The sequence below is a fragment of the Lactuca saligna genome, chromosome 6 (genome assembly GCF_052625555.1).
Source record: "Lactuca saligna cultivar CGN05327 chromosome 6, ASM5262555v1, whole genome shotgun sequence".
Lineage (NCBI taxonomy): Eukaryota > Viridiplantae > Streptophyta > Magnoliopsida > Asterales > Asteraceae > Lactuca > Lactuca saligna.
In genome coordinates this window covers 71,439,682-71,511,770 of record NC_136422.1, presented here as the reverse complement: position 1 = coordinate 71,511,770, position 72,089 = coordinate 71,439,682, and the positions used below count along the sequence as shown (strand labels likewise).

General features: G+C 35.1%; 4 protein-coding genes across 4 annotated transcripts in view; 3 read left to right on the top strand and 1 right to left on the bottom strand.

The window, feature by feature from the left end:
- The first annotated feature begins 27,363 nt into the window (after positions 1-27,363).
- LOC144999795 (protein FAR1-RELATED SEQUENCE 5-like) lies at positions 27,364-29,726 on the top strand. The gene is made up of 3 exons (XM_078958955.1): positions 27,364-27,490; positions 27,523-29,633; positions 29,700-29,726. Exons 1-3 carry the CDS (start codon positions 27,364-27,366, stop codon positions 29,724-29,726), a joined length of 2,265 nt encoding a protein of 754 aa, XP_078815081.1.
- A 5,661-nt stretch (positions 29,727-35,387) lies between these two features.
- On the top strand, positions 35,388-40,225 carry LOC144999746 (uncharacterized). The gene is made up of 6 exons (XM_078958910.1): positions 35,388-35,962; positions 36,058-36,207; positions 36,295-36,359; positions 36,906-36,942; positions 37,026-37,459; positions 39,541-40,225. Exons 1-6 carry the CDS (start codon positions 35,443-35,445, stop codon positions 40,150-40,152), a joined length of 1,818 nt encoding a protein of 605 aa, XP_078815036.1. The 5' UTR covers positions 35,388-35,442; the 3' UTR covers positions 40,153-40,225.
- A 28,135-nt stretch (positions 40,226-68,360) lies between these two features.
- On the top strand, positions 68,361-71,351 carry PAP15 (purple acid phosphatase 15). Its single transcript, XM_078959854.1, has 6 exons — positions 68,361-68,975; positions 69,189-69,386; positions 69,465-69,795; positions 69,880-70,097; positions 70,299-70,489; positions 70,714-71,351. The coding sequence occupies exons 1-6, from the start codon at positions 68,675-68,677 to the stop codon at positions 71,149-71,151; spliced, it is 1,677 nt and encodes a 558-aa protein (XP_078815980.1). The 5' UTR covers positions 68,361-68,674; the 3' UTR covers positions 71,152-71,351.
- Positions 71,352-71,480: 129 nt separating this feature from the next.
- LOC145002708 (PLASMODESMATA CALLOSE-BINDING PROTEIN 1-like) overlaps positions 71,481-72,089 on the bottom strand; it is a 631-nt gene continuing 22 nt past the window's right edge. The window contains exons 1-2 of the mRNA XM_078961923.1: positions 71,771-72,089; positions 71,481-71,724 (exon numbers count right to left, since the gene is read on the bottom strand). The exon at positions 71,771-72,089 is cut by the window's right edge and continues 22 nt beyond it. Of these exons, the coding sequence (XP_078818049.1) occupies positions 71,481-71,724; positions 71,771-72,089 (563 nt within the window). The remainder of the gene's footprint in view (positions 71,725-71,770) is intronic.

Sequence of the window (72,089 nt, the reverse complement as noted above, 5' to 3'; positions counted from 1 at the left end):
GGGTTCCCTTGATATCTACTAACCATGCTCAAAGCAAATGCTACATCAAGGAGAGTACAAGTCATAGCATACATGACTAAGCCAACTGCAAAAGCGTAAGGTACTCGGCTCATTTCTGCTATCTCTACTTCGGTACTCGGACTTTGAGTCTTACTCAGCTTGGCATTACTTTGTATAGGTAATTCTCCCTTCTTTGAATTTTCCATAATAAAACGTTTTAGTACTTTATCTAAGTAAGTGTTCTGACTAAGTCCTATTAGTCTCTTACTTCGTTCTCTCACTATCCTTATTCCCAAGATATAAGAAGCTTCTCCGAGGTCCTTCATAGTGAAGCACTTCCTGAGCCAGGACTTAACCTCCTGCAAAGTCGGGATGTTGTTTCCTATGATCAGTATGTCATCGACATACAAAACAAGAAATCTGACTATACTCCCACTTGCTTTGACATATACACATGATTCATCTTCGCTTCGTACAAATCCAAAGTCTTTGACTTTCTCATCGAATCAGAGATTCCATCTGCGAGATGCTTGCTTAAGTCCATAAATGGACTTCTCAAGCTTACACACTCTATTTGGATGCTTCGGATCAACAAAACCCTCTGGCTGAGCCATGTAAACATCCTCAGCCAATTTCCCGTTAAGGAAAGCGGTCTTGACATCTATTTGCCAAATCTCATAATCATGAAATGCGGCAATAGCTAGCATTACTCTAAGAGACTTTATTTTCGCAACTGGTGAGAAGGTCTCATCATAGTCAAATCCGGGAGTTTGAGTAAAGCCCTTCGCAACCAATCGCGCCTTATATGTGTGTACATTTCCATCCACGTTGGTCTTCTTCTTGAAGATTCATTTTCATCGAACGGTCTTATGTTCGGGCACATTATCAACCAAATTCCAAACTTGGTTGTGATACATGGACTGGATCTCGTTGTCCATTGCCTCTTTCCATTTTGCAGACTCCGGGCCTACCATGGCTTCCTTAAAACTATTAGGTTCATCTAGATTTATTAGTGTACCATTACTAATATACGTGTCCCCCCTCGGTAGTAATATGAAAACCATAAAACTGGGGTTGAACGCTAACTCTTTCGGAATGTCTAAGAGCTAAGGACTGGTCAATCGGTTCAACCGGAGTTTCCTCCTTGGGTTGAGTGCCAGCGGTAGAGGTTCCTTCATCTATATATTCTTGAATCTCTTCAAGTTCGATTTGCCTCCCACTGTCTCCTTGTCTTATGAGTTCTCTCTCTCGGAAAACTCCTCTCCTCGCAATGAAGACTACATTGTCCTTCGGTCTATAGAAGAGATATCCAATGGATTTTTGCGGGTAGCCGATGAAAATACATCGCTCACTAAGAGGTTCGAGCTTGTCGTGAGTATATCGTCTTACGAAAGCCTCGAAACCCCAAACCTTGATATGTGCTAACGAGGGAGCTTTCCCTGTCCACATCTCGTGAGGTGTTTTGGCAACCTTCTTAGTAGGGACTCGGTTAAGGATATGGGCGGCAGTCTCTAAGGCATACCCCCAGAATGAGATAGATAGTGAAGCACAACTCATCATAAAGCGGACCATGTCTAACAAGGTTTGATTACGCCTTTCTGCCACACCATTCGACTGCGGTGTCCTAGGTGGCATCAATTGTGAAACTATTCCACACTCTTTTAGATAGTCGTGGAATTCAAGACTTAGGTACTCTCCTCCTCGATCGCATCGAAGCATCTTGATTTTCCTGCCCAATTGATTCTCCACTTCATTCTTGAACTCTTTGAACTTTTCAAACGTTTCTGACTCTTGCTTGATTAAGTATATATACCCGTATCTACTATAGTCATCGGTGAAAGTCACATAGAAGCGGTTCCCATCCTTTGTGGTGGATCTAGAGGGTCCACATACATCGGTATGTATTAGGTCCAATAAACCCTCACCCCTTTCACATGTGCTAGTGAAGGGTGACTTGGTCATCTTTCCAAGTAAATAATGTTTGTATGTGTCATTTTCCCTAAGGTCGAATGACTCCAACACTCCATCCTTTTGGAGTTGGGCTATGCGCTTCTTGTTAACATGTCCAAGATGACAATGCCACAAGGATGCTCTATCCATACTATTGGAAGAATCCATGCATAAAACATCATTTCCTAGGTTATCTACAATCATAACAGTTTCATAAATTCCATTACATGGTATTGCTTCAAAATATAAGACACCATTTAGATATGCAAAAATAGAACCATTCTCATTATTAAAAGAAAATCTAAATCCTTGTCTAAACAAACCATGAAATGAAATGATGTTTCTTGCCATTTCTGGCAAATAGCAACAATTGTTCAAATCTAAACATAAACCATTCCTAAGCACTAGAGAATACACTCCAATCTTGGTCACAGGCGACGATCTTCTGTTCCCCATGATTAGATTCATTCTTCCATGCTCCACATCCCTATTTCTTCTTAGTCTCTGCAATTCAGAACAAATATGGTAACCACAACCGGTATCGAGGACCCAAGAAATACCATGAGATGAATCATTAGATTTAATTGTATAAATACCTGCGAAAGACGGCTTAATCTTTCCTTCCTTGATGGCTTGTAGATATTCCGGGCAGCTTCTCTTCCAATGCCCTATTTTATGGCAATGGTGGCACTCTGCCTCTTTCGGGTTAGAGTTAGGCTTAGTGGGATCAACTTTGGTCCCACTAGAAGAGGAACCATCTCGGGACTTTCCCTTGCGGTGGTTCTTAGACGGAGCCTTCCTCTTCTTGCCCCTTCCTTGCCCAATAGCCAAAACAGGAGCAGCGGGTGGATTATGAGTTGGTGCAACAGACTTGTCCTTGAGGTTGCTCTCAGCAACCCTAAGGAGACCTTGGAGCTTACTCAGGGTGACCTCTTCCTTGTTTATGTGGTAGGTCATCCTAACATGGAGGCAAAGAATGAAGTACCATGTCGATGGCCAAATCTTCCCTAAAGTCGACATTCAACTTGCAAAGACGATCGACATACCTTTGCATCTTTTGCAAGTGTACGATTAGAGATTCTCCATGTCCCATTTTAGCGGAGATCATGTTAGTGAAGATCTCGTGACACTCCTGCCTCGCGTTTTGATGATATCTCTCCAATAAGTCTTGGTGCATTTCGTATGGATACATGTCCTCGTAGGACTTTTTGAATTCGGAGTTCATAGTGGCTATCATGATGCAATGAACCTTCCTTTCATCATGCTCATGAGTTTCAAAAGCGGTGATTTCAGCCGGAGTAGCGATTTCTAGATTGATCTTCAAAAGCGGTAATCAATCTTTGTCCTCGTAGCAAGCAATCGTGCGAATGTATCTTATCCATTCGCTAAAGTTCGTTCCATTGAAAGTCACCTTTTGGCAAAGGCTCATCAATGTGAATGAACTAGCAGCAGTGTTGTTCGCGTTCGACATCTACAAATAGAAAGGACAAAGATTGATTAGAATTTGAATCCCTAATTATCACCCAATAAGAATATTAAGGCTAGGATCCAACAACACTATTTACATATTAGAAAAGGGATGCCGTAATCCAACATGCAAACAATTTGAAGGTAAGTGAATGACGATTCACTAATTCTCCATCATAAAAAATAACCTTAAGTTCTAAATGTATTATGAATTCCTAGATTTCGATGAGATTCATTGAACTTTTCAATGGCATGTTTCAATCTCGATATGCCCCTCTCGTTTGTGACTGGGATACCGAGGATCACAAAGTGGGTGTGAATAACCATGCAAATCTACACGGTGTCTTCATTGTAACAATCATCTATTCGATGTGCTGGTAAACCACACACGCTCCATCGAACTATGATAAACAATGAATCACCCTTTGCCACCTATGCTTAGAACCAATTAGTGTGCCGGTAAACCACACACGCTCCACTAACTTCTTAGCAAGGGTGTAAAGTGTAATTTCATGGGATTGTAGCAATTCACTTTTCCTAAAGTAATTGGGATTGGGAATTTGAAAACATGTAGTTACTTTGTATTTAATATTATACTTTTAACGAGGAGAGAGAGGGAGTTGCATTATCCTACTCGTTCGGCTAACGACCCTCCACTAATCAAGCAAGCGGTGGGTATGAGTGTACACCCATTAAGCGCCATTTTATAGGCAGCAACCTTATACCCACCTTATAGACCGGCTTTGTGAATGAGGCCTACTAACGGTAAGACTAACATTTTAATTATACATATATATATTAAGCTTGTAATCATATAAAGTATAGGGTTGAATTTTAAACTTGTAAAATTCTAGTGTTTGAAATTTAAATTGTCCAAATTAAACTTTTAATCATAAAACTAAATTTCAAAACTTGAGGATTAGTTTTAACTTTTCAAAACACAAGGGATCAAATAACAAATAATTTAAATAAACCATTTAATCTCATAATTATCCATATTTGATGTTTCTTGCAAAACAATTTAACCAATTTAATTAAAATAATTAATCAATTATCATATAAGGAAATTATTATTCTATTAATTGGTAATTATCTTGAATTAGGTCAAGGATATACTCAAATATATGTTAGAATCGGATTTATATTGACCCATTAAGATAAAGGCAAGTTTCCATAAGATAAACAACAATAAATCCCGAAATTAGCTCTTCCTGACGCTCGAACTCGCCGAGTACCATAATGGACTCGTCGAGTTGAGGCCTACTCGCCGAGTCCACTATGGAACTCGCCGAGTTCATCAAGCAGATGGACAAAAATATAATTTTGCAATTAACAAACAAGCAACCAATGCATCAATTCAATAGAAACCAATCAAGGCTTTGATACCACTGATGGGTTTTAGCCATAAGAACATTCCTATATGCACATACAAACCCTAATGCTTGGATCTAGGTTTCTCTAATTGAACATGCATTGTATCCAAGACTTCTAATGGTAATTCTAGCATAACAGCAATAAGAAATCAGGTTTAGAAGATTACCTTGAATCACTTGCTTGAATCTTCTTGTCCTTGGAGCTTTAGAGTCACAAGTGTCACTCCTCTAATGGCTTACAAACACCAACTAGCAAGAGGATGATTATAGAGAGAGAGAGGAGAGGGTAGGAAGTCGACCAGGATTTCTTCTCAAGCATGAATCCGATTTCCTTGACCCCAAGGGTCTATTTATACTAATGAGGCTCCTAGGGTTTCACCCTTAAACCCTAATTAGATAACTTAGGCCCAAAGCTATCCAATACCCTAATGATAAGCCTTGGAAGAATTGTAGGATTATCCTAAGTCCCAAAACCGTCCACCCCTTATCCATAAGGGATAATAGCCAAAGTACAACTATCATACAATTGACAGTTTGTACCCCTTTATTCAATTAATCTCTTTAAGTCACCAAATTAATTCCTAATTAATTTATGACTTATATTAATCAAATAACAATATTATTATTCCTTATATTATTCTCATAATATATTAATAATATTTCTTCTCTCATTATAAATCATCCTATCAAGTTGCTATGGTGAAGGCAACCCAAAAGGACCATGCACAACCGGGTCAAAAACTTACCTAATATAGTTGCAGCCTTAGACACTATTCCAACATGACTTTCATCAACCTTGTGTTGACTTTCAAAATACTGTTGGATTAGTGTCTAAGTCCATAACTATTTTGGTATGTACTTGACCCGATGGTGCATGGTCCTTTTGGGTTGCCTTCACCAAAGCAACTTGATAGGATGAATTATGGAGAGTAAGGATTAAATATGATTTATTAATGTATTATGAGAATAATATATTAAAGGATAAAACATATTGTTTAATTAATATTAGTCAATAATTAATTGGTAATTAGTTTTGTGACTAAAAGAGATTAATTAAACTTAAGGGACTGGAATTATAATTATAAGATAATTATGATTTGGGCCATGGATTGCCTTGTATTAAGGGATGGATGAATTCTAATGGGAAACCCATAAGGAAATCGTCCGTGGGCTTAATTAAAGGAGTCTATGGGTTGCTTAGGGCTTAAGCATCCAAATTAGGGTTTCCTTGTTAGATAACCCTAATAGCCCAACTATATAAAGACCCTTAAGGGTCAAAAACGTGGCTAAGCTTCTTGTAAGGGTTTACACACGTTTTGGCAGCCTCCAACCTCTTTCCTCTTCATCCTCTTGCTTATGGTGTTTGTAAGCCATTAGAGGAGTGACACTTGTGACTCTAAGCCTTCCAAAGCAATTCAAGGAGGAATTAGGATTGTTATTGCTACATAACAATCAAGGTAATATCTTAAACCTAATTATATGTTAATGTCGATTTCCATATGTTAGAATTAGGGTTTATAGTCTTGGATTCAAAGCATGTACAATAGAGAAACCTAGATCCAAGCATTAGGGTTTGTATGAGCACATAGGATGTCTTATGACTAAAACCCATCAGTGGTATCAGAGACTAGCTTGGTTTCAATTGTATTGATGCATTGTATAACTGGAAAATCGTTTTTTGGGCTTTATGGTTGAGGAACTCGGCGAGTACAGTGTGGTACTCGGCGAGTTTGAGCGTCAGATAATGCTTATCTCGGGATTTCTTGCTGTTTTTGCATATGGATAGTTACCTTATCATGTTAGATCAATATAAATCCGATTTTATGATATATATATGACTATATTCTTGATCTAATTAAAGATAATTATCAATTAACAAGATAATTGTTTCCTTATAAGATAATTGATTAATTATTTTGAGTAAATTGATAAATTGTTTTGCAAGAAATCATTAAACAAATCAAATATGGATAATTATGTAACTAAATGTTAGTTTAGATTATTTGTTATTTGATCCTTGTTGTTATGAAAAGTTTCATATTTTACCCTTTAGGTTTTATAATTTAAATTTGAACCCAAAAGTTTTGAAGTTTTGAAATTTAAATAGTTAAAACCCTAATGTTTTGAAAAAGGTTTCAAAACTTGCCCTCAAGTTTTGGAATTTAAAAGTTGATTAAAAGGTTTAATTAGAAATGTTAAATTCTAAAACTCTAGTAATGTTTTGAAAAGTTCAAATCACACCCTTATGGTTTTATTAATTAATTAAGGAGTATAATTAAAAGAGGTTTAATAAATCCATAAAAGTTTTGGTTAACCTTTTAATTAAATTAAAAGTGTAATTGTTAAAGTTAACCATATAGTATTTTAAAAGTATAAAATACACCCTATACTATATATAACATTAAAAGTCTAACATTATATATATGTATGAGTAAAAGTCAGTCTTACCGTTAGTAGGCCTCATTCACGAAGCTGGTCTATAAGGGGTGTTTAAGGAAATTGCCTATAAAATGGCGATTGAATGGGTATCCACTCTTACCCACCGCACTCTTGACTAGTGGAGGGTCGTTAGCCGAACGGGTAGGATAGGACGAAACCTTCCATTATAAGTATAATGAAATAACAAGTAACTAAATGTTTTTCAAATTCCCAATCTTAGTTACTTAGGCAAAAGTGAATTGATGCAATTCCATGAAATTACACTTTGTACCCTTGCGAAGACGTTAGTGGAGCGTGTGTGGTTTACCGGCACACTAAATGGTTCTAAGCAAAGGTAGCAAAGGGTGACTCAATGTTTGTCATAGTTCGGTGGAGCGTGTGTGGTTTACCGGCACATCGAATAGGTGATTGTAACATGTGAGGGCACCATGTAGTTTGCATGGTTCTTCACACCCGCTTTGTGATCCTCGGCATCCCAGTCACAAACTAGAGGGGCATATCGAGATTTAAACATGCCATTGAAAGATCAATGAATCTCAAAGGATCTAGGAGTTTTCATAGATTTAAAACTTAAATTTCTTTTTTCGTTTTTCATGGTGGAAATTAGTGAATCGTCATTCACTTACCTTCAAATGTTCTGCAATTTGGGTTACGGCATCCCTCTCCCGAGTTGTAGGATATTGTGTTGGGTCCTAGCCTTGGAATTTCATTTGGGTGATTTACCAAGGACTCAATCAATCAACTACCTTGAATTCGTTTTTCTCCCAATGTCAAAGTTCGACAACTATGGTCTTCTCAATCCCGTGGAACAAGCATTCCACATGAAGATGATATTCCACGATTCGATCGAGGAACAAGAAATTATGCTTCACTTCCTCCTCCTCCTCCAATTATTCTCCCTAACCCACAAGATTGTAAAATTGAAAGGTTCAATATCACTCAAGCCCTTTTGGCAAGTAAACATAAAGAAGGAAAGTTGGTGTGTGCACACGTCTTAGGGATGAAGTCACACTGTTGGGATCCGTTGTCTGTGAGGAAATGGCTGTTGATTGGGTTCTTCAGTCACTTCCTAACTCATATAGTGAGTTCATAAGAGAGTACTATATGATGAGCTACGACGTGACCCTTATAGATCTCACCTATATGCTTATTGTTGCTGAATCTGCAATGGTTTGGCACAATAGAAAAGCAAAGTTGATTGGTGAATCTGCCTTCAAGACCTCTATGGATATAGACAATGGCAATGAAAGACATGCAATGATCGAAAAGTTTGATCATAAGAGAAAGGCGATGTCTGAAGTAGTTCCATGTGTTGTTCCAAAGGAGTCAATTTGCTTTTATTGCCAAGAGAAGGGGCATTGGAGACGAAGTTGCCCTATTTACCTAAGAGATCTAAGAGATGGGAGAGTCAAAAGTATGACTACGCTTTAGGTAAGAATCCACTATCTAACTCCATTAAGTTCCTGTTCATTGATTCTTAATACATGATGTGATAAGATTGCATTTGAATGTTTTGAAGGATCGGTGAAAAGAAAGGAAGCTTGATAAGAGAGCAAGATGAATCTAATCACAAGAGATGGATCTTGATCGCATGGACTTGAAGATTGGATTTTGAGCTTAGATAGTTCCGATAGAGTTGTTAGAAATTTTTACATAGTTTTCAATAGATTTTGCATTGTAAGGACAAATGTTTTTCCACTGCTTTTATAAATAAAATAAATTTTGTTTGACTTATTTATTTATTTGTTTACTTCCTTGCAATGAAATCGTTATGTGAAAATTGATGTTTGCATATTTCTACAACGAATGGATATGATTCTTAGTTATGTTATTTATGGAAATGTCGAGAATTTACCAAATAGGGAGAGTTTCTCATCGCCCAAAGTTTCAAATTGGACCGAAACTTAGAATCATGCAACTTGGTTGCACGATGAATGAGAAATTTCATATTTTGGAAATTAGACTGATTCGTTGACAAAGTGTCAAGTGAAGGACTAGGAGATCGAGTACACAAAGTTGATCAAGTTCACCATAAGAGTAACAAAGATATTCGTCATGATTTACTAAAGGCTTAGTAAACATGATTACACTTACAAGATTAAGTGTAATTTTGAATTGATTAAAGGGTTTAGATCAATAGCAAAACGAATAAGAAGAATCAAGTAGGCAGAAAGATAAAAGTTTCTCCATTCTAAGAAGAAGGGAGAGTACCTTTTATGCTTTATGATAGGTCTTAATGATTAAGAACCATATCTCAATTGATCCTCTAAGTGAGTCTTAGTACAATTGTATGTTTAAGAAGAGAAATAAAGGATTGATGAAATGGTCAAATCAAGAAGACAATCATACTTCGTTCCAATAACAAGTCTTAAAGTTAAGATTGTGACAATGAGTGAAAAGTATCAAAGGTTTATAACATTCATCAAATGTGGAAAGTTGTGATGTCGTGGATAAGACAGAGACCAACTAAGACCAATTTATGAAGTGTTTTGATAAAAGCTACACTAACTCTTAAATATTTGGTTGTCAACAAATGTTTATTGACAAGAGAATCTTATATGTCAAGGAGTCAGTGGGAGTCTTAATGGTCTTGAAAGGTTTCAAGAACAAATCAAATAAACCTTATCGATCATCACTAGCACACGAGTTGAGGTTTACAACCTATCGTGAAGACATTATTTTGTTTCTGTGCCAATCCAATCAAGTTAATTAGGCATATGAGTCCTATGAGTTCTCATTTGAATGCATAAAAGGCAAGGACCTTGATCAATGGAAAGTACATTGATAGGAAAGGGTGAGCTGCTTAACTACTTGGAAGACGTGGTGGGCAGCTGTGCTACCATAAGGCAAGAAATCAAGATTAAGGAAGTTCGATCCATATGAGTTTGAATTTGTCGTAAACTTTGGTTTTTAACAAATTCACATGGATAGGAACACATACACCGTTTAAATCTAAGTGTCATAAGATTTCCTCCTTCATGAAAATGATTGTGAGAAAATGCTTTCACTAAGAAAGATTTTAAAAGATAGTGATTGTAAAATTGCATTCTCGAATTCGATCATGGTTACAGCATCCCTTTCCATAATTTGAATCGTGAGGTTTGGCAATTAGTCTTAATTTTTAAGACACACATATGAACTATCTAAGGCAAAGGTGTATAAGTTCAAGAAACCTTGATAAAAGATTATCAAAGCACTAAGTATTAGAAACATGAACTTAAGAAATTCAATAAGTATTGTTTTTCTAAAAGTTAAGATGTTTATGAATACATGTCGAAGCTAGTGGGAGCATAAGTGTTATGTTTTATAATAATCATCATGATAGTGGGAGCATAAATGTTATGATTGTATGATTATTAAGGCAAGTATTGCATAGTTGGCAATATTAATTATAGAAAACAAGAGTCATACTTTGCAAAGTTGTAAGAGTTGAAAGGTTGTTTTGCTATAATTAAGGGAGAGAATATTATGCTTCATTTCAAATCTAAAGGATTAGGTTGAGAAATGTTAATAAACTTAGTCAAGGGTACATAGTGTGTTCTTAAAGTTTCGATTATGATTACGGCATTCCTCTTCACAATTCGAATTTTGAGAACATAGCAAATAAAACATTATGCGTCGTGTCCCATACGCTTCGGGTATAGGATCGATTGCAAATGCTTTAATGTTTGACCATTCTAAAATTTTCCAAATGTCTAGCACATTTAGAGGGAAAAGGGACTAGAATCGGTTTTGACTAAAATAATTAAACAACTATCAAAGGACAATCCAAAGTTCGACGAGGATTGGTCGCTTGTGAGTAGTTGGAAGTATAGTATTGGAAATTATGGAAATGTTTCCATATTGGATGGACCATATTGACATTATTAGGAATAGATAAGATTCTATTAAAAATAAGTTGTCATATGGAAAATATGGAAATGTATCTATATTGAATTGAATATTGAAAATCTATGTCTAGATTAGAAACTTTTATGCAAAAGGATGTTCAAAGGAATGTGCTTTGAGTGAGAGACATCGTATCTAAGGAATTGTCTTGTAACAATCTCCAATAGAGGACTTTGTAATATCATTGGCAATAGTCTTTGAGACTTTGGTGCAGTGACATTACAAAAGGATCGTTGCATAAAGTGTTAGAATCTAGTATATTCTATAAGTAACAAGAATTTGATATTCTTACACTTAAGAAAATGGATTTGGAGTTGTAAAATGAGAATGATTGGAAATGTGTTCAATGTGTCTATTTCACAAAAGTAAGAACCATAGGTAAACATTGTGTGCATGCTAGGAGCATGGGACAAGTGTTGGAATTCAAGTAAGAAGTTGATTACCCGAAACGAAAAATAATGAGTAATCGATATGATGATAAATAAAACGTGTTTTGTTTATACTCAAAGGTTGAGGCCATATGGGATTAGTATTATTCTTGTGTTTCACCTTGCATGTTTTGACTTCCAGAATAATTGAGTTTATTAAGAATAATCGAATTATTCAAACGGGCCACAGTCGTTCATATGTTGGAAGTAAATATGAATGAAGATTGTCGTGAATTGGTGTGTGGATTCTCTAAAAGAGTATTAGACATAAGCAAATGTTTGTTGCAACGTTCATGAGTGCTTATGAATATGATTTGAGCATTGGATTAAACCCACGCTCACTTGGATCACTATCTCGAGTGATTAGTGAGACGATAACATCTTATATTCTTGAAACCGAGATGTGTGAGTTGTATCTTGCTGATCGGTTGCACATTGATAATATGTAAACGCACCAGTAACTTGGTGTTATAAAACATATTGTTATGTGTAATTCGGTGAGTGAGTGCAAGCGAGCATTGTATCAAAGTTTATCCGTTCCTTTTATCCAAGGTAGGATAGAAGCGATATCTTTGGGCCCCTCGATGGTTTAGTGATGACATACGTAAATGCTCGGCCGGGCTAGGGCTAATTTGATTTGTTTAATTAGTCTGTCGTCATAAATTGGAAATCGAGATATAGTACAAAGAGAATGATTTGAAATCATATCTCATACGATATCTAGAATGGAGGAATATATGATCCCTTATCTAAGGACACGCGTATCTGATATGATCAGAGTTGACAGCGGCTTTGGAAAGCTACGATTGCATATCAGGATCTGAAGTCATACGCAGAATAGTTGTTAGACTTATCCAAGTGGGAGACTGTTGGATTAGTGTCTAAGTCCATAACTATTTTGGTATGTACTTGACCCGATGGTGCATGGTCCTTTTGGGTTGCCTTCACCAAAGCAACTTGATAGGATGAATTATGGAGAGTAAGGATTAAATATGATTTATTAATGTATTATGAGAATAATATATTAAAGGATAAATCATATTGGTTAATTAATATTAGTCAATAATTAATTGGTAATTAGTTTTGTGACTAAAAGAGATTAATTAAACTTAAGGGACTGGAATTGTAATTATAAGATAATTATGATTTGGGCCATGGATTGCCTTGTATTAAGGGATGGACGAATTCTAATGGGAAACCCATAAGGAAATCGTCCATGGGCTTAATTAAAGGAGTATATGGGTTTCTTAGAGCTTAAGCATCCAAATTAGGGTTTCCTTGTTAGATAACCCTAATAGCCCAACTATATAAAGACCCTTAAGGCTCAAAAACGTGGCTAAGCTTCTTGTAAGGGTTTACACACGTTTTGGGAGCCTCCAACCTCTCTCCTCTTCATCCTCTTGCTTATGGTGTTTGTAAGCCATTAGAGGAGTGACACTTGTGACTCTAAGCCTTCCAAAGCAATTCAAGGAGGAATTAGGATTGTTATTGCTACATAACAATCAAGGTAATATCTTAAACCTAATTATATGTTAATGTCGATTTCCATATGTTAGAATTAGGGTTTATAGTCTTGGATTCAAAGCATGTACAATAGAGAAACCTAGATCCAAGCATTAGGGTTTGTATGAGCACATAGGATGTCTTATGACTAAAACCCATCAAATACATGTATTCTCAAGAAATCAATGAAATTTCGGGGACACTTAGACGATGGAAAACATGGCTCACAAGTACTTTAATTTTCTACTTTTGAACTGTTATGCCTAATTGTTAAGGCAAACTCGTATTATTATTTTATTACTATCTGTAAGAACTTTGTATGAAAACATAAATATGTAATGAAATTTTGTTTTGTTTATTGTTGTACTTGTGTTGTATATTCAATTTATTTGTGATCCATGAATTTAGTCGTACAGTCCGGCATGTCCCCCCGCCGGGGGGGGGGGGGGGGGGGGGGGTGACACCTACAAACTACGGGTATTGGAAAACAATGATACAACCATTCTTGATTACAAACGATCTATTTGGCTATGTTGACAAAACAACCCTATGTCATCAGACCACCATAATTTCAACCACTTCATCTGGTAAAGATGGATCAGAAATATATGTTACTTCTCAAACCAATCCAAAATACGCAGCTTGGGTCAACAATGAAGCCCATGTATGAATGTTGATGTTGTCTACAATCTCTGAAGCATCGTTCCAACATGTTCAGGGCACTACATCACAAGATCTTTGGTTGTCTCCTGAGCATGCCCATGCCCCTCATACCTCCTCACGAGAATACACTCTACAAACACAACTTTTAAAAATTCCAATGAAACGTGATGAATCTTCCTTAGCTTATTTAACTCATGCTCAAGAATATTCTAGTGCTTTAGCCAGCATTGGTGAACTTATCAAAGAAAAAGACCTTGTTATGCTTTTCTTCTAGTCTAAGGTACGAATATAATGGCTTGAAATCCACACTTCTCACACGATAATCTCCTACTATGTCACATCCCTGACCACCGTGTTGGATTAGTGTCTAAGTCTATAACTATAATTGGTATGTACTTGACCTGATTTGGCATGGTCCATTTGGGTTTCATGGCATCAGAACAATTGGATAGACAAAATGATAAAAACGATACTAGTGATTAATATTAATATATTATAAGTTCTAATATATTAATATGAAATCGTATTATTTAATTAGTATTGATCAAGAATTAATTTAGTGATCAAAAGGAACTAATTAAATATGGACTCATATATATATAAATATATATATATATGTGTGTGTGTGTGTGTGTGTGTGTGTGTGTGGTGGGCCAAGTTCATTTAGGTTGGGCTAACCTTTCATGGATAGTCCATGGAGTGTTTACCCATGGATCCTATGGAAATGAAAGGTCATGGGTATTAAGGTTTACATGAATGTAACCCTAATCCTTCACACTATATAAAGAGGTCTTTGGTTCATGAAATTGACACTAATGTGTGAAAAAAAAAGAGTGGGTCAATTTCAAGTGTGAACCTAAGTATCCGTATTCTCAAGTTATTCCAAGTTGTTTTTGGTGTTGTGTGATTCCATTTGAGGTGCAACACTTGCGGCACTAAGCTCTTAAAGGTTCAAGACTTCAAGCTCCATCAAAAGGTATGTCATTCTACTAGATTCTTGTATTGTATATACTTCATATTATGCTAGTTAGGATGAAACCTTGGAACATTGAATATTTGCATGTATAATAGAGAAAACATAGATCCAAGGTTTATAGGTTTGCATGTACACCATAGGAGTGTTAGAATGCTCAAAACCCTTCAGTAGTAACAAAGACTAGGCTTGTTTTCATTTATACTTGATGCAAATTGATGAAAATCGAAGTTTATATGTTGTTTAGTCAGCAGACTCGCCAATACTATTAAGGGACTCGATGAGTCCATGCCTAAATTAATCCAACTCATCGAGTTGGTTCATGAAATCGACGAGTTGGGCCCCTGACAACATATCTTCGAGTTGTAAGGCTGGAATCGGTCTAGAATCATTACCTTAAACTGTTTTGGACTTATAAAAGCTGATTTTTTATTTGGTAAATGGTAAACCAATTTCAAGGTTGTTATCAAAATTTCAAGTTTGATGTGTGTTTATGTAATTCTTGAAATTGTTGATACGATTGTTCTTACACTTATCATTTTTAGTAGATCATAGGAATTATTTGCAAATTGTTTGTTAGTTAATTTTTGATCTAAATGTTTTTTTAATGGAGTCCATATTTTTCCTCAAGTTATGGATTACCAAAAGTCATCCATTAAAATGCATAGGTTACACAATTGAAGAGTCTGTTTGTTTTATGAACTCCATAACTTGTCCTCAAGTTATGGATGTTCAAGAGTCTCTTCATTAAAGTTTTTAAAACCTTAATTAAACTCATAAGTTATAAAAATCCAAAAGTTTTTGAATAGTTCAAAACTTACCCTCAAGTTTTGGAATTTTTAAAGTTTCCCCTTCATGAATACTTTAATTCCAAGTTAAACCCTTAGAATTTTAAAAGTTAAAATTCAACCCTTATACTTTGTAGTATTATAAGTTAACAATATATATATATATATATATATATATATATATATATATATATATATATATATATATATATAAGAACAAAGTTAGTCTTACCGTTAGTAGACATCATTCATGAAGCCGGTCTATAAGGGGGTAAAAAGTTACTGCCTATAAAATGGCAGTTTAATGGGTGTCCACTCTCACCACCGCTTCCTTGACTGGAGGAGAGTAATTATCCGAATGGGTTTTACCGGACTCTAATTCTCTCTTCATTATAAGTATAATAATAAATATAAAGTAACTAAACCTTTTATAAATTCCCAATCTTAGTTACTTTAGGAAAATGTGAAGTTGGTGCTAACCCATGAAATTACACTTTGCACTTTGCTTAAGTCAGTAGTGGAGCGCGTGTGGTTAACCGGCACACTAGTCTGGATTTAACAAGCTATGGCAAAGGGTAACTTAATGTTTATCATAGAATTGATGGAGCACGTGAGGTTAACCAACACATCAATTAAGCGATAAATATTAAGGGCACCAAGTATATTTTCATGGTTATTCACACCTTGTTTGTGATCCTCGGCATCCCAGTCACAAACTTGAGAGGGCACAATCGAGATTGAAACACGCCATTGAAAAGTTCAATAATCTCAAAAGATCTAGGAGTTTCAAATCCAATTAAAACCTAATATTTCATTTCATTTTTCATGGTGGAAATTGGTAAATCGTCATTCACCTACCATCAAATATTTTATAGCTTGGATTACAGCATCCCTCTTCCAAGTTATAAAATATTGTGTTGGGTCCTAGCCTTAATATTTCATATTGGGTGTTATATTAAGGACTTAAACCAACTAACTTGAATTTCTCCCATTGTAGATGTCTGGTTCAGACAACTATGATCTTCTCAAATCTCTTGGAACAAGCTTTCCTAATGAAGATGATGTCCCGCGATTAGATCATGGAAATCATACTTCTCTTCCTCCACCTTCTCTAATTATTCTCCCCAACCTACACGTTCTTGAATAGTTCAAGGTCACTCAAGCCCTATTGACAAACAATGTCTATGTGTACTCACATCTTAGAGATGAAGTCATAGATATTGACAAGTCGGGAGAGTTGGGTGTCAAAGTCTTGAGGAAGTTAATTGTTGACTAGGTTCATCAATCACTTTCTAAGTCACATAGTGAGTTCCATTGGGACTATTATGTAACAGACTATGATATGAACCTTAATGATCTTACCTATTTGCTTGATGCTGCTGAATCAACAGTGATTTGGAGCACTAGTAAAGCAAATTTGATTGGAAGATCGACTTCCCAAACTTCCATGGACATTGACAATGGTAACATTGGAAATCTAGAAAAGCTTTCTCTTCCCAAGGGAAAGTGATTGGCCATAGTCAACTTGGTTGACGAAATGGTAAAGAGAAAAGGCTAAGTCTGAGATTGTCTCATGTACCATTCCCAGAGGGTCCATATGTTTCTATTGCCAAAAGTAAGGGGCATTGGTTGCGAAGCTACCCTGGCTACCTAAAAGATCTGAGAGAAGGAAGAATCAAAAAGTTTGACTCTTCTTTAGGATCAAGCAAAGGGGAGGAAGCTTAAAAGAAGAGTATGTTGAATTTGATCGCGAAGATGGATTTCAATCACATGGTTTGAAAATCGGATTCTTGAGCTTCTACTTAGGAGTTATGATAGATTGCTACGAAATATGTAATAACATAGTTTTCATTTAAAGTTTCATTGTAAGGAAAAGTTTTTCCGCATTTTATAAATAAATAAAAAATTGTTTTATTTTATATCTTCTTGCAAGGGAATTTATGGAAAATTGATGTTTGTATGTTTCTTGCAATAATGGAAATGTGAAGTTGATTCTTTCATTTGCAGTAGTATCTAAATTTACCAAATAAGGAAATATTCTCATAACCCAAGTTTCAATTGGACCGAAACTTGGAATCATACAAGTTGTATAGTATGATGAATGAGAATTTTTCATCTTTAGAAAATTAAGACTAATTCCTTGTTCACATGTATATGTGAGTCAAATGAAGGACTAAGGGATTGAGTACACATTCTTGTGCACCGGTAAAGTCCACCACAAAAGATCGATAAGACCAGTCGTCATGATTTACTAAAGTTTAGTAAATATGGTTAAACTTACAAGTTTAAGTATAATTCTGAACCATTGGAAAATTTTCGATGTATGGAAGAACGAATGAGAAGAATCAAATTTGGCAGAAAGATAAAAGTTTCTCAAATCTGAAAAGATGGGAGAGTACTTTAGTATTATGTTTTATGATTATCTTAATGATTGTGAGACCATATCACAATTCATCCTCTAAGGACACCATAGTGCATTCTTATGGCTAAGAAGAGGAGTCATGAATTGTTGAAATGGTTAAATCAAGAAGATGAGTCATACTTCGTTCCAAAACAAGTTTTAGAGTCATACTCCAAGACTGTAACTTGAGTGACACATCTTAAAGAAAGTTTGTTAACACTTGTCAAATGTAAGAGTAAAATGTGTTCTACTCTTGTACATTTGAAATTGGTAAGCTGTAATGTTTTGGATAAAACAAAGATCAACTAAGGCCAATTGTGTGAAGTGTTTTTCTTGATTGGAATCCGCACTATCTCTTGAATATTTTTTTTGTCAAGGAATGGGTCTTGGCAAGAGATTCTTATATATCAAGAGGACAGTGGGTGTCTAAAAGATCCTGAAAGAGTTTCAAGATCTAATCAAGAATAAAACCTATAGTTTATCACTAGCACACAACTTGAGGTTTATAACATATCGTGTTGACATATTCCTATTTATGTGCCCATTCCAATTAAAGTTGGTTTTGCATATGAGTTTTGAGAGTTCTCAATTGGTTGCATAACAACATGGAAGCAATGGCGGGCCCTTATGCTGGCAGTTGGCAAGAAGTTAAGACTGCACAAGTTCAGTCCATATGAATTTGGACTTGTCATTAACCTTGTCTTGTGATTATGGTTTTGACAAATTCACATGGATAGGAACACATACACCATAAAATCCAAATTTCATAAGGTTTCTCTCTAATTCATGAAAATGATGGTGAAGAAACGCTTTCACTAAGTGGTTTTAAGTAGACAGCAATTGTGAAATTTACATTCTCAATGTCATTAGTGGAGCGTGTGTGGTTAACCGACACACTAACATGGACTTGTGAGGAATGGAAAAGGCCTAAACAAGTGAGTCTTTGATTATGACATCCATTTTCATAGTTTTGAAATTGTAGATACACACATGTATGCTATCTAAGGAAAGGTGTATGGTTTTGATAAAGTTTTATCAAAGCATCTCGTATCAGAAGTCTGAACTTTGGTAATAAAGTCAATAAAGTATTGATTTCTAGAAGTCCAACTAATTTCTGAGTTTACATGTTTCAAAGTAAATACAACCATCATAAATACAAGTTATACCATAATCTTTTGAATGTAGAATTTGAAAACTCTGGTTACCACCAGCATGTATAGGAGTTTTATTATTTGAAATAAAACCGAGTTTTGTATCCTGAGTTTGGAAACCTTTGTAAATGTAATGTACACTTACGAAAAATCCAATATTCTCCTTATAAAATGTTATGTAGTCTTAAATCACAAGACCGAGTGTATGTGTGTGTTTCGTACTTGTAACGTGTTGGTAATTGAAATGAATACCCAAGAAAATCTAATATTTTCCTTATAAGGTGTTATGTAGTCTTAAATCCCAAGACCGAGTGTATGTGTGTGTTTCGTACTTGTAATGTTGTATGTAGTTTTAAGATAAATAAAACCCCTTTTTAAAGTAGAATTTTCCCGTAAACTATATGTGTCATTATCTCCTTATGTGAGTCGCTATAACCATACTAAGACAGAGAAGACCTGTTGTGATGTTCTTCTGGCGTCGGAACTGAAATGACATTTTTCACGCCCGATCGGCCGATCGGGCTGTCGTAAGCAGCATGAATCTGGGTTGTCAATCCCAATATAGATCTATACACAATTATAACGCTCTCCCTACAAGAGACTCTGGTTATAACTATTTTAGGAATATTAACCCGTACTTTAAGAGTACAATGAAGACGTGCCTCACAATTTACGATAACGAGTTTACGTGTAGTATGCGTGTAAAACCTTTTCTATGGTGGAATTGAAATCCCCTTTTGTGTAGTATGTTTGAAATGTGAAATCCATAAACTATATCTATTATAATTTATCATGTGGTAAATAAAAACTCGTTTGTATTGAGAGTAAAACATTTTGTGTAAGTAGTATGTTTAGCAAAGTATAACTATACTACTTATGTTTCATATTGTGTGTTTGTAATGATAAAGGACTCTTACAATTCAGTGAGTAATTTCTATTATTTAAATGTAACACAACAGAAAACACATGTAAACTATGAAGTCATCAAAGATAAACACTTTGCTCAACATGTTACAAAGTGTTAGGAAAGTTGTAAGCTGTTAACTAGTTTTTAACCTTTCTGCCCTGTTTTAGAAAAATCATACGATGTCGAAAACTGAATCCGTAAACTCTGAGAGTTTAGAAAATGTGTCTAGTTTATTCATAATTTTTATTATGATTTTTGTAAGTCTCTAACTTGTGTAAAAATGTTCATATTCACAGACTGGTCTGAATTCGTTTATGAAATGATAGACAGTTATTTTAAAAATCACTAGGGATGAGCAAATGGACCGAACCGGCTGGAACCGGCCCGAACCGGACTGGAACCGGCTTCGGCCAAAATCAAGAACCGAACCGGCCCGGCGGTTCTATCGGTTCCGGTTCTACCGGTTCCCGGTTTCTACCGGTTCTTGTCGTATCTTCAAATGTTGGAACCGGTCCTTGAAAAATAGCATAATAATGTTCCGGTTTTTGCCGGTTCTACCGGTTCCGGTTATATCGGTTCCGGTTCCCGGTTCCAAAAATCCACAAAAATAACGTCCCAGTCCCGGTCCGACCGGTTCCATCGGGTTTCGGTTCTGGTGCCGGTTCCAGTTCCGGTACCGGTTCCGGCTGGTTCCCCGGTCCATTTGCTCATCCCTAAAAATCACCATAAATTGTATGGGTATGAACTCACCTTAAGTGATTTTCTGATATGGATGTGGGAGAAGAGAGGTTTGGATGTGGCCAAGGAAGAGGTTGGTAATCCGGAAAAGTCGAGATGGTAATGAACGTGTCTGACAAGATGTCATGTTACATGTTACGTGTATTGTGAACAATCAAAAGGGTATGTAGGACTATGGATGTGACTGAGGTGACAGTCGGGTGTCCGGGAAAGGTCTAGAATCGAGATTGTTCGAAAAGAAGGTGATTAAACATTATTGTGAACGAGTGGTATGTCCAATCCGATTAAGAGAGTGATTGTTTGATAAATCGGATTTATGAGTGCATGAGTATTTTGGGGAAAAAAAAAAATAAAAAACTTTCTTATTTTAAGAATTTGAATTAGATTAAGAAGTCGCTTAGATGTTTACTTGTTTAACAAGTGTTACTTGTTAGGTAAGTACGTATGACTCTTTCTTTTGTTTTTCTATAAATACATGTATTGTTTATTGCTTTTTTAACAAGAGAATAACTTTTCTTCCTGTTTTTCGTATATTCATTTTTCTTCCTTTCATCTGTTGATCTTTTTATATTTTGAGCACAAAGGTAAGTAGTTACCCTACTGAAAACCGGCTAAATGAAACAATTTATATTTTAAATTTTTTATCTAACAAAGTAATTTTATTTTTAATTATGATATACAATTTTAAATGCTCTAACAAGAGACTATCACTTTCTAATTTTAAGGATTGCAAATTTGCAATATGTTATAATAACCTTTCAGACTTTATGTTAAAGAAGTGTACGTAGTCAATATCTAATAATAATAATCTAAACTAACAGGCGAACAGCCAATGTTTGCTTCTCATATTATTTAATGCCCAAGAGATTATAGCATTTAATGACGAATAGATGATGACGAAGGTAGTAAATATAGGTCGACGAAAAAAATTTATACAAGTGGGATTATAATATTCTTTATAGCATCTTTGAAGAAAGAATATTAAATCCAGCTCCATGAATTGACTGATCAACAAATAGATTGTATATATATATATATATATATATATATATATATATATATATATATATATATATATATATATATATATATATATATATATATATATATATATATATATATATATATATATATATATATATATATATATATATATATATATATATGGAAAAGTGAATATACCCTTAAAGGTATATAAGCTTAGGTACCCAAACTCACGATACTATATCGTTTTGTATCATATAATACATTCTAATTGTCCAATGTTTTTATAATTTAACTTCTAACTTGATTTACTTCCAATATTTTTATAATTTACACATTTATCTTTCTCTTAAATAATTTTCATTTTCAATTAAAATATACATAGCCTAGTAGGTGTTCGGCAAAAATATGTGATGTAAGAGAATGATAATAGTGAAATTTCAAATATCTTGAAAGCAAATCAAGTTAGGGTTGAAGTTTATCAATATTATAATGAATATATCAAACAAAACGACGTATTATGGTGTGTTTGGGTACGTAAACTTATATACCCTTAAGGGTATATTCACTTTCTCGATATATATATATATATATATATATATATATATATATATATATATATATATATATATATATATATTTGTTTACTATCTTATAAAAGAAATCTTACTATTTCTAAAAATAGATTGAATATAATAATATTATTTTTTTAAGACGTCCAAACTATTAAACTAAGAGTACAACTAACCACCAATAAAATAATATTAAATTTGTAAAATATTATTTATATTTTGAATTTGCTATACATATAAAACATACATTACAACTATCTAATGCATTAATTTTTGGAACATATTTTATCCGCCTTTTATCTTTTACACATATATCGGAACCTATACTTATTTATTTAACAATTGTTGAATCCGTCATCCTACTTAAATGCATAACTGACCAATTTCAAAAATACAATTGAAACCCTAAAATCTCAAGCTCTTTGTATAAACCTAAAGTTTCAGCGGTTGAAGATGACCGCAAAAGCAAGGATTCCAGATTAGCCTTTACCCATGTTTCCGCCTTCAACAATCCATCTTTCATTAGATCTAGCAACAAGCATCTATATGGATGTATGGAGCACATATGATGGTACTCTCTGTTACAGCCCCCCATCTGCACACCACTAGCATTGTCGTGTCTCTTCTTCAACCTCAGTTCCCCGACACGAACCTGCTTCGTCTCCAAACTCTTTCGTTCTTCGACTACTGAGCGCCACCACCATAATCAATGCGCTCGACATTGGCTCGGCCCTTGGGCAACTGCCCACCGGCAGCACGACTTCACATCAAAACACGACCACACACCTCACAGCGCTAAAGACATCGCACATTCACATTATCGTTATCATACCCACCGGAAAGCCTAACATCTGCCTCTCTGTCGTTTACCACCATGGTCCACCCTTCTCTCACTCTTAAAACCTAATCCACATTTTCAATATATGTTTAATGTTTATATGTGTTTTCACACGAATTTCTATTTTTATTGGTCTTCTTGTTGATTCCATATGTGTATTGCTTAATTAAAGTTTGAATAAGAAACTCTCAATGCTCCTATGTTCCCTAACCATGAAATGATTCTTTTATTGCAGGAAACGTCTATAGATCCATGGATGTATTGTATGTATGTGTTTTTTTCCTCTCTTTTATGAATTTCTAAGGCTTTGATCAGTTTTGATTTGACTTATTTTTTATGGGTAATTCTAACCGCACGACTTGAATTCCAAATGCATGAATTTTTGATTGACTCGATATACATCACTGAAAGTTTTGACACTTTTTAATATATTAAACTAAATAAACGTTTACTTTTCAATTTTCATTAAATGCCCTTATATTTATAGTTGATTTTCATATCATACCTTATACTTTTTGAAACTTTAGATTATATATATATATATATATATATATATATATATATATATATATATATATATATATATATATATATATATATATATATATATATAGGTAAGAGTTATATGGAAAATGAATACAAGAAAGATAGTAGAGAGATTTGATTGTATTTTATTAAAACTATATTGTTTTTAACGGATCTATACCTAATATTAGGTACATAACAGCCATATATATATATATATATATATATATATATATATATATATATATATATATATATATATATATATATAATTTTAAACTATTAAATACTTATTGTGTCCATTTGATTTTCATCTGCTTCATTTGTGTCCATTGGATGAATATCCGTTTCGAATGGCGATGTGTCGTTGAAACAATAGTTACTTTCATTGAAACAATAGCCATTTAATATAATCTATATTTATAACAAATATCGTATGTTTGCTTTTAACGAAAATCACTTTCAAAATGACATTGTTAATTGCTTTCGGTCTAATATATAAGAAATATCAATGGTCTATATATTGAAAGAAATTGAAACCAAGTTTTTATTTTTATCCATTCTATTTTTGTTAATGTTTCATATAACTTATAATTTTATCTATAAATATAAATGTTTTCTGCTATATATATATATATATATATATATATATATATATATATATATATATATATATATATATATATATATATAAGGCTTGACATTTGACGTAAGGATGGTTAAATAGATGTTACTAGAAACAAGTTAAAAATTTTTAAATAAATCGATCGTTAAAATTATAAATTTAAAATAATAAAATATATCGTAGTAAAAAATAAACTTAAAATGGATTTAAATTCCTAATGATAAACGTTAACATTTTAATATATATATATATATATAATAAAAGTAGAAGCCTAATATATAAAACTTTACAAAGCAGAAGGGAAAAATTATAAATTTGATGTATATTAGAGAACCCTAATTGAAAGTTTGACAAAAAGAATTAAAAACACTGATTAATTTACATAGATACAGAATTCAATGCCAATACACCAATAATTCGTGTATATAATTCGTGTATAGACCCTTTTTTATTAGAAAGTTATATTGATCTATTGCAGAACTATTTTCAAATTATATGAGGCTTTTAAATTGATTTCAGAAAACATTTAAATTGATTTCAGAAAACATTGGAATCTAAGCCCAATGCTGATCAATTTGGCTTATTGGAAGTATTTCTTGCAACAAACTGGATACAAGTTCTGCTACCAAGAAACACTAAGGATATCATTCTCATATAGGTTCTTGTTATGAAACACTTGGTATGTTACATTTCAATTTTTTGGTTTTTTAATTAAGATGGTAACATTGTATATTTTAGTGGTTTAAATATGTCGTTTTCATATAATTTTCAACCAAGACAAAATTCGTAAGGCATAAATTTTTTCCAGTCGTGTTCTTGTATATAAACGCCCCATCTTTATAAACATATTTGATGTCTTAATGTGCTAATTTGATGTTGTTTTTGCTATGGATGTGCAGGTTAATGATCATGTATTGGATAGACAAAAGGAGATTGAATGGATGTGCATCGTGTTGTCTTGCATATAGCTAGGGATGAGCAAATGGACCGGGGAACCGGCCGGAACCGGTACCGGAACCGGAACCGGCACCGGAACCGAAACCCGATGGAACCGGTCGGGCCGGGACCGGGATGTTATTTTTGTGGATTTTTGGAACCGGGAACCGGTAGGAACCGGAACCGATATAACCGGAACCGGTAGAACCGGCAAAAACCGGAACAGTATTATGCTATTTTTCAAGGACCGGTTCCAACATTTGAAGATACGACAAGAACCGGTAGGAACCGGGAACCGGTAGAACCGGAACCGATAGAACCGCCGGGCCGGTTCGGTTCTTGATTTTGGCCGAAGCCGGTTCCCGGTTCCGGTCCAGTTCGGGCCGGTTTCAGCCGGTTCGGTCCATTTGCTCATCCCTACATATAGCGATAGATGTACAAGCTTTATCATCACTATTTTTAATGTTTTTTGAGGACTTCCGTTCATATCTAAAAGGAAGCCAAGTACAAAAGTTGACATTTTTTAAGTGTTGGGTTCTTAGCCGGTGGGAAGACTCTACGTGGGAAATTAGAAATTGTAGGGAATCTAATGCATAAGGCTTGTTGAAGGGATCATATGACATTGCTTCATGGCAAGTCTTCATATAAACCATCATGTCCTCACATGTCAATACCTAGAAACAAAAGAGACAAAAAAAATCTATTTTGCCTTACTATTCTCCTTCATACTCAAGTAATGTAGAAACGTTAATTAGGTGGAAAAAACATGCCTTTACCTTTTCCCTTTTCCGTTTTTTTTTTTTTTTTTTTTTTTTTTTTTTTTTTTTTTTTGGTTTATAGTAATATAATCCATTTTTGACAAATATGTTTTCATATTAGACGAAGTGATTCTTTATGTCCATTGATGATGACTTGTTCCCATTCAAGCTGAAGAGGAAATAATTTCCTATTCGACTATGTTTTGCAATGAGAATCAATAAAACTCAAAGACAAACAATTACAAATATAAGTATCAATCAGACACAATATTATCGTATGACCAACTTTATATTGCATTGTGTAGAGGGATCTCACATGGCAATACAAAAGTGTTAGTTAAGCCTAACAAAAACTTAAAAGGTGATGTAGTTTATACATCAAACATGCTTTACAAAAAAGTGTTTAATAATGTATGATCAGTCATGTGTTGTTACACATTTTCCTTTTTTTGTATTCTTATATAATTCAACTATTTTTGTTTGAATGGCTTAAACATTTTTTATTCTGTACCGTCTTGACAGATTTACTTTTATCGGTTATTTGATGTATCATGTTACAAATAACGCCAAATTTGGATTCAATTGTCTTCAACATGTGCTTCCTTTTAGAACATAATATTTTTGTAAACGAAACATATATATTGCCGAAAGAAATTATGCACCACCGCCGCTTTACGCGGGTCCACCACTAGTATATATATATATATATATATATATATATATATATATATATATATATATATATATATATATATGGGAAAAGGGAATATATGGCTATTAGGCATTTAAGCTTAGGTATAGAATATAAAACTCGACGTCGTTTTGTAGATGAACAATCAAATCCTTAAATTGATTTTACGATTTCCTAGCATATGGTTTCTTTCCTTCTTTCGATCTTAGTATTCACGATCATTCTTTATTGACTAGTCATCTTCAACCCTAATATCGTCTTTTTTGATTTTGCATCGCTTGTTCCAGGTCGATTTTAGTCGTTAATTTTCCTGCAGTGATTGTCTTCTTCAAATTCACATCCCCTGTTCCAGGTAGTAATTAAATATTTCCCGGTAATAATAAAGTTGTGCACTGTTTATCTTATTTAAATTAAAATTAACACATTCCCATGTGATGTACAGTGAAATTGGGTTAGTAGTATAATAACATTATCCATGATTTGTTTATTATGCTCAAAGCCCAATAAATTACTTCATAGAAAAGAAAATTGAAAGATCATGTTGTATATTCCAATTATTAAGAAAATAATAGGAATTACTTTGTTTTTCTCCTCTTTAATTCTATAAAGCACATATTACCTTATTGACAGTAAATAATGGAAGGTTCTTTTTGCAACATATTAAATTATACTTTGTTTGACAGCTCTACGGTTTTATATTTTCTAGCTATAAAAAATGTTTAAAATGTAAGTTCTTGTGTTTATATGTACTACAGGTCATTCACTATGAACACAGAAATACAAGTAGCAGACAAATCTATTGAAACACATATGGTTAACGACATCGATACAAATAGTTATCTAGAATCAACTTTAGAATGCGAGAAAATAAATGATATCGATGTAAATCTGGGTCACGATGGAGATGAAAGTATCATTGGAAAGGTTGTATCATTGGAAAGGTTTTTAGTACACCTCATGATGCATATACGTTTTATAATCAATATGATTTTTTACATGGATTTGGTATACGGATTCATTGGGCCTTTAAAAACAAAACGACAAATGAGCCATACCGTAAAATGTACGTTTACAATAAACAAGGCTTTAAAAGATTGAAGGCTAATAGTTATGGGGTTGCAAAGAAACAACGTAGAAATTTGAGGACCGGATGCCAAGCAATGCTTCGAATTTCAAAAGGAAAAGATGGGATATGGTTTGCGGACATGTTTAACGATACCCACAATCATGAGTTAAGTGTTACACCTACAAAAGTAATGAAGCATCGTTCTCATGGGAAGCTCCATCGTTCATTGGCATGTAAATCTCTTATGTTGGAGCTTGGTCAATCAGGATTAAAGCCTTCCCAAATAAAAAAGGTTGTTAATGCAATGAAAACTCCACAAGATCTTGATGTTACTTCAAAACAATGTGTGGATATATTATCTGAGCAACGAAGACAATACAAAGGTAAAGAGTTTTACGGGCTTATCAAACATTTCCAAGATAAAGCATTAGTAGATGATAACCAATATTTTGTTGTGGATTTATTTGAGGACGGGTCTCCTCGAAATATTTTTTGGGCCGATGGAAGATCAAGGGATGCCTATACTAAATTCGGAGATGTTGTTGTCTTTGATGTTACATACATGACAAACAAATTTAAGATGCCATTTTCTCCATTTGTTGGGGTGAACCATCATGGTCAAACCATATTGTTTGGTGGTGCATTGCTAGAAAATGAAAAGGAAGAAACTTCTTGTTGGTTATTTGAGCATTTTTTAAAGTGCATGTTCAACAAGCACCCATCTGCAATGATAACCGATCAAGATAAAGCAATCGGTAATGCAATAAAAAAAGTGTTTCCAAACACTCGACATCGCTATTGTGCATGGCATATTAAGAAGCATGAGCTTGAACATCTCCGACCGCTTGTAGCCCATTATAGTGATTTTAAGGAGTCTTATAGACGGTGGGTAAAAAGTGATACAGCTGAAGAATTTGAAACAGATTGGGAAGTTATGCGTGGTAAGTATAACCTTGAAAATTGTTGTTGGATCATCGGTATGTATAACCAACGAAAACATTGGGTTAAAGCCTACTTAAAGGATGTTTTTTTTGCCAGCATGACAACCAGTGGACGAAGCGAGAGCATTCATTCCTTTTTTGATGGATTTGTAAATTCCAAGACAATGTTGAATGAGTTTGTAGTTCAATATGATAAAGCAGTTGAATCTCGAAGAGCCGTTGAAGAAGATGAAGACTTTAAGACTATAAACTCGAAGCCAATTCTATCTTCTGTTCATCCAATAGAAGCAAAAGCAGGTGAATGTTATACCAAAAATATTTTTGACATTTTTAAAAAAGAATGGATAGAAGCTACACAAAATTTAACTCATGAAACATTAAGCAAATGTACAGAAGAAATCAAATATAGAGTTGGCCAAGTGGATATTGATAAAGCGCATTGGAGATTTGTTAGTTATCGTTTCACGAATCAAGTGAATGTCAGATGTTCGTGTGCTAAGTTTGAAACATATGGCATATTATGCAAACATAGTCTATACGTGATCAAGAAGAGAAATGTTCAAACCCTTCCTGACCATTATATTTTACCTAGGTGGACACTTGATGCAAGGTTTAGGTTGGGTAGTCATAGCGTCGGAATGCATGAGATCAATACCGAAAAGGAAGTTAGTGCCTTAACCCTATGGTATGTCCGTGCAAACTGTAACAAAGCAATCGAACATGCAAAAGACTCCCCTTCAAAGATAAAAAAGTTCAACAATTTAGTGATAAAGTTTTTAGAAGATGAAATTATTCAGAAAAAGCCAAATGGACCTCAAAACGTATCTCAAGATTCTTGTGTAGGAATTTCCCAGTTAGACATGATGCCTCATATATCTATTCGAGATCCAGTTTTTCTTATTAACACGAAAGGGCGTCCTAAAAATGCAAACAGGATTAAGTCTTCTTTGGAGCTGGCAAAGAAAAAGAGAACTTGTTCTCATTGCAAGGGTCTGGGTCATTATGCTACTGGTTGTCCAAGCAGAAAGGTATTTTTTTAAGCTTTATGATTTTTGTAATCTAATGCTCATTTTTTATTTTTCTTTTTGGTATAGGCAGAGGAGGCTTTACAAGAGAAATGATGAAGCTATTTTTTTGAAGTTATTCTAGGGGTGGTACATAATAAGAGAACTAGCTGAATTTTTTTTATTTGATTTACATAAACCAATAAAATTGGTGATTTGAGAGTTTTCATTACTATTAAAATAACAAAATTGGTTATTTGATACTTGAGTTTTCTCCACTCACAATGTATTTATACTGTTTATTTTAATTAGTGATTTAGTATCATGGGCTCTCATTTCTTATTGGTATTTAATGTTTAATGATTGTTTCATGTTTGTGTATAAAATCCGATCACCATTCTTTGATTATGTTATTATAAAATATTTTATGCACCAAGTGTACCTTCTATGATACAATGCACTAATGAAACAAAGTGTAAGTACAATGCAATAATAGAAAAAAAAAATAGAAAGTAAAATGCTATAATAAGAAAAAAAATTACTATAAATCATTACTTTAATATAGTCGTAATCAATTTAAAAAATAAATTTACAACAAGAATTTTTCTTGACATCAAGTCTAATAATTGGCATTTGCAATCGGATGCAACGTGTGACATTTGCAATCGAATGTGGGCGTCCTCAATAAAGATAGAGAGCAAGCAATAACAAAAGCATTGATGACCCTTTAATAAAAATTAGTTGCATAAATTGCAATATATACTATTATATATTGTAGCTTTGTTGTTGGTTTGTGAACTAAGCCATATTAGATGCATCCATGTTGATCTGTGTACACAAAACCAAAAAACCAAAAAGAAAGGCTTAAAAAGGTTTTAAAGTAAACATGATGTATCAACCAGCATGCCATCCCACTCTTGTACCTTTACCACTCTTATTTGATATATTTGACATCAAAAAATATGCAAATCTGTACAGGTTAGAATATGTGCTCAATAATTCTGATGCTCTTGCTGACAACACTAGAGTTCCTGGAACATCATGCCTCTGTTGAGTAAAAAAACTATATACTAACTTTGTTAAATATGTTTTTTTGAATCAATATCAAATAATTAGTTATAATGTCAAATGTGTGTATGCAGATTAATATGAATTTATGACTTAAGCTTTCAACCATAAACATGCTGATCTCATGAAGAAACTATAATTTGGTTTTTTTTTCCAACTGGTTTCCGGTACATCTCACGTGAAAAGATATACATCAAATTGAACTAATGAATTAGACATACAACAATTTGGAATACTATCATACTAAACCCCAAACCTCAAAAATCGGTAAAAAAAGAGAATTAAGAAAATCCCAACAAGATTAAATTGAGACATCAAACCTGAAATTCTACTGTGATCAAGCACTGACAGCTTATACTGAACAAAATAGAAATACCCACCAACTAGATGACCTAAATACGTAGTGAACAGTGTAGTTCAATTAGTGGGAAACAACACGAAATTGACGACTTTAAGACACTGGTACATCTCTGTATTGTATGGCTTTGCTAAAATTCGATGGAGAAAGGGAATTTAGGATAAAAAGTAAGCCTATTTCAGTTCTGATCGTCTTCAAGTTCTGATCGTCTTCAATCTTCAATATGTTCGTCGTATTTGACTCTTCGGTAAGAAAGGATCCGACAAAATTCTTCATATTCAATTTTTTTTGCCTATCCCAATGATTGGAGTAAAACGATAAGGAAGAAGGAAGAAGCACGAGAATGGAATTAACAGACAATCTGGTAGGTGTACATCGATACGTCAGAAAATGATCACATGAGTATTTGAGGAAGAAAATCAGCTGAAAACGGTGGTGGGTCTTTTTTTATATGAAACGACAGGGTTTTGGAGGTTCTATACGTAAAGTTGGCTATATAACAGCCATATATTCTCAAAGCCCTATATATATATATATATATATATATATATATATATATATATATATATATATATATATATATATATATATATATATATATATATATATATATATATATTATCCGGTTCATTGAGGATTCGTTTTAAAGTAAGGAATCGTAATTACATCTTTAAAAAAATTTTAAAAAATATATTAAAAAATACAAATCATAAAAGCAAGCATTATATGTAGGAGAAAAAATATTGAAAAAAAAATTATATCATTAAAATTAAATCATGGATCATAAATATGATCTATTATTCAATTTTCATGATACATAATTTTTTTGTAATTTTTTTTCTCGGATATAATACTATGCTCAATTTTATAACTGTTTTTTTATTTTTTTCACTTTTTTTAAAATGTTGTTACGAGTACTCACTTAAAAAAAAATACTCACCCAATTTTATATATATATATATATATATATATATATATATATATATATATATATATATATACATGAGAAATGAATCATAAATCAAAACATATATAGATTAGAAATTTGAAATTCATCTGAGCAGATTCAGATTAACCAAAATGACTTACAATTACGTTATCAGGGATCTTCCGATTTACAAAGTTGTCTTGCTTGATGATGGGGAATCTGTAAGTATATTTATGACCATTCAATTTTAAAGATTTGATGGAACGAGTCTTTATCACATTTCTAAAAAAAAGATCTACATATTTTGTTGTTTAAACTATTTTATTGTTTGACTATTTATTTTGTTTGTATTTTTATATTGTTTATTATTGTAACATTTTAAAGGGATCCGGCAATGGCAATTCTAAGCTTAGTATACAAATTTTAACAACTTATCGTCCTTAGAAGCATACTGTTGTATATGACTAAATCCCTCTATGTTTCTCATTAGTGAGACCATCTGCTGAGAATATTGAGTCGCCTTCTCACGCAGACTGTCTAGCATTATCTAAACACTCTAAGTGAGATCCTAGTCTAAATAAAAATTTGATAAAAAGGCTTGGGTATTTATCTTTAGTTAACTATCTTACTTGACCTTGTCCCTGGAAGCATGCTTTCCGTATGCACTAAGTCTCATATTCTCCTGAAACATTGAGGATAACCTAATAGCTTACTCTGATTGCATAGTCATCAACGTAAGAGTTACTTGTCTGGTCGTTAAATGACAAAGGTTTGTTCATGTCCCTAACCTCCTAGTCTGAGGTATGACATTGTACCATTATGAGTTACAGGTGAATCTTTGACTCTAGAATGCAACTTACTCTATGATATGGAAGTCTAAACCACTTCTTGTTGATGAGTTAAAATGTTTATGATTCACGTTGATTTCACCTTAGCGTGACTGAAATAAACCATTCTTTCCTTTATCTTTTTAATAAAAATTAATGATTCATTACGTTATACCACACTCTAATTAATTATTATCGTTATATTATTCTTTAATGTTTTATGATTCAACATATTATACCATACACTCATAAGAGCTTGACAAATTTATGTCGTTGGTTAAGCTAAAACACCACAACTTATCACACGCATCATACCACTCTTGCCCTTTTCTTCTAATAAAGTGATTAATGTGTCAGTGTATGAAACCACACGCGGATGAGATCTGGCAAGACTATGTCAGTGAATGGTAGTTCAAACTCATACTATCAGGAGACATCACAATCCTATACTAGACTACAATTTTGCATCTTTAATACACTCCTCTAGTTCCTTCTCCTGCTGATGTCAAAAAAAGGAGAATTATCTTGCCAAAGCTAAAGAAACTACTAGATGTTTATTTAAGCACAATCTAAGGGGGAGTCAAGCTAAGATCAACTTTATCTGCCATACGCTGCTTTATCATCATGAGAGTCATTAATCTTCTCAGGGGGGGCATTTATTAAAGTTGAAGAGTTAAAACTTCATTCTTACTCTCAGGGTGAGCATGAGCTAAAGAATTCATTGAAGATTAGTTTTGATATCATCAGATAAGGGAGATTATAAGGTTAAATTTTATGATTTGATGAGTCAAACACTCTACATATATGTTAGCATCAACAACTACTCTACAACCAGCGCCAGCATATAAAGCTTATCAGCATTCGCGCTTAATATAGTTATTCTATGTAATATTTTATATATTAGGTAATGATATATATATATATATATATATATATATATATATATATATATATATATATATATATATATATGTGTGTGTGTGTGTGTGTGTGTGTGTGTGTGTCTGTATGTGTGTATATGTATGTGTGTGTGTATATATATATATATATATATATATATATATATATATATATATATATATATGTATTTATGTATGTATATAATAGATAGGAGATTTGGTATATATCTTTGTTATGAAGATCAGTTCTTAATATTTTGTATATTAGTATACAATCTATATTAGGGTAAATTATAATGTATAGTTAAAGTTAACATGGCTTGGTGTCGTAATCGTCTTTGTGACAACCTGTCTTCTTGGTGAAGACAAAACTCTTTATTAGTGAAAGAACAATTTGGTGAAATCTCTGTGTTATTTACTTTTTGTTCTTTAATTTCTTTTTAATTAGTTACTTTTGTTCTTTATACTTAAAGTGTATCCGATCGTTACAAAACCTACATGTCGTCTCACTATCAGTTCGCTTTAGAGGGGATGGGTCTTGACTGTAATATTTCAAAATCAAATGTGTTCTCTTTAATCCCTTAATTATATCTTTGTTTGATGTATTCAATAGTTATACTTGTAATCTCTATATAAACTTCTCGATGTACTCAATCAAGTTCAAGTATGATTTGCCAACTCATTATACCTACAAAGTTTCACGTTTGGATGATGAATATGATGATATGAAGTCAAGGTTGGTCCAAGATGATTTGAGGCCCCGAAAAAAATATAAAAAAAGAGTGTTACAATAATAAAAAGTTAGTAAAGAATGGCGGATTTTTTGTTCTTTTTTTAAAATGAAACCCTTGTTATAATTTGTCCATAGATTGTAGGTCCTTTAGTCTTCTCCGGTTGATCGTTGTTTTAGCTCCTTTTTCTTTTTTTTTTCCTCTCAACCTTTATAAGTAATATATCAAGATTTTTTTACTATACTAACATAATAATGTAAATAAAATGTGGCCCTTGAAATTTTAAGGGTCTGGACGATCGTCCAAGGTGCCGTACATATTGGCACGGCAATGCATGAAGTAGAATAAACCCTATTATATAGAAAAATGCAAGTTAGAGTTGTGTTCTAATCCAAAAAAACCAATTAATCTTAGTTTCATTAGATCTATTCCAAATCCAAAAAGAAAAACACTCAATCAACAACATTATCAAAATTATCATATGCATGCATACCTTTGTAAAAAGTTCATGAACGCCAACATATCTTAAAATATTAGTGGCATCTTGCTCATTAAATAATGCAAGTGGCCAAAGTCTACTACAAAAGATCAAAACTTAGCACATATGTCATTTTCGCCGTTTGCTCAAGAAAACTGGCAAAAGAAAACCATTTATATTTAAAATTTTTTATCTATCTTAGCAATTCTTTTAATTATCATCTACAATTTTAAATTCTGTACTATCACATTCTAATTTTACGGATTCCAATAACCTTTAGACTTTATGTTAAGGAACTGTACCTAGTCATTATCTAATAATAATCTAAACCAAAGAGATTTTAACATTTGATGACGAATAGATGATGACGAGGGTAATATATAATGGTCAACGAATTAAAATTATACAAGTGGGATTATAATACAGCTGCATGAATTGACTCAACAAATACATTAATACATTACATATGATATATGAATCGTAATTCAAAACATATATCGATCAAAGATTTGAGATTCCTCTGAGCGTATTCAAATTAAACAAAATGACATACAATTACGTTATCAGGGATCTTCCGATTTACAAAGCTGCGTTGCTTGATGATTGGGAATCTGTAAGTGAAATCTTCAAACAAGATCCAGACTTGATGACGAAACAGATTGGCTACTGGTCAGAGACGCCGCTAATCATAGCCGTGGGAACGAATCGCTCGCAACGTTTCGTGAAGAAGTTGGTGGAACGTATCATTGAAGTTGGAGCAGCTGAAAAGCTGTTTACAGCGACTTGGGGTGGAAGCAACCCGTTGCATTATGCTGCTAAGGTTGGAAATCTGACTGATACAATGCTTTTGGTGGAGCAGAACCCTTCTATGACCCGTGTTCCAAATCCCTACGGTAATACGCCATTAAAACTGGCCGCATGGCATGGAAACAAGAAAACGCTTCAGTATTTGTTGACCAAGACTCCAGATTTACCACCACCTGGTAGTGAGGAAGGGACTGGTCCGTACACCGGAGTTGCTGGTGGCGATCTCATTACTCTTACAATTATGGCTGGATTCTATGGTATGTCCGATATTTGCAGCTTAAAACATAGGATATTTAGCAGTTATTTATGTACGTAGTATAAATATCTATTTGGGTTGAATCTCGTGATGCAGATGTGGCGTTGAAAATAATTGATATGCACCCAAACATCGTGCTTGAATCTGATAGGAATGGCGAAACGGCTTTGCAAGCACTAGCTATGAAACCCGAAAATTTTCTTAGTGGAAGCAGGCTTGGATTTTGGGGACGACTCATCTATTCATGTAAATTTCTCATGTTATTCAAGATATATATGATACTTCCAATATTTGGATACGAGTTTTAAACTTTAGATTTTTGTTTGATGTTAGTGATTCCTATAAAGAAGAGTCAAGATGCTCGTAAAGTCAATATCTTCTTAAGTAATTTTAGTAAGGTACCAATTTTAAATTCCAGCTTAAGTTGCACGTTTTAGTTGTTTATTTTTTATCTCAACCACACAAAGTTGCTCCTTATCCATACTCAAGAGTTAAACAAGAAAGATGAATAATGTGACAATCAATGGAAGAGGACATGTTATATAACATTCAATGGATTTAAAACTCAATGTTGGGAAAAAAAATCTTTTTAAATCATAAATAAATACTTAAATATCTTTCAATGAATTTTATAGAATTCAATATATTATAAAAAATATTAATAGGGTTAAGTGAAACATAAAATAATGAGTGTTAATCCATTAAAATCTATGTAATTTGAACAATGACCTTGATAGACCTCATTAAATATGGTTTACATTTATGTTAAATCTTTTACAAACAATGATTTCTACTCGATGCTTCAAAAATTATCATATATAGATCGAAATGCCAATATCTATTTATAATATGGAAAGAGCCTTCTCCTATATACACACAAAGAAGAAGGTTCTACGTAAATATATAGTATAAAATCCTTTTTCTACTTTTTCCTTGATCAACAGATTGTTGCTGGATTTTGGAGGGGCCTTCATTTCGTGGGTACGCTACATATTCATAACTCATATTGCTTATAATAAAGTATCATCTCTAAGTTTTGGATCATATGTTGTGTATAACTCCAGCTCCAGCAATCAAGAACATCCATGATAGCAAGGCAATGCATGCTCAGAGCAACATTCTTGTAAAGCGTATATGTGAAATTGTTATAGGAACGGTGGATCATGACAAAGTTTGGAAGATTTTAGGATCTGGGATAACTACAGCAGTCAAATACGGGGCTTATGAACTTATTGAGGAGTGTATATTAACTTACCCTGGCATAATATGGTATAGTGTCGAAGGGCTTTACTTGTTTCATGCAGCAATCAAGGAACGCCAAGAACGAGTCTACAATCTTATATACCAAATGTCTGATCACAAAGTATTTGTAGCGACTCAGCTTGATAAGGAAAACGAGAATGCATTACACATGGCCGCAAAGTTAGCTCCACCTCATCGACTTAATGTTGTCACTGGTGCAGCTCTACAAATGCAGCGTGAGCTTCAATGGTTTAAGGTGATCATTGTAATTAAAGTCATAATTTAACTCGTGAAATAATCTTGTAGTTCTTTTAACCACTTATTAAAGGGAGAAAGATAAAAACGAGCATAACTTATTTTTTTCTATTTCATTAACTATATTTCTTGTAAATCTAGCTAGTCAACGAACGTTTAAACAATCATACTAAAATTAGTTAAGCATGCAAATTCAATAAAATAATCTATTGACAAATAAATCAATAAAATGGTGGCAATATATGTTTTTTTTTTTTGTTTTGTTTAATGATGTCTTTTTCAAATTCATATTACGATATCCAAACAAGGAGATTTTAGTTTCAAGGACAAAGTAAAAAATTACGATGGAGATTTTAGTTTCAAGGACAAAGTAAAAAAGTTTGCTTTCCGTGGTTTTTATCTATTTAGTGGCGTCCATTTAGATTTCTAATAGGGGTGAGCATGGTGCGGTTTGGTGCGGTTTTTGGTCAAAACCGAACCAAAAACCGCAACTTCGGTTTTTCGAAATTTAGAAACCGCACCGTTCAGTTTTATGCGGTTCGGTTTTTGCGGTTTTTCATTGCGGTTTTTTGCGGTTCGGTTTTTTTTGCGGTTTTTTTTTCCTATTTTGTCTTTTTACTAAAACTCAAGTAACTCAGCGAGTTACTTTGACTCAAATGATGAGTGGTAATCATTTATTGGAGATAAATCCATACCACAACCTATTGGTTAGAAATCAAATTACTTAACCACTCATTCAACATGTTTCTAATGCTTCAATATAATGCAAATTTAATATAATATTTGTTTCACAATTAGATACGATAATATCAATTAATATATTCATAAAAATGATACTATATTACTAGTACTCTTCGTATTTAAATGTTAAAAAAATATCATAAAAATTATTTGTTATTGTAAATACCATTGAATGTATGCTTAAAAATATACAATCATCCTCCGATAGATAAGATATATATTTACATTTATAGAAATTTTAATTGTCGTAAGTTCTTGGTTCTTACAAATATCAACACTTAATATATATATATATATATATATATATATATATATATATATATATATATATATATATGCGGTGCGGTTTGGTTTTTTGTGGTTTTTGCGAGACTAAAAATCGCACCGCACCGAGTATTTCGGTTTTTGCAAAACTAAAAACCGCACCATCGGTTTCCATTTCGATTTCGGTTTATGCGGTTTTTTCGGTTTTTTTGGTTTGCGGTTCGGTTTTTGCTCACCCCTAATTTCTAATTGGATTAGTATAAGGAGTTTTTTTACTCTTTTTTGTAAGTATTCCATCCCTTTTGTTTGCTTATAATAAAAAGTCTTTAGCACCCAAGCTTCTTAATCTAGTGTTTCGTTCTTTTTTCTTCTTTTATTCATGTGTGTTTTTTTTTCGTGCTGTTACCTTGATGAACAAGACTAAAACCATCTCCAATGGGAGTATAATGGGGTTTAATGGGAGTTTAATCTCATTAAACTCAAAATCCTAATTATGAGAAAATGATTACGATTCAATGGAATGGGGAGTTTAATCACCATTGAACTCTATATTCTCTCTCCACACAAACATACACACAGACACACACACACACACACACACACACACACACACACACACACATATATATATATATATATATATATATATATATATATATATATATATATATATATATATATATATATATTCTTTTTATTTTAAATTTTAAATTAATGTTAATTTTAATTGTAGTTTTTAATTTTTATTTTCATGGTAATTAAATTTTTAAAAAATAACAATAAATAAAAAAAAATGATAAATGATGTGACAATCTATTAAATTATTTAGAGTTTAATGGAGTGTAAAGTTTAATAGGTAAAGTTGTATAGTGAGTGGAATGTATATATGTCAATCCATTGAACTCATATGAGTTCAATGCATTGGGGATGGTCTACGGTTTTACAGCATCCCTTCTGTTTATACTCACTATAAAAATAGTGAAGTACCAATTAAAAATAATGAAAATATTCAGTCTTTTGGAATGTAGTAAATTTACTTTTGGTCATAAAAGATAACGATACTTCATATTTGTGCAGGAAGTCGAAAAGTTTATAGAGCCCTCATATAAAGAAGCCTTAAATACAGAAAAACAAACCCCAAGAATGGTTTTCACTGATAAACATAAAGACTTACTTAAAGAAGGACAGGAATGGATGAAAGACACAGCGTCTTCATGCACCGTAGTAGCAGCACTCACAGTGACAATGGCATTTGCAGCTGCATTCACTGTCCCTGGTGGAAACCAAGATAATGGGAAACCTTTGTTCTTAGATGAAGGAGTCTTTATGCTTTTTATCGTATCAGATGCCATTGCCTTATTCTCTTCGACTACTTCTGTGTTGATGTTCTTAGGGATACTTACTTCACGATATGCAGAGGGTGACTTTCTCTATGCCCTACCAAAGAGAATGACGATTGGACTCGTCTCTTTATTCTTATCGTTAGTAGCCGCTATGATAGCATTTAGTGCAACCATAACGCTTGTAGTTCGCGATAAAGTAACATGGATTGCAGCTCCAGTTGTTATAGCAACGAGTATTCCAGCATCTTTGTTCGCGTTGTTGCAATTTCCTCTACTTGTGGAGCTTGTTTATTCCACATATGGACCAAGCGTTTTTCGCAAACAGAATGATCGATGGATGCATTAGCTATATGTCAATTTGTGTGTATGTGTAGGTTTCTTGGACAAGATGTTGCAATATATTAATTGTCTTGCATTGAGTTTATGTGTGAAATATGTTTGTAATAATTTGCACCAAATGTGTTTGTTTCTAGGTTTCCTGTTTTTCTCCGGTTTGTTTTTAAACCTCGGCTTCGGGTTTAAAATTGAACCGAACCCAAAATGGAAACTAACATAATTTATTAATTCTTGATACTTGAGAAACCTTTATACAGAGGATGAGGAGAGTAGATATTTCTTTAGAGAGTCAATATTGGATTCCTTAAAGTATAGAGTTAAATTTAGAGAGTCAATATTGGATTCCTTAAAGTATAGAGTTAAAAACGAATGAGTTAGATCTTATATAAGTAATTATCAGACAGGGGTTCTATCCCAACACCAATTGTACCTAGGACACCTAGAAATTGTTTATGTTTGATATACATAGAAATCAATCATCTTTAATAAATAAAGATTCTTATTTGCATTTTAATTTCTTGATTAATTTTCTTATTTAGTTATGATTGTTACGATTTCGTTTTAATTGCATTGGGTAGTATATATACAATGCATATGTGACTGATTCGAGACACCGGATGAAACGAAATCACTCTCTTCCTCTCTTACGCTTATGCTTCATCTTTTTCTCTCTTGCTACAACCAAGGTATAATCCGGACCAAGTGAGGGTTCGAGCAATCTAGAAGAATTGTTTTCTACTGTTGTATCTTCTTATTTATTTTACCACATGTAATTTTGTGGTTATTTTAAATTAATTCTTATTCCAATTGTCATTTTATGGTTTTTTCATTTTATTAAATTGTAGATAATATTAATATTCAATAATAAATACATATCGATTTCATTAATGAACTTTCATTCTAATTTTAAAATTACCAAATTAAAAAATCATTAATTTTCTTTATTTATTTATCTAAATTATTTGTTTAAATTAAAAGAGAAAAAAACACTTTAATTTTTATAATTCAGTATTTTCTCACTTTTCTTATAAATTCATACTCATCAAATGTCTAGAAATTTATATTTAGTTTTTTTAAAATAAACACATGTAATACATGGGTCTCACACCTAGTTATAATATATATCGAATAATTCATGTAGAAATCAACTATAATATATACATAATAATTTAAATAAATCAGTTTTTCTCCATACACAACAATTTATGTTTTATAGAATTATATTGTAATTTGTAAAACATTATAATGCATAAATTTTTGTGTACGAATCATGTCACACCCCCAAACCAAGGATGGCAGAAACGTACGGGGGTGGCGGACTTCATGTATAGTATCACAACAACGAGTATAATCGTGCTCCAAGTAAATACAACCATCATAAATATTATTGAAAAAGTTGCACCAAAGTATGAGTTTACATGTTTCAAAATCAATTACACTATAATGACAAAATGAAATGTTTGAAGATTTAACGCCCCATCCTCAAAAGTTGTTGATTTCCTGAGAATACAAGTAATTTCGAAAAAGTGTCAACAATTAAGTTGGTGAGTTCATAAGCTTTTAGATGTAGAATTTGAAAACTTTGGTTACCACCAGCATGTATAGTAGTTTTATTATTTGAAATAAAACCAAGTTTTGTATCCCGAGTTTGGAAACCTTTGTTTATAAATGTGATGTACACTTAAGAAAAATCCAATATTCTCCTTATAAAATGTTATGTAGTCTTAAATCACAAGATCGAGTGTATGTTTGTGTTTCGTACTTGTAACGTGTTGGTAATTGAAATGAATACCCAAGAAAATATAATATTTTCCTTATAAGATGTTATCTAGTCTTAAATCCCAAGACCGAGTGTATGTGTGTGTTTCGTACTTGTAATGTTGTATGTAGTTTTAAGATAAATAAAACCCCTTTTTAAAGTAGAAATTTCCCGTAAACTATATGTGCCGTTATCTCCCTATGTGATTCACTATAACCATACTAACACAGAGAAGACCTGCTGCGACGTTCTTCGGGCATCGGTACTGAAATGACATTTGTCACCCCCGATCGGTCGATCGGGCTATCGTAAGCAGCATGAATCTGGGTTGACAATCCCAATATAGATCTATACACAATTATCACGCTTAGGGATGAGCAAACGGACCGGAGAACCGGCCGGAAACGATCCCGGAACCGGTCGGGCCGGGATCGGTACTATAATTTTATGAATTTTTGGAACCGGGACCCGTTAAGAACCGGCCCAAAACCGGGAATCGGACCGGATAGTCTTTACAAAACACCCCATGCCTTTGTCGCTTGCACTTCTACTTTGGACATTAAAAAAAAAAAAAAAAAAAAGCGATCGTGTAAGGATTTGAGAATCCATCGTTTTGTTGTTCGGGTTCTGCATTGTTGTTCGGATTCTCCATTGTCGAATGAAGGATTTGAGATTGAAAACCATTTCATGATCTCTGGTTTTAAAGTTTTCCATTCGGTTACAATTTCAGGTGCATTTGTAAGTGTTTGCCCTTCATTCCAATTTATAGCTTCCCCTAATTCCTGAATTTATATGAAGTATTAAAAAGTGTTGAACTTTATTGATATTTAAAGAAAGAATGTGATTGTGTAGTTTTACCTCTTTTAGCAATTCGAAAGATTAGGCTGTTTGAGCATTTTGACATTTTTGCACCCATGTTTCTTTAGAATGTTCAAGCCAAAAAGAGTCTATGAATCGTTCTAATATCATCTGGGAAAGAAATTTGAAATATTTATATATCAACTTTTTTATTTTATATGTAAAGTTTAACTCTACTTATATGGAATACTTAAAGAACTTGTTTAAGGGTATGCATATGCATGAACTAATCCATGAAGTTCTCTCATATATAATCTTCACATGTGTTTAATGTAACTTTGAAACTCAAATAAATCCCCCAAAGACCGGACCCGAAATCGAAAAACCGTAAGCCCAAAATACATTGCTATTTCTCGAAGGCCGGTTCCAAAATCAAAAAACCGGCAAAACCGGACCCGGACCCGGAACCGGTAGAACCGGAACCAGTAGAACCGCCGGGCTGGTTCGGTTCTTGATTTTGGTTCCGGTTCGGGCCGGTTCAGTCCTTTTTCTCATGCCTAATCACGCTCTCCCTACAAGAGACTCTGGTTATAACTATTTCAGGAATTTTAACTCGTACTCTAAGAGTACAATGAAGACGTGCCTCACAATTTACGATAACAAGTTTATGTGTAGTATGCGTGTAAAACCTTTTCTATAGTGGAATTGAAATCCCCTTTTGTGTAGTATGTTTGAAATGTGAAATCCATAGACTATACATATTATAATTTATCATGTGGTAAATTAAAACCCGTTTGTATTAAGAGTAAAAGCTTTTGTGTAAGTAGTATGCTTAGCAAAGTATCACTATACTACTTATGTTTCATCTTGTGTGTTTGTAATGATAAAGAACTCTTACAATTTAGTGAGTAATTTTTGTTATTTAAATGTAACACAACAGAAAACACAGGTAAACTATGAAGTCATCAAAGATAAACATTTTGCTCAACATGTTACAAAGTGTTATGAAAGTTGTATGTTGTTAACCAGTTTTTAACCTTTCTGCACTGTTTTAAAAAAATCATACGATGTCGAAAACTAAATCCATAAACTCTGAGAGTTTAGAAAATGTGTCTAGTTTATTCATAAGTTTTATTATGATTTATATAAGTCTCTAACTTGTGCGAAAATGTTCATATTCACAGACTGGTCCGAATTCGTTTCTGAAATGATAGGCAGTTTTTTTAAAAATCACCATAAATTGTAGAAAAATTGTATGGAGATGTACAAGTAGTCATTAGAAAGGTATAAACCTAAACTAATTGCATATTAAACAGTTTTGAAATATATTTAGTTTAAGATGGTCATAACAGTCCGTGAATAGGACTCAAGTTTTATGTGAAAAGCTGAAGTATGAGTTTGAGTTGTGAAAAGCTGAAGTATGAGTTTGAGAATAAAGGTTTCTAAGTCAAGAACACTTGGGAGGTGCTTGAAGATTTGAAGATCCTTGGCACAAATATGATGATATTTGTGTAAGAGATTCATGATTTGAGTGAAGGAGTGTAGAATATTCAAGATTGGGATGAAGATACTTACCAAAAATAGAGGAGAATGCTCAAGAACAGCCTTGAAATCTTGAGTTTAGAGAGATAAAGTGAGAGAGAAAAATGGGTTTGTTTTTGGTGAAAGAGAGAATATCTTGGAGGAGAGATAAGGGTTTTTCCCCAGCCTTTGATTAATGTGTCTTGCTAGAGAAGGGTGGTGAAATTACAAATAGTTGATTGGCTATAGGTGAATAGTGACAGGAAGATGTCATGGAATGGGTATGGGAGATAGCTTGTGTCCTTACTTTATGGGAAAGTCAACACTCAAAGCCAATATCTTACAAAAAAGATATTATTCTTATATAAAGGTTTATCTCAAAATGTTATATAGGGTCTTATATGTCAAAATATAAGTTTAGGTGAAAATCCCACGCGAAAATCATGAAAAACAAGCTTAAAACGCGAAAGTGGTCGAGAACCGGGAAAAGGAAGTAAATATGCGAGGGTTCGGTCCAAGGGGGTTGAGAACCGAGAGTAGATTGATCTGAGCCGAAGGGAACCAAAGGCGAAATGAACAGAAGGTGAAATGGACCGAGAGTGCTTGGAGTTCGGTTCGCTTAGAAGTTGTTTCAGTCATAGTGGTTCGGTTCCTAGGGGCTAGCTTTAGTTTTTGGCAGGTTCAGCTCCTAAGAGGGGTTTTGGTTCTATAAGAGGCTTCGGTCCTTAAGGGTTGTTTTTCAAATAATCTTCCGGTTTTGAGCGTTTTTAATTAAGTTAAGGGTCGGGATGCCCCGAGAGTTCATGAAAAGTTGAAAGAGGGTTTTCAGAGAGATTTGGGAGAGATTTGAGAGAGATTTTGTTTGTGACCTTTGCGAGTGTTTAACTTCGAAATGCCAGGTTTGTAAACCTCGTTTTGCCTTGTTATGAGTGTTATACGCCCCCGAAGGGTATGTATCAATGTTTTATCGAGTAGTTCCATCACTTACCCTGATTAAGGTTTAGATTTTCTGAACATGTGAAGACTCTAAGTGATCCATTGCATTAGAATGGTGTGTTGTATAATAGTAACATAATGTAAACCCTAATATATAAGGGTTAATTGAGTTGGCCGGTTTGACTTGTTGAATTTCTTTGAATTTGACTTGACCAGAAAGTAACGGTTGTCACAAATCACCTCCCATAATATATGCTATAAAATATAATTTTTATGAACATTTCATATAATATTGATCTACGATGTTTCCAATTTTTCTCATTCCATTAAACCAAAGCTTCAATATTATGTTTGATTTGGTTTTTTGTATTGTTTTACAAATTTTCAATTTCTGGATCATGTTTTGCTTAGACCTAGAAAATAATCTAAGTTTTCTTTGAACAACAAACCGCCGAATTTGAAGCATGTAATATTTGAATTCTTTTTATATATAAATTGTGTGTTCCTTTGTGAATAGTACCTAACAAGGGTACTGTTGTTCATAGGTTACTTCACCATGGTTTGTTGGGGGGGGGGGGGGGTCTGTCATCGGGTTATGTGAAGCATCGGGGTGGTGCTTAAGACCACCTATTTGATTCAGTAGGCGCGCGATAGGCTGTGGGTCACACAAAGTCGTAAAAAGAGTTATTATGACTGACTCCGTTCAGACCTTGGGTTTCAAGTGAGGGATGTGGTACTACTGAAGGTGTCACCTTGGAAGGGTGTCATACGGTTTCGAAAACGGGGAAGTTGGGCCCCCAATTTATCGAACTCTTCAGAATTATTGCCCGGGTAGGTCGGGTAGCATACCAGTTGGACCTTCCTGAGGAGCTCAGTCATATCCATAACACCATCCACGTGTCTTAGTTGCGGAAGTGTTTAGTCAATGAGTCCGTCGTGATATCGTTGGATGATATGTAGGTGGATGAGTGTCTGAATTATGTGGAGAAGCCAATTATAATTCTTGATAGGAAAATTAAAACTTTATGTAATAAGGTAGTGAATCTGGTCATGAAGGTGCAATGGTAGCACTAAAAGGGCTTTGAGTGGATGTGGGAGTCGGAGGACAGGATGAGGGAGCACTACCAGGATTTTTTGTGGTAGCAGACTTTGAGGACGAATTCTAATTCAAATGGGGGAGATTTGTAACACTCGGATCCATGTATTTTTTTCCTTTTAGTCCTTGGAATAAAAATATAATTACGAAAGAGGTACATTCGTACGCTGGGCGTACGTCTAGGTACACTTAGCATACATGGGTGTGTTCGATCGGGGACCTGAGCCACGTAAACAGGACGTACGAAGCGTACACGAGGCATATGTAGCCAAAACTAAAAACCATAATTTTAGGGCATGAGCCCTATTTAAACACATTTATAACCCTTGGACCTTCACCCTTATCAGCTTACTTCTTTTAACGTCCCTAAAACCCTATTTTACCTTTGAGTGTGATATTTGAGCTTGGAAGTAACTTTGGTGGCCTTTTTGGGGTGGTTGCAAGATGAATAACTTGGTGATAAAACCTTGGATGTGGTTAATCCTTTTTTATAGTTAGAGTTAGGGTTTGTTTATAAGCTCATTTTTGGTCCATGGGTTCTCTTTTAGGTGTTTGGGTAACACCAGAAGCTAGAAATGTTATATCTTAGTACCATTGGTGTGTCATAAAAATGTTATCTTGGTTGATGATATGAAGCCATGAATGAATCTAGGTCCTCTATGTGTGCTTTAATGAACAAAAATGGAAGTTTGACTCCCATAAGACATACTAAGGCATAAAGTTGCCAACCTTATGCCCTAGGACTCCCTTAATGACCGAGATCCAAAAGTTAGTTTTTTAGTTGTGTGGATTAAGCACCAAATAGCTAAGGTGTTGAGCAGCTTAGTACGCTAATCGTACGAAGGTGTACGCAACGCGCATTGCATGGAGGTCAAGTATGACAAGCGTACTGACATTACGCAACTTGTATGCTCCTAGTGGGCTTTTGGACCTTTGTTAGGCTTTTGGGTCATTGGGCCTTAGTTGGATTTGGGCCTTGAGCTGTTTAGAATAGGTGGGCCTATGAATTCTGCTAATGGGCCCTAAGTGGTGTAGTTAGTCCTTTGTGGGCCTTGGAGCCCATTATTTCGTTTGGGCCAAGAATGGTTAGGCCCATTATAGGAAAGGCAATTGGGCCTTTATCTTAGGAGTTTTGTAACACAGTAAATTTTCAAACAATTTTTTTTTCATTATAAAATCATATAATTCTCGGAGCACATTTCACAAAAATCTCATTGATTTAATTTACAAAACACAACTCCATAATTGTTTGATTCGGATTCCAGGATCCTCAAAGCATAACTCCTGCTCTGTTGTTTACAATCACGCTGGTGCCTTTCCGCGATCCTGAGAAAACCTGAAACATATATCACATAACACAGTAAGCGTGAAGCTTAGTGAGTTCCCCAAAATACCACACACGTATAATTAGCCACTCGAAGCTATAGCTCTGTAAGACCCTCCGGTCAATGTGTCTCAATGGGACCCTCCGGTCCTATAGCTCATTGGACCCTCTTGTCCGGTCTAAGTGAGGACCCTCTGATGTCACTGCTCGTTGGACCCTCTGGTTCGGTCTGTAAAGCTCTGCATATCATAAATCATAAAGACATAATGCATAGCATACAACATAAGGCAGGAAAACATAATACTCAATGTAAGCACATAAGACCCTCCAGTCACACATAAGTACCACTCAAGGTAAAGTATTGTGAGAAGACTCACCTTAGATGATGAACAACTCCTATAAACACTCTACGCACCGGCCACTAACTATGCGCCAAACCCACAATTATCCCAATTAGGAACTAAGTCCAAACTCTCACTCATTTGGTCTAAAGGTATTCCACTAACCAACCCATCAATGACTTAAAACACATTGGGCCCAACAAGGCCCAATAATAGATGGGCTCCCCAAGGCCTAATTCTAAATCTAAATGGCAAGCCCAACTCAAGGGCCCAAAGCACAATATAATACTTCTTTACTCAAAATCACTAATACACAAGCCCAAAGATCCAGGCCCAATAATAGATTCAACCCAAAAGCTCACAGAGAGGTTACGCGAGGCGTACCTTGCTTGGTACGCTCAACGTACACTAGCATGCACGAATCTGATTGGGGACTGTACGCGCGGCGTACTGGAATTACGTTAGGCGTACGCCCAGTTTTTCTTAGTCCATTTTCTTGGTCTTAACCCATTAAGACCTTAGCTCAATACTCATATCTGGACTCCCTAATAGCTCTTACTCCATAAAGTCAGTGACTTTAAGCCTTTACATGGTTGACAAGGTCACAAACGCACAAAACTCTTACTATCTTAACTCAAAATGCTCATATCTCATGCATAGGATGACTCTCACGTTCATGACCTCATTTTTATGGATCGTCTCCACTAGAAACACTTAAAACGATAGATATTAAGTGCAACAACTCATAAAGCCTCAAGCATTAGGACCAAAACCCTAAAATGGAACATATCATGCACAAAACAAAAGGATGGGAAAGCTTTAAGTTTTATACCTTCAAATGATGCTCCAACTATAGAAAAGCTCAGATCCAAAGCCTAGACTCCAACTCTATTCTCTTTCATGCTCTTTATTCACTCAAATAATCCCACAAGAGCACTTAAAAGCTCATTATGGTCACACATAAGCTCAAGAATGAGGATTAGGGTTTGAGAGGGTTTACAAACTGAGGATGGTGGCTAGGAATGAGGCCATCACATTCTTTATATAGGGACACTTCTCTCAATTAGGGTTTTCCTTTTGTTCCTAGTACGCCCAGTGTACTAGGTGGCTCTGCTTAAAAGTCATGCACATGAGTACGCTAAGCGTACACAGATGTACGCCCAGCGTACTCCGCTACCACGATTTTCAATTGAAGGACTTATCTTGCCCAATCTTTAATCTGTCAACACTTCCTCGATATAACCCCGATTCCTACGAACCTCAAACCCACGAAAAAGTGATGAGATGCCCTAAGCTCCTAGCATCTTGTCGCAACCCCGAGACCTCCTCATGCGTGGGTTGTGCTTGAACCCTGACCATAGATGATCTGAAACAGGATGTTACAATTCTCCCCCACTTGACTTAGATTTCGCCCTCGAAATCGCTCCTTATCAACACAAAGATCGAACCCAAACCCGATAGCAATACCGAAAAGACCCAATATACTACAAAAATCTCCACCAAAAGCACCTGAACCCGATGGGGACTCCCGACCCCGAAGAAGGATAGACCCAACTGCCACTGCGATACTTTATCGGATTCCCCAAAACTTGAAACTCTAGTGGTCTATCTCCCTGCCAGACCACCCTCGCAAAACATCATACAGCTAATCGCCCATCGAATAATAGACTCTAAGAATACTCTTCCAACTGTTGGATTAGTGTCTAAGTCCATAACTGTTTTGGTATGTACTTGACCCGATTATGAGCATGGTCCTTTTGGGTTGCCTTCACCATAGCAATATGTAGGATGATTTAAGGAGAGAAAGGTTTAAATATGATTTATTAATATATTATGAGAATAATATATTAAAGGAGAAATCATATTGTTTAATTAATATTGGTCAAGAATTAATTAAGAATTAATTTTGTGGTTAAAAGAGATTAATTAAACTTAGGGGACTGAAGTTGTAATTATAAGATAATTATAATTGGGCTATGGATCACCTAATAATATATAGGTTGAATGAATTCTATGGGAAGCCCATTAGAAATCGTCCAAGGGATATGTTTAAGGAGTCCATGGGCTGCTTAGGGCCTAAGCAGTCAAATTAGGGTTTCCTAGTTGTAAACCCTAATAGCCTACATGTATAAAAGGGACCCTTAAGCCCCAAAAACGTGGACAACACTTCCATTAGGGTTTCCAGCCGTTTTTGGTGCCTCCTTTTCTTCTCCTCTTCATCCAAGTTGCATATGGTGTTTGTGACTCCATTAGAGGTACTGCACTTGTGGTACTTGCTTTCAAGAGCTAAGGAAATTCAAGGAACTAGTTGTTATTGCTATATAACAACAAAAGGTATGTATTCTAGCTTTATATATGAATTTCGAAAATTATAGTAGCATGCCAGGTTTCTTTTTGTGTTCATAAAGTTGTATAACTAATAGTGAAAACATAGATCCAATACTAGGGTTGCATGCACACATAGGATTGTTTGTATAAGACCCATCAGTGGTATCAGAGCCATTGGTTTTTGTTTTCAATTAGCTTTTATTCAAATTTGTGAACTTGACATATTAGGGTTTATGGCTAATAAACCCTAAAGGCTAGGTAATTTTCGCAATTAGGGTTGCAAAACCCTGATGGCGATTTTTGCTAGGGTTTCCCAAATCCTTTCCTTAGCCTCCAAGATTTTGAAATCTAGGGTTATCCAACCCTTGGATTTCGAAATTACCTCCTTCCCCAAGGTTAGATCCTAAATTTTAGGGATTTGGATAATCCCATATCTTGTAATTATCTTTTAATTGTTAAATATGGTAATTAAAGATCTTGAATTATCCCATCCCTTATTTTCGAGATTTAGAGAGGGATTCAAGGGATTAGGATATCTTAGATGTATAATTGGTAATTATCCTCATGATCTAGATAATCCCTTGTGATTTAATAATTTAAATTAATTGTTTAATTTATGGTAATTATTAAATCAAGAGTTTTAATATTTAAAATTTTAATTTAAATGTCTTAAATTCGAAAATTTTAAGTGAGATTAAAACCTAATTGTTTTGAAGAGTTTCAAAACTTTCCCTCAAGTTTTGGAATTTAAATTGTTGATTAAAAGTTAATTTTGAAAGTCTAAGATCCAAAACCCTGATTTTGAAAAGTTCAAATTAAACCCTTATGGTTTTATTAAATTAATTAAGTGTATAATTAAAAGAGATTTAATAAATCCATAATGATTTTGGTTAATTAAAAGTATAATTTAAACCACCTAGTATTTTAAAAGTGTAAAATACACCCTTATACTATATATAACATTAAAAGTTTAATATTATATATGTATAACTAAAAAGTCAGTCTTACCATTAGTAGGCCTCATTCACGAAACTAGTCTATAAGGGGTGTTTAAGGAAATTGCCTATAAAATGGCGATTGAATGGGTATCCACTCTTACCCACCGCACTCTTGACTAGTGGAGGGTCGTTAGCCGAACGGGTAGGATAGGACAGAAACCTTCCATTATAAGTATAATGAAGTACAAAGTAACTAAATGCTTTTTCAAATTCCCAAATCATAGTTACTTTAGGCAAAATGTGAAATTGTATGCTAACCCATGGAATTACACTTCGTACCCTTGTCAAACGTTAGTGGAGCGTGTGTGGTTAACCGGCACACTAATTTGGGGATGACATTGGTGGCAAAGGGTGGCTCGATGCTTATCATAGATCAATGGAGCGTGTGTGGCTGACCGGCACATTGATTAGGTGATAGTAGCATTGGGTGCACCACGTGATTCGTATGGTTATTTACACCTTGTTTGAAGAATGGATTCTTGAGCTACAACTTGGAGTTAGAATAGATGGTTAACATAGTTTTTCAGTTGAATTGCATTGTAAGGACAAGTTTTTTCCGCAATAAAATAAATTTTGATTTTGTCTTATTTATTTATCCTTATAATGAAATATATGAAAAAATTGATGTTCATGTACTTCTATTATTAGCAAAATGGATTTGATTCTTAATTATGGAAATGTCAAAAGTGTACCAAATAGGGAGACTTTCTCATCGCCCAAGTTTCAATTGGACAGAAACTTGGAATCATGCAATGTGTATTGTATGATGAATGGAAAACTTTCACATTTGGGAAACTTAGACTAATTCTTTGGCAAAGTGTCAGTTGAAAGACTAGGAGATCAAGTACACTAGGTTGTGCGTTGATCAAGTCCACCACAAGAGTGACAAAGATATTCGTCATGATTTACTAAAGTTTAGTAAATGTGATTATACTTATAAGATTAAGTGTAATTCTGAGATTGATTGAAAGAGTTTCAATGAATAGTAGAACGAATAAAGAAGAATCAAGTAGGCAGAAAGATAAAAGTTTCTCTCTTCTAGAAAGAAGGGAGAGTACCTTTTATTGTGTTTTATGATAAGTCTTAAAGATTAAGAACCATGTCTCAATAGATCCTCTAAGTGAGTCTTAGTGCAATTGCATGTCTAAGAAGAGGAATCAAGTATTGTAGAAATGGTTAAATCAAGAAGTCAATCATACTTCGTTCCAATATCAAGTCTTAAAGTCAAGATTGTGACATTGAGTGAAAAGTTTTAAGTAGGTTTATAACACTCATCAAATATGGAACTTGGAAAAGTTTTCTCATTCTTGTACATTTGAGATTAGTAAGTTGTGATGTCTTGGATAAGACAAAGACCAACTAGGACCAACTTGTGAAGTGTTCTTGTCTTGATAATAACTGCACTAACTCTTGAATATTTGATTGTCAAGAAATGTTTCTTGACAAAGAGAATCATATATGTCAAGAGGTCAGTGGGAGTTTTAATGTTTTGAAAAAAAGTTTCAAGAACAAATCAAATAAACCTCATCGATCATCACTAGCGCACGAGTTGAGGTTTACAACCTATCGTGTTGACATTATTTTGATTCTGTGCCAATCCAATCGAGTTAATTATGCATGTGAGTTCTATGAATTCTCATTTGAATGCATAAAAAGCAAGGACCTTGATCAATGAAAGTACATTGATAAGAAAGGGTGAGCTGATTAACTACTTGGATGACGTGTTGGGCAGCTGTGCTACCATAAGGCAAGAAATCAAGATTAAGAAAGGTCAGTCCATATGAGTTTGAATTTGTCATAAACTTTGGTTTTAACAAATTCACATGGATAGGAACAAATACACCATTTAATTCTAAGTGTCATAAGATTTCCTCCTTCATGAAAATGATTGTGAGGAAATGCTTTCACTGAGAAAGATTTTAAGAAGATAGTGATTGTAAAATTGCATTCTCGAATTCGATAATGGTTACGGTATCCCTTTCCATAATTTGAATTGTGAGGTTTGGCAATTAGTCTTAATTGTTAAGACACACATATGAACTATCTAAGGCAAAGGTGTATAAGTTCAAGAAGCCTTGATAAAAGATTATCAAAGCACTAAGTATTAGAAACATGGACTTAAGAAATTCAATAGTTATTGTCTTTCTGAAAGTTAAGATGTTTATGAATACATGTCGAAGCTAGTGGGAGCATAAGTGTTATGTTTTATAGTAATCATCATGATAGTGGGATCATAAAAGTTATGATTGTATGATTATTATGGAAAGTATTGCAAGTTAGCAATATTAATTATAGAAAAACAAAGATTCAATTTGCAAAGTTGCATGGGTTGAAAAGTTGTTTTGCTATAATTAAGGGAGAGAATATTATACTCCGTTTCAAAATCTAAAGCTTAGATTAAGAAATTTTAATATTTTCAGTCAAAGGATACATTGTGTGTTCTTAAAACGATTATGATTACGGCATCCCTCTTCATAGTTCGAATTATGAGAACATGACACATAAAATATTATGGCAAAAGATTGGTAAAGTATCATATCTTTATGTAGGACATTATGCATCGTGTCCCATACGCTTCGGGTATAGGATCGATTGCAAATGCTATAGTATTTTACCATTCTAAAATTTTCCAAATGTCTAGCGCATTTAGAGGGAAAAAAAGGGACTAGAATTGGTTTTGACTAAAATAATTAAACAACTATCAAAGGCAATCCAAAGTTCGACGAGGATTGGTCGCTTGTGAGTAGTTGGAAGTATAGTATTGAAAAAATATGGAAATGTTTCCATATTGGATGGACCATATCGACATCATTACAAATAGAAAAGATTCTATTAAGAATGGGTTGTCATGAGGGTAATATGGAAGCGTGTTCATATTAGGAAGTAAATATTGAAAATCTAGATTAGAAACTTTTATGCAAAAGGATGTTCAAAGGAATGTACTTTGAGTGAGAGACATCATATCTAAGGAATTGTCTTGTAACAATCTCCGATAGAAGACTTTGTAATATCATTGGCAATAGTGCAATGACATTATGAAGGGATCGTTGCATAAAGTGTTAAGATCTAGCATATTCTATAAGTAGCGAGAATTTGATATTCTTACACTTATGAAAATGGATTTGGAGTTGTGAAATGAGAATGATTGGAAATGTGTTCAATTGATCTATTTCACAAAGCATGGACCATAGGAAACACGGTGTGCATGCTTAGAGCATGGGACAATTGTTGTTGTAATTCAAGCAATGAGTTGATTATCCGAAACACTAAATGATAAATAATGAGTAATCAATATGGTGGATAAATAGAAGGGTTTTATTTACTCTCACAAGTTTGGGGCCATATAGGATTAAGTATTGCTGTTATGTTTCAATTTGCATGTTTTGACTTCCAGAATAACTAGGTTATTCAAACATCCACAGTTGGTCATACGTTGGGAGTAGGTATGAATAAAGACTGTCATGAATCTGTCTGTAGATTGTCTGAAGTGTTTAGACATGGCACAAGTTTGCTGCAGAGTTCGTGAGTGCTTTGATAAGATTAAAGTATTGGATTAAACCCACGCTCACTTGCATCACTTCACGGTTTTATCATGAATGATTAGTGAGACGATAATATTGTATATTCTTGAAACTGAGACGTGTGAGTTGTTATTTGTTGGTCAGTTACACATTGATAATAAGTAAACGCACCAGTAACTTGGTGTTATAAAACTTATTGTTGTGTGTGATTCGATCAGTAAATGCAAGCGAGCATTTGAGTCGAAGTTTATCCATTCCTTTTACCCAAAGTGGGATAAAAGCGATATATGTGGGCCTCTCGATGATTTAGTGATGACACCTAAGCGCTTGGCCAAGCTGGGACTAAGTTGATGTGTTCAATTGTAGTCTGTTATCAGTCGTCATGAATCGGAAGTCGGGAAACAGTATAGAGAGAATGATTGAAATTCATGTCTTTTGTCTATACGATATCTTGAGAATGGAGGAATATATAATCCCTTATCTAGAGGACACGCTATCTGATAAGATCAGAGTTGACAACGGCTTTTGAAAGCTACGATTGCTGATCAGGTTCTGAAGTCATACGGAAAATAGTTATTAGACTTATCCAAGTGGGAGACTGTTGGATTAGTGTCTAAGTCCATAACTGTTTTGGTATGTACTTGACCCGATTATGAGCATGGTCCTTTTGGGTTGCCTTCACCATAGCAATATGTAGGATGATTTAAGGAGAGAAAGGTTTAAATATGATTTATTAATATATTATGAGAATAATATATTAAAGGAGAAATCATATTGTTTAATTAATATTGGTCAAGAATTAATTAAGAATTAATTTTGTGGTTAAAAGAGATTAATTAAACTTAGGGGACTGAAGTTGTAATTATAAGATAATTATAATTGGGCTATGGATCACCTAATAATATATAGGTTGAATGAATTCTATGGGAAGCCCATTAGAAATCGTCCAAGGGATATGTTTAAGGAGTCCATGGGCTGCTTAGGGCCTAAGCAGTCAAATTAGGGTTTCCTAGTTGTAAACCCTAATAGCCTACATGTATAAAAGGGACCCTTAAGCCCCAAAAACGTGGACAACACTTCCATTAGGGTTTCCAGCCGTTTTTGGTGCCTCCTTTTCTTCTCCTCTTCATCCAAGTTGCATATGGTGTTTGTGACTCCATTAGAGGTACTGCACTTGTGGTACTTGCTTTCAAGAGCTAAGGAAATTCAAGGAACTAGTTGTTATTGCTATATAACAACAAAAGGTATGTATTCTAGCTTTATATATGAATTTCGAAAATTATAGTAGCATGCCAGGTTTCTTTTTGTGTTCATAAAGTTGTATAACTAATAGTGAAAACATAGATCCAATACTAGGGTTGCATGCACACATAGGATTGTTTGTATAAGACCCATCACCAACTCTGATCCTCGAATCGATCCAAATGGCGACTGGAAAGGAACGGAAGGTCATAATCCCCTAAATACCTACCGCGTGAATAGCTATCAGGACTCATCGGAAGGAGAGAACCCCAAAACTCAAACACAAGAAAAGATCATGCTTGCTTGGAAGTATCCTCTGTGTCACACCCCAAAACCACGAACGGCGGAAATGTTCAGGGGTGGAGGACGTCATGTGCAGTATCACCACAGTGTAATATAATAAACAAGCAACAACATCATCCATTGCATTATAAGTAAAGTTTTAATACATGTGTGTTTCTTTCATTGTAGTAAGACACCAAAAATATACAATCAAAATAAAAGACGAGACTTGTCTGCTCCGTCTTCTCAAAACCTGGCCTCCGTACCTGTCTACTGATGACCTGAGAATACAAGTTATTTTGAAAGCGAGTATCAGCTTTAAAGCTGGTGAATTCATAAGTATATAAGTGTCATTTCCTTGTTTGTGAAAATCTGTTATAAAGGCCATGTAAATTGGTAAATGAAAATATTGATGTACGTATGAAAAACCCTAGAAAATCCCTTATTTTCTATCAGTTTGAGATGTAGTCTTCTACCAAGACCCGAATGTTTTGTAAGTAAAATGATAGTTTTCCTTTAATTGTTTAGTACTAAAGTACTTAGTCTAACTCATCGTTTATGTGAAAGAATCACAAAATAAAGTAAACAGGAAAATGTACTACTGTAAGTGTTGTTACTAGGTACTAGGACTAACACATCGTATGTAATTGTTATCCCAAGGTACTAGGGTTAACACGACCTATATAACCTTATGAACATCCGAAGATTTGTCCACTCACCCTCTGTAGCGGCAGCAGGGTGGAAGGGGGGTTAATCCCATAACAGCGTTAACCTAATGATCATCCGAAGATTTTCATCTCATCCCCTGTTGCAACAGGAGATGGAGGAATGGTTAGTTCCGTAACTGACTCCTAATATCAGAAACAACCTTAGACATCTGTAGATGTTCATCACCCAGTGTTGCTAACAGCTGGGTTCCGGAATGGTTAGTCCCGTATAGACATCCCATTGAACTGGGATAGGCAGGAAAATTTACACAGAAGGTACGAATAAATCTTCCTAATAACTCTAGGTACAAGTATCCACGTAAGTGAGTACAGGATAATGTATCTAAGTAACAGTAGTCATGTATGGTATTCATATATCATGTAAGTATATGTAAACGTACTCATGTATCATGTAATCAAATGTAAAGGTACTCATGTATCAGGTAATGTACTGGTATAGACTCATGAATGAACTGACTCTTGTGTGATTCCTTGTAATGGGAATTCTGTTTGATATCTCCAAATTATCCCTATGATAGTTTGCTGGAAGGTAATTGGTTGTTCAAGTAGGTTTGTACACTCTTACTACTCAAGGGTGTGAGAAACTAAATGAAAACTATAAACTATAACATCAATACATATATAAGAACATAAGTGTACATGCATAGCTTAGTTTAATAATGTAAAATGGTTTTATAAGACATCTTATGGGTTTTGAAACAATAATTAACAATGACTTGATGTCATTTTTGATATACATTTCAAAGGTAAAACAATTGATAACAATGCGTTTTTAAGATTTAAAACCATTTCATGCATCACATTTTGTAGTATGTGAAATCTGTTAAATGACAAACACAGTTATAAAATACATAACAATGATTTAATAACATATTTGTTTCTACTTGCATCCCCCCCCCCCCCCCTTTAAAGCATTTAAAATCATTTAAAACATTGATTAGGGGTATGAACTCACCTGTAGTTGGTGATTGGAATGAACTGAACGGTATCGGATTGCTAGGTGTCAAGCGAGGACTTGTGCACACACTACGATCCTAATGAACATATAATCACACATATATGCACTCAATTAGACTCAAATGACTAATTGATAATGTTTAAGACATCCTAGGCATAATAAACACTTTATATAAGTGTTTTAAGCCATAAGGATTGCATCTAAGCTATTGTGGGACAGTGTATTTGTGTTTAGGGTTTCCAAAGGACCCTATATGAGAGTTTACTCTCTATAAACCCTCACACATGGAGTTTACAGTTGTAAACTCTTGAGTTTACGGCCGTAAACTCCCAAACATGTGTGTTTTGTGTGTTTTGAAGTCCCAAATGCTTTCTAGAATTGTTCTAACTTAGTGGTTAAGTCCTTGGAAGGGTTTAGGGTCTAGAAGTACTCCAATTAGGAGTTTACGGCCTCAAGGCCATTCCCCTTAGAGTTTACGGCCGTAAACTCTAAGTAATGTGGGTTTTTGTTGCTTTCAAGCCTCTTGCACTTGTGGGATATGTTCTAGACTTTTATTCCTAGCATATGAAGGCATTAGGCACACCTTAGTGTCCTTTTTAGGAGTTTACGGCCCAAGAACCATGTCTTGGCCGTAAACTCACTTGGTTAAGTGATTTTGATGTGGTTTGGTCCTTCCATTAAGTGTGTAACAATTTCTTGTAAAGGCCTAGGGCTTTAGGTGTCATTAAAACACCCTTTTGTCCATTTAAATGGAGTTTACGGCCTAAGCTTCTCTTGGGCCGTAAACTCACTTTTGTTTGTGTCATTTGATGTGTTTAAGACCTTATGCTACTTGGGAAAATAGCCTAGATACAAGCCTTAAGTCCTAGTGTCCTCAAAACACCATTTGGTGTTAGAATATGGAGTTTACGGCCTAAGAGAGTTCTGGGCCGTAAACTCCCAATCTTGGGTGGATTTTGGCTTGCTTTCTTGTCCCTAACATGCATACATAAACATCTAAGGCCTTATCATAACATAAGTGTCGGTTATGGCTTCGTTTCGGGAGTTTACTGCTCAAGAACACCTTGGGGTGTAAACTCCTAGATTTCATGTTTTAGCCTTCTAAATCATGTTATAGACACTTATAAAGCTTTCTAACATTACTATAAAGAGTTACTCACGTTTTGGTATAAAAACCCGAAGATTCGTCAGAGAGAAAATGGCTTTTCTCTAGTCGGAAATGTGAATAATGAATGATTTTGGTTTAGAAATCTATTTATAGTCCAGAGATATTTTGGCAGAAAATATTTTTATTCCTGAAATGATCCCTAATAAAATAGAGTGTTGGAATAACAGTGTTGCACCTAACCCTAGTGCACCCACTCTCTTGATATTTCCTGAGTTGTAAACCCTGAATTTCTCAAACTTACGCGAAGAGTCTGAAAATTAACTGTGACTACTACAACTTCTATTGAAGTGATATAGTTTGTACAGAATGGAAATTTCGGGTTGTCACACTCTGACATCTATAGGCATAAGCCCCAGCTCCCTCTCAAATATCTCCATCAACACTGAGCACCAGGTCAGCTTCCGCCTGAATAGATGAACCTCCAAAGGTTACCCAGCATGCTCCGAAATCATCTCTCTGACTTCCTTCTCATTATAACCATCTCGGCCCACTATGACACACAAGTCACGAAGCTCACTTTAACCCAAGTGATTACTATACTCTCAACTGAAATCATCTCACCCTCCACCTCTATCATCAAATATCCATTGGAATCATGTGTCTCGTGGTTTTCTCATACCAACAAACTGACCCACTCGGTCTAAGATACCAGATGAAAAACAATACCCCCTCCAAAATGAAATCCATCTCTAAATCCTGAATCTCATTCCGCCTACTCAATACACAACTAGAATCACACTCAACTTGAGAGTCTGGTCCGGCACAGAATTGGAACCACTCGTCCCAACGATACACTCAACTCGCGACCCATGACCTGCAACCCACGCGTAAATCACTTTTCTGATTCCTTCCGAATGCAGTCTCCACAGCCAAACTCAAAATATAACGATTCCCGACCATTATGGAGACCTCCATCTCTATCCTGGTCTGGCCATCGGGTTCCCGAAGACTCAATCCAATAACTCTCATGCGTCATGATCTCTGGCCACTGGGTTCCCGAAGACTCAAGACCAAGGACTCTCCTACGTCATGCTCTGACTAACGAACAACACGGATCCCCACAGCACTACGACACCATCTCACTGGCTGGTGAGTACTACGGCTCCCCGAAGTATCACAAAACTCTCTTACTCACTGACTCGCCATGGGCTCACTCCATGGTTGTTCCCTGATAATCCTAAGATTACCCTCACTCGGATCCACTAGCTCGCTTATCACCTTATAATCTCATCATCAATTCATAACTACACTGAGTTCATTAACTCATGCTCCATAACCCAACATAAATAGGTGCACACACCCACTCGTCTTACGCACCACCACTCCTGATGTAAATTCTCATATGCCAGGCACTTTTCTCAACACAGCTACACCCTTAGACAATCTCGCTCTTGAGACAATTAATTGATGGGTTCCTACTGGAATAATAGTCACTTGGTACTCCACTTGCAACCCAAATCTCAAAATAATCCAAAAATTTAGGGCGTCATACTCAGATACCCCGGTACACCATCACAAAATCTTGGGATGTCTTGTCACATACACTGATCTTCCACTCGCACAACTCGGAAACTCGAAATACTCCAACTCACAACCTGAAACACGGAGGAATCGTCAATGAATGAAAACACGTTGACAAAAAAATCTGAATCTCAATCCTCTGTTGATCACCATCCATATGAAACTACTCATACTGACTTTGAAATTGGTTGACAAATCAACTGCTCCCCCTCCAGGGGAATAGATCACAATCTATACCGATACTCACAAATCTCAACAATTGCACCCTGAACTCAGCGACCCAACCACCTCGAACTCAACATTTGTGAACCCGAAAAATCCATGGACACAATAAATTCTCTGACCAATGGCCACCTGCCGTGGATTCACTCATCCATTCTTAAGCACATACACTTACATCATCCCACCTTGCACTTCGCCTCATCCACCAATAACCCAGGTCTCATGTGTCCGTACTGCAAATCTCTATAGCTAGTTCTCTAACCACTCTCGAAACAACCTCTGATCCTCTCAATAAAATAGCCAGTTCTCCCCGACTCAAGGTTCGAACAATCACCAGTTGACATACCCCAGTCTACCCCACGGACTGGCTCTCCAGATGTACCAATTCTGTCTCATAGAATGTACCACACAACACTTGAATATCTTCCAAATAATGACCAAATAACTCCAAGTATCCCTTAACTCAAACGAATATCCCAGAATTCTCCCAACATGACTGCCTCTAGTCATCTCGAAGTCTTAGACCGACACACCACCGGATACCCCAATTATTCTGGATTAGACTTGGCGCTCCATTTAGAAATAATGTTCTATCACGCACCTCGTCTCTGATTCCTCGACCAGCCTCCCATCGTAGAAATCATCATGGAAGCATGACACCTTACTCTCACAGTCGATACACAATGTAGACAACGAGGGCCACCGCCCTAATATACTCATCTTGATCACTCGAAAATGCTGCTAAAAGCATGACTGACTTGACTATGGCATCTCTTTGTCCTCATCTCAGTCTCCGATAATAGCTCTTTAGTGGTATAAGGAATACTTCACTGCAAACAACTGCTTAAATACTCTGGTGAAAAGGTAGCAACCCTATGCTACCCCACGGGGTTTACCTCAAACTCTAAAACTGGAATCTCAAAATCTCATTTTGCTTCTCCCAAGAAACGAGAACAGCGAAACTCTTGTCACAGAAAGTGACATCTCAACTATCAGCCGATTGCTCAACTCCGGTCGTGGTCCTCCAATAAGCATCATCTCTACTCAACCCTAGGTTTTACGACTGCAATAGGCATCTCACCAAAAATCTCTCGGAAACTATCTCGATTTCCTCCACAAGGTATGCTCTATTGAAACTCGCTCGACATGGCCATCTGGCCCCACACTTTATGACATCTGATCCCGGTCTAATCAATCACAACGGGATAACTGGTAAAACCGGAAGCACTGACCGCCACGAATCATGGTACTCGAACCATGCGATCAGTTCTCGGTCTGCTACAAACCATGGTACCCGAAACATGTTATCTTCTCTCACTCTGCTATAAATCATGGTACCCGAACCATGTTACCTCTCTTCTCATTTTGCTACTTAGAACCTCTAGAATTCTCCCTGTTTCGAGTATGGGTCCTTTGCTTTCAGTAGTACGGGCCCATACTACCTGCCACGTCTACCCATACTTTCCACACGGATCATCCCAGATTTCCTAAGTAGTTGCTCAACTTTCCTGATCACCAATCCCGCTACACACATTCACCCTACAGCGAATACTCTCCTCTATTAGCGTACTCATTTGACTCAAGTCACTTCCTAGGTTCTTCCTAGGTTCTCACACTTCTCCGCCAACAGCTGTTGAAGAACTCCTCATGATGCCAGCCACCTACTTCCTGAATATCGTTATATTCACTTAGTAGCTGACTGCCATCATCAAGAATTTCACAAATCACGAAGCAAGCAACATTCGGGCATCGAATAATCTCCACCAGCATGTAAAACCACTCTAGGTTACAACTCTATTTTCTCTACTCACACTCAAAAGGTGTCACCGAACTCCAGTAATTCTACCCCACGCGGGTATCTAACTACTCTCTTAGTAGGATCCTCCACTACTCATCTAGGTATCTCTCCTAGATTACTCCTCTACTCAAAGATCTCTTTCTTTCTCTCTCTCTCTCTCTCTAAAATATTCTTATTGGATACTCTTACTCCACACATACTCAAAGCACATCACAGATAGCAAAATTCCTAGGCTAAGGCATCACAAATCAAGCAACTCAAGCCCTAAAATATGAAGTACTTAGCCTATCTTCTAGCATGCATCACTAATATCTTAATACTAACTCATAACACAAGTAAGTAAGGGTATTTTGGGAAATCACCGTTCGGGCTCTGGCTAATTATACACACTGCTCCTTCTCGTTTTTCTCTTAGCAACTATTGATTGTTTAGAAAAATCATTTCTTTTGAAAAAAAATCTCAAAATCCTCAGTTTGAGTTCAGATATACCCGTAGGTGCATCCGAATCCCTCAAACCAAGGCTCTGATACCAACTTGTAACACCATGAATTTTCAAACATTTTTTTTCATTTTAAATTCATATAATTCTCGTAGCGCATTTCACAAAAATCTCATTGATTTAATTTAAGTTACCCAATTAGTACAAATAATCAAACTTTAATCATATAAGGAAGTTATTATCTAATCAATTGGTAATTATCTTTTGTTTAATCTAGGATATACTCAAAAATATGTTTAAAATCGGATTTTAATGACCCAAAACAGTTAAGGCAAGTATCCATGAGTAAAACAGCAAGAAATCCCGAAACAGCCTCCTTCTGACGCTCGAACTCGTCGAGTTCCTCTATGGACTCTCCGAGTTGGAGCCAACTCACCGAGTTCAGCAGTCAGGGAGCCAAAAAATCGATTTTGCAACAAGAATGAATATGCTAGGCAACAATACAATAGAAACCAATCAAGGCTTTGATACCACTGATGGGTTTTGGCCATAAGAACATCCTATGTGCTCATACAAACCCTAATGCTTGGATCTAGGTTTCCCTATTGTACATGCAATTCATCCAAGACTTTAAACCCTAGATCTAGCATATGATAATCAATATTAACATAACAATGGGTTTAAGATATTACCTTGATTGTTATGTAGCAATAACAATCTCAAATCCTCCTTTTAATGACTTTAGAAAGCTTAGAGTCACAAATGCCACTCCTCTAGTGGTTCACAAACACCAAGAGCAAGAGGATGAAGAATGAGAAGAGAACAGACACCCAAAAACGTGTAGAAACCCTAAGGATTCAGTTATCCACGTTTTTGGTGCCCAAGGGGTCCTTAAATAGTGAGGCTATTAAGAAAATCTAACAAGGAAACCCTAATTTGGATGCTTAGGCCCTAAGCAACCCATGGACTCCCTCCTTAAAGGCCTTGGACGATTTCTAATGGGTTCCCCCATAGAATTTGTCCACTCCATCATCTATGGAGTCCATTAGCCTAATATTCAACTATCACACCATTGACAGTTCTAGTCCCCTTCATTTAATTAATGTCTTTTAGCCACAGAATTAATTCTTATTAATTCTTGACTAATATTAATTAAACAATATGATTTCTCCTTTAATATATTATTCTAATAATATATTAATAAATCATAATTAATCCTTTCTCTCCATAATTCATCCTATCAAGTTGATTTGGTGAAGGCAACCTAAAAGGACCATGCACCATCGGGTCAAGTACATACCAAAATAGTTATGGACTTATACACTAATCCAATAGTTACAACTAAGTCGAGTTATGACAATTTAACCGGGTACGACCATAAACCCCGTTTAACGTCGGTATCGGGTAAATTTCCACCGGGCCACAAACTCAAGCCTTATATAAAGGATGAGTGACCTTCATTTAAGCTTTTTCCCACCTCCTCATAACTTTCTCTCTCTAAAACTCGAGTTTTGATCCAAAAACACCCCTTCAAGCTCCAAAATCGTAAGTGATTTATCCTAGCTTGTTGTTTAACTTGTTAAGCATGCAAATCTGTGTTTAAATCATCCAAAACTCTCAAAAACTTGTGTTTACGGTTGGGGAACATCTCCCAAAACCATAAACTCCAATAAAGGGGTTTTGAAGCCCCAAAACCCTTCCAAATCCCTTCTAGTGCTTAGATATGACTTAAGGACTTGCATGTACGAGCCTAGAACACCAAAATCTTGTCTTTTGGGTAGTAAACATGAGTTTACGGCCGAAGAACATTCTTGGACCGTAAAACACTCCTTCATAGACCATAAACACCTTTTTAGGTGTTAAATTGCCCCTTAATCACCTCCAAAAGCTTGCATAAGTGCCTAGAACCTTATATTCCTTCATGTGATGCACCAAACCATGCAAAGATGAGCCACACATGAGTTTACAGTTTGGGAAGGTCTCCCAAAACCGTAAACACCTCCAAAGGATGTTTAAGTGCCCTTAACACCTTGCATGGCTTATATTTGGGTCTAGAACTTTGCATGCTTAACCTACAACAACCAAAACACATGAAGAATGAACCAAGCATGAGTTTATGGCCGTAAACTCATGTGTTTATGATAGTAAACTCCCCAAGTGTCCTTTAAGAACCGTAAACCCCTTTTCCAAGGTCATTTCAAGTCCCGATCACTTCCTAAGCCATGGAATCAACCCTAGAACCTTCCCTTGTGCATTATAAGACCTTTAAACATCCAAGAACACACCACCCATGAGTTTACGGCCGTAAACTCATGGGAATATGGTCTATGGGCCGTAATCTCCCCTAGGAGTTTACTCTTGAAGAGCAAACTCCATATTTAGGCCTTACACCTCTTTAGATGCAACCCGAATCACTCCTAACACTTGAAATAAAGTGTTTTCCGTGTCTCGGAGTGTATTATCTTAATTAATTAGTGGTTCAAAGACTAATTAGATACAATTATGTATCTCTTCATATTACATAGGAACCTCACGCATGTTCAAGCCCTAAACTGACACTTAGCATCCTAACAGACACATTTCTCGACTGGTGAGTTCATACCCCTACACCTTTTTTCCGTGTTTTTCAATGTTTTAGGGGGGGGGGGGGGAACACAAGCAAAAGTACAAGGAAATCTTGTATTCAAACTTATTATTCCGTATGAAATGTTTCATATTTCGTATGCTTTTAACATTGAAAACCGTATTAACCGACCGTTTAACTTACAGAGTTAGTTTTCATATTAATTGTGAAACTCATTATAAAATGTTATATTTTATATTTCACAAATGATTTTTCGACATCATTACTGTTAAAAGCATTAACTTCAGAACTTTTGATACATCCTTCGTAACACTCCCCTGGATACGAGAGTGAAGGACCAATAACATTAATTATAAAACTGGGAATACATCCTTGGTAACACTCCCCCTAAATACGAGAGTGAAGAACCAATAAACCAGGATTTTCCGTATGATTTCTTTTAAAACTTCATTAATCTTAAGATTGGAGACACGTCCTTGGTAACACTCCCTTGGATACGAGAGTGTAGGACTACCTGTTGGATTAGTGTCTAAGTCCATAACTATTTTGGTATGTACTTGACCCGATGGTGCATGGTCCTTTTGGGTTGCCTTCACCAAAGTAACTTGATTGGAGAAATATATAGAGAGAGAGGTTATTATGATTTATTAATATGTTATAAGAATAATATATTAAAGGAGAAATCATATTTGTTTAATTAATATTGGTCAATAATTAATTGGGAATTAATTTTGTGATCAAGTGTAATTAATTAAACTAGAGGGGCTGATTTGTAATTATGTGATAGTTACAAAATAAGGTAAGGATTATCTTATTATTAGGGTGAACGAATTTGAGGTGATAAGGCCTTAGAATTCGACTATGATAAGGATTTAAAGATTATCTTATGTGTTGCTTTGTGGATAAGCATCTAGATAAGGATAATGACTAAAACCCTATCTGCACCTATATAAACACCCCTTGGCACATGAATTCGTGTATCCCTTCCCAAGAAGTCCTAAGGACGAATTCTAACCTCTCTCCTCTCTCTTTATACCTTTTCCATTTGCTCTTGGTGTTTGTAAACCATTAGAGGAGTGACACTTGTGACTCTAAGCATTCCAAAGTCAATTCAAGGAGGAATTGGGATTGTTATTGCTACATAACAATCAAGGTAATATCTTAAACCTAATTATATGTTAATATCGATTTCCATATGCTAGAATTAGGGTTTATAGTCTTGGATTCAAAGCATGTACAATAGAGAAACCTAGATCCAAGCATTAGGGTTTGTATGAGCACATAGGATGTCTTATGACCAAAACCCATCACCACCCCCGTAACCAGAATCTCCTGGAGGAAAAACGTGACTTGAGTGTATAGATCTATACGGGATTGACTACCTCGCACCTGGCTGCTAGCTACAGTGGGGTCGACTGGTCCACAGGTGACAAAAGTCATAAAACGATATTGGCCCCGTTACGCGCCTTATCTAGTTTATTGTATGGTTATAGAACTCGCAACTTAGATTATGGAAACTTTTACTGCTTACTTATTAGTTTTATATACGTGTTAAAACTAATGTACTTTTCAAGGATAACCAGGCTTTCAAGATATTTCACTTAGACATTATAAGTATGATAGATACTTGTACACCGCATTCCGAATTGATAACCAACCATCTACTTTTAAGGAAAATAATGGTTTTTCCTGGGATAACTTAATTGTTCTTAACCAAGTTGTGTAAGAAATGGATAACTAAACTTTTCATATAAGAAAATATGAGATTTTCTTGGATAACAACGTTTTCGGAAAACCAAAGGAAACTTGTTCTTTTACAGAAACAAACCGCTTATGAACTTATTAGCTTTATGCTGATATTTTTAAAATTGCTTGTATTCTCATGTCAACATTAGACAGGTATTCCGCAACCCTTTTGGAGAAGACGGAGCATTTTAACAGTTTGGTCTTTACTTTTGTTATACTAATGTATATATAAAACATATATTACTTTGTAAATATTCTTATGTAATGTAATGGTTGTGTTTACTATGCTTACTATACATTGGTTGTCATACTTTACATAACGTCCTCCGCCCCGGAACGTTTCCGCCATCGATTTCGGGGTGTGACAACCATCCATCATGACCCGCTTCTGTTACCATTCGATTTCATAAATTACAGAAGTAAAACTTCGGTTGGAGACTAGGGCTATCACATGCGTGATGAATTCCGAAATCACCGAAGCTCTAATTTTGAGGTACACAAAAGGTGACCTATGATTTTATTCTATTGGATTTAAAATGAAGTTATACTTTGAGATTCAACTCCAAGCTATAACATTATACAAAGATAATGATTACTTGATATAAAGATTTAAGATAATTATAGAACATCTAAAAAATATTAAATATAAAAATTTTGACGAATTTATTATTATAAAATTTTATAAAAATAAGATTTTTAAGATAATGGTTACTTGATATAAGGATTTAAGATAATTATAGAACATCTAAAAATATTAAAAATAAAGATTTGACGAATTTTTTATTATAAAATTTTATAAAAAATAACATTTTTAATTTTTAATCATTTTAACATAATTGTTATGTCGATCGAATATAATCATATAAAAAAAACAAAGTTCTAAACACAAATGTTTAACGGATTGGATAGAGATATCCTAAAAAAAGGTTCAGTCTTCAATAAAAATGAGTCTCAAACGGCAAGCAACCGTCGATGGTTACGAAGACGCCACGCCACTTCTTCCATCTTTCTCGACGTGAAATCGGAGAAAAAAGTAATAAACAAAACAGCAAAACCCCGTATGTAATTGGCTGCGGTGGCTGATCGGCACCCAAATCGAAGAAAGTGTCATTTTCTGCAACGCATAAAGATTCCAAGTAATATTCTTTAGGATATGCCGATATGCCATCAATCGAACTTTAAAACCACGTAGACCTCCACATTCCACCTTCGATGTAGGAAAATGATGTTCAAGAGAGAAGGAGGGAGTGTGATTCTGATTGGGTTTTATTGTTATGTGTTAATTCTTTTGGGTTTTGTTTTCGGCGGTGAGATCGTCAAAGGTGACGGTGGTATTCCGACCACTCTTGACGGACCTTTTACGCCGGTGACGGTGCCACTGGATGAGAGTTTTCGTGGGAATGCGGTGGACTTGCCGTCCGATGACCCTCGTGTCCGGAGAACTGTTAACGGGTTTCAACCTGAACAGATATCGATTTCTCTTTCCACCACCCATGATTCTGTTTGGATTTCATGGGTTACAGGTACTAATCTTTCCGATAATGATTAGGTTTTTGATAAGAACAAATTAGGAATTACACCTCCGCTTTCGTTAATTTACTCTCATATGCTTTAAAAGACAATCAAAATCACGAAATTTCACTGTCGCTCTGGTTAATGCTCGCTTTGGAGTTTGAATTTGGGATTTTTTAGATTATTTGAAGGAGAAATGATCAAAAAAATTCTGAAATATGCAGGTGATTATCAAATTGGTGACAATATAAAACCCTTAAATCCCGAAAGCGTAGCTAGTGTTGTAGAATATGGAAAAGTAAAATCTATGAAGAAACAAACACAAAAAACAGAGGGTTACTCTCTGATTTACAATCAGCTATACCCATTTAAAGGCCTTCAAAACTACACTTCTGGTATCATCCACCATGTTCGACTAACAGGTTAGTTTCTAAAAGTTTCAATTTCTTGATTTTCATATAATAAAAGAAATCTCAAATCTTGGTGTATGAATCTTGCAGGATTATCTCCAGATACTGTTTATTACTATCGATGTGGAGATCCTTCGATTAAATCAATGAGTGGTGTTTTTCATTTCAAGACTATGCCTGTTTCTAGCCCTAAAAATTACCCCAAAATAGGAATTGTGGGTGATCTTGGTCTTACTTATAATACAACATCAACAGTGAGCCACCTCATCCAAAACCAACCTGATCTTGTGCTTCTTGTAGGAGATGCAACTTATGCTAACTTGTATCTAACAAATGGCACTGGTTCAGATTGCTATTCTTGTTCATTCTCAAATACTCCTATTCATGAAACTTATCAACCACGTTGGGATTTCTGGGGAAGGTGAAAGTTTGAATCTTTATCGAATCTTGATGCTAAAGTTATATGCTTTTGTTCTTGAAGATGCTGATGAGTGATTGATTTCAGGTTTATGCAGAGATTAACATCTAAAGTACCAATCATGGCTATAGAAGGTAACCATGAAATCGAAGAGCAAGTTGACAACACAACATTTGCAGCTTATAGTGCACGATTTGCCTTTCCATCTAAAGAAAGTGGCTCCAAATCTACTATGTACTACTCCTTCAATGCAGGAGGAATACACTTCATAATGCTTGGTGGCTACATTGCTTATGACAAATCATGTAAAACTCAATCTTGTTTACACTTGTCACTATTTGATTATTCAGATAGCTCTGATACCATGTTAGATATGTGGGGTTCTTGATTTTTTCTCCAAAAGCACTTTTAAAGAGAGAAAGAAACTCTAACGTAAATGAAACTGTATATCTAGCTGATGTGAGACACTAACACTGATATCGATTTGTGTCATTTTTTTTCTACAGCGGATCAATACAAGTGGTTGCAAAGGGACTTGGCGAATGTCAATCGAGAAGTGACACCATGGCTTGTTGGTGTTTGGCATCCACCATGGTACAACACCTATGTTTCTCATTACAAAGAAGTCGAATGCATGAGGGTAGCCATGGAAGAACTACTATACAATGCCGGCGTCGATATAATTTTCAATGGTCATGTAAGTGTTTCAAGCGTTACATGATCCATACAGTGTCAGAGTTTCAATTCCAATCTGGATTCTGTCAGCCACTTAAGCAGACCGTTGTGTACCTGATTTACATCTCACATGACACTCTCGGTCAGTGAATGTAGGTCAGCTCAAGGGTTGCAAGAAGAATATAACCATTTTGTCGAAACTTGAAAGTACTAAAGATTTTAAAATTACTTTTTAAAAATTTTCAGGTACATGCGTACGAACGAACAAATCGAGTGTACAACTACACGTTGGATCCATGTGGTCCGGTCCACATAACGGTAGGAGACGGTGGCAACAGAGAAAAGATGGCGGTCAAACATGCTGATGAACCGGGCAACTGCCCGGAACCTTCCACCACGCCGGATTCATTCATGGGTGGTTTTTGTGCAACTAATTTCACATCAGGTCCAGCATCAGGGAACTTCTGTTGGGATCGACAACCTGAATATAGTGCTTATAGAGAAAGTAGCTTTGGGCATGGGATTCTTGAAGTGAAGAATGAGACACATGCTCTATGGACATGGCATAGAAATCAAGACATGTATAATGAGTCGGGTGATCAAATATTTATTGTTCGTGAGCCTGAAAGATGCCCTGTTGTTAAAGCTAAACCTACACTCAAGCTCTGGAGATCAGCAAAGTGAAGCTTCTTGTTGTTGTATCTGTTAGGGTTCTAAAACAGATTTTGTATAGCATAGATTGTAAGATGGGTCAACCCAATATTTGTTGTATGTTTGAATCATGGGTCCACATGGCTCCACATCGTGGACCCATGATTTATTTTTTATTGCAATCTACCCTGAAAGTTTTTAAGTAGATTATATGATAGATTTCTTCAGTTTCATGTGGCTTTGGTTTTTCTTTAAAGTTAGATGATCATGGTTAAACCAAATTGTGTTAACAAAACTTTACTAATAATCGTCTACCTTCTACATTCAAAGCAAATCATGCCGAAAAAATTAATCTTGATCAATTAAAAGATGAACAAGAAGACTATGAAGATGGTGTTGAGATGTAAGATTCTTGACACGTCGGACGTAGAGAAAGCTTTAGAATTTGGCGGGGTGGTTAATGTGGGTACCATGCCATTGTCTGGACTCAGCCCTCCGAACGGTGGTGGCGGAGTGATGCCTGAACTAGGAGTCGTGATTGGTGTCGTTCCTCCTGCGGAGCTGAAATGATACGGCGGTAAGACGGTGGTTTTGATCCCAATCGGACTAAACATATGAGAGAGATAAGACAAATGAAATGGTGCATATATACCTCGGAGTCGGTGGATAAACGCAAGATCCATAACTGGGGTCTGTTTTGGCGATGGTGGCGGTGCCGGAAAAGTCGCAAGATCCGGGAGCCATTGATTTACGCATGTAATAGCTGTTGAAGGCGTAGGAGGCGTGTGCTTGGATGGTGTTTGGAAGAAAACAGAGACCAGATTGCTGCAATGGTGCACAGTCTGCTCCGGCACTGCATGCGTAGTCAAGTGCCGTTTGTAAAGCTTCCTGTGTGGCGTCGCTTCTGGCAACACACCACGTCGCCGTCGCGAGTCTGCCGGAGAGAAGTAACAGCACCGCCATGAGTGCAG

Coding starts and splice junctions, on each gene's coding strand:
- LOC144999795 (XM_078958955.1), top strand. CDS start 27,364: ATGAACACAGAAATACAAGTAGCAGACAAATCTATTGAAACACATATG. Junction 27,491..27,522: donor TGATATCGATGTAAATCTGG/GTCACGATGGAG, acceptor ATCATTGGAAAG/GTTGTATCATTGGAAAGGTT. Junction 29,634..29,699: donor CTGGTTGTCCAAGCAGAAAG/GTATTTTTTTAA, acceptor TTTTTGGTATAG/GCAGAGGAGGCTTTACAAGA.
- LOC144999746 (XM_078958910.1), top strand. CDS start 35,443: ATGACATACAATTACGTTATCAGGGATCTTCCGATTTACAAAGCTGCG. Junction 36,208..36,294: donor GGGACGACTCATCTATTCAT/GTAAATTTCTCA, acceptor GTTTGATGTTAG/TGATTCCTATAAAGAAGAGT. Junction 37,460..39,540: donor GTGAGCTTCAATGGTTTAAG/GTGATCATTGTA, acceptor ATATTTGTGCAG/GAAGTCGAAAAGTTTATAGA.
- PAP15 (XM_078959854.1), top strand. CDS start 68,675: ATGATGTTCAAGAGAGAAGGAGGGAGTGTGATTCTGATTGGGTTTTAT. Junction 68,976..69,188: donor TTGGATTTCATGGGTTACAG/GTACTAATCTTT, acceptor TGAAATATGCAG/GTGATTATCAAATTGGTGAC. Junction 70,490..70,713: donor ATATAATTTTCAATGGTCAT/GTAAGTGTTTCA, acceptor AAAAATTTTCAG/GTACATGCGTACGAACGAAC.